Below are 61,750 nucleotides of genomic sequence, written 5' to 3' on the forward strand. Positions count from 1 at the left end.
TCACTTTGGCTGTGTTAATCAGATAATAAAGCTTCAACATACCTGAACGCTCAAAGGTAAAGGTAAGCTCTTTGGATATCTTGAGATTTCAAATCCAAATAAATGACGCTGCACCCAAAGGAATCAACAGACAGCAATGAAATTTGGTGGGTGGTCATACCAGACCTTCATGGAGAATGGCAGTAGATCATCTTCAGTGACAAGTCCTGCTTTGTTCTTGGTGGCGATGACCAATAAATCCATGTTAAAGCACCATTATCAGCGCCAAGATCTACAGTTTGGTGTAAAAATTGTGATTTCTTTGCACTGGCAACGCTGTATGTATTGGTCACTAGCATTGTATGTATTGGTGGTACATAGAGGTCTCCTTTAAATAGCACAATTAAAAATAATAATAATTTAGATATAGTTCAACAATATGGTTTAAAAACACCCTGCCATCTTGGAATAATCCTCATATTTAAGCTGGGACATATGATTTATGTGTAGTCTGAAGTCTACATAAAGTCTACAAAAATTATAAATATGATATATAGTCAATAGTTTATGTTTTGAAGCACAGTATTTTAATTAATGACCCATTTATCCAACTAAACTAGCTTCTTTCCCTCCAGCTTCATTTCCATATCTTTTTGAGACTTAAGATGTGAGGCTTATATAATATAATGTTTTGATGGAAATCTATGGCTGGTGGGTCAGGCAGAACTCCAGGGGTCCTACATAAGCGAGATTTGCATCTGTGACGATGTGTCCTTGCTTGTTTCCTGAGGAAAACAGATAAAAGGGAAATCTTCTTCGAGTTGGGTGTCTGTCTGTACTTCACACCACCTTCAGAGACATCAAACCAAACTTAAACCTGAGCTGCGAGGAAAGTAAAGGCAATCAATAGCAGATTTAATATAAAGTTAGCCCCTGTGGTGAAGCTGATGCTGGTCATCCCGGCGTTCATTAAAAGCTCCATGCTGGAGCTTCTGTGTCACACCGTCTGTGGCCTGGGGGGAACAAACAGCTGAGACAACAGCAGGAGAGGGCAGATAAGAGGGAAGATTAATAACTTCCCCAATCACCGTGGCCACTGGCTTACACACACCAAACGTCTCACCCAGAGCTGGGCTTGACTCATTGCCTCACTGCCTCTCCTGGGGGTACGCTTGGTAAGTTCAGGGGAACAGAAATCTATCAAAAGAAAGATCCTTCACCCACTTCAGAGAGTTCCTAACAAGATATGTATTTCACACATTTTTGACTCTCATTTTTTTTTTACCTTCTTTTCACAGGAGCAGTTACGTACCTCAACCTTCAGGTGGCTTGCCGCTTGTGGAGGACATCAAAAAATGGGCTTTGTTGGACCTTCTGAAATCACCATATTTCAAAATGACTTCAGGGCAGCATAAATAAAACACAACCCAAACAAAGCCATTTTTCAAAGCTTTCATGGCGCTGCTTCAATTGGTTATTTGTGGCCCAGCCTTTTTTATGAAGAGGTGCTGAACCAGATAACGTATGGCTTTTGAATTTACCATAGACCAGGCACTCACAAAGACTAAATTTACGGAACTGTGTGAAAGTCAGAGACCATCCTTTCATCCCTTTCATTTCTTTCATTTTTTTCATTTTCAGTCAAAGCCACCATTAAGAACAAGTTATTCATTGCCAGAATAAAGAAAATTCCAGAAAATATCTCGAAAACAGACAGAAAACAACAGAAACCTTGACAACTAAATACTAGCTAAATATAATTATATTGTGAAAAAAAAATATTTTAGCTTCATTGGGGTGGACTAACGTGGCCAGGTCAAAGTCAAAACCTCTTTGGCTTTCAAATGAAAAGCATTCAAACATGGAAGAGCATGAAATGGCCATCAATGAGCATTGGTTCTCTCTCCCACTGGTGGCTCAATTGGTGGAGCTCTTATCCACCCCACTGTAAACTCGTACGTTGTTGGAACTCAAATGATTTAAGTCGTTTTTAAATAAAATTGGACATTTCTAAACAATACTCACCTATTTTGAGTTAGTTGAACATTTGTGGACACATATGTACATTCAAACTGAGATCTTTGAGCTGAACCAACTTATAATAACTGAGTTTAGTCTGTTGCCATTGGCAGCTACTTTTCCATTGGCTTCTGTCACAATCTCTTTGCATACTGGGTGTGTCCAACAGTTTTTGACACTTACCATCAGTGTGTAGTGATTCTCCCTGGGCTACCTTAGAAATAAATCAAGTTCTTCTTTAGTTGTAATAACCTAAAATAAGTTTTAATTCATGCTAACTCAAGTTTTCATTCCCTGTTGCTTAAAAAAATTGAGCAAACTCAACAAAAAAAAAGTAAACTCAACTTATCCGTTTTTTGCAGTATCACTATCTCAGCATACTTTGCCATCTTCCTCTCATTGGCCTTCTTAAAATGGTTCCAAGAGAACGATCTGCTTGGAGGTCTCTAAGGGGACCTTTTACACAGGCATGGTGCCGGTGCTGGTGCCAAGTTCCCAAATGGTTCAGTGCTTTTCCACCACCAAATCACAGGTTCTTGGCTAGAAAATTTGGTGCCATTGTGGCCCTACAATCTTGCTGGTCTGGAACTAGGAAACCTGTGACAAGAGCAGCCAAAGGGCGGGGCATTCAAGCATCACAAAAAAAGGCGTTCCGGTTTGTGTGACACGGCCACATTCACAAACGTAGTAAGTGACCTCTTAAAGCAGTGGAAACATTGGCCAGTTCTTAAAAGGTTCACAGGTTCACAAGAACCAGCACTGGCTTTGGCACCGGCATCAGCACTTTGTTGGTGGAAAAGAGGTATGAGATAAGTAGCCTGTCGAGCCTTAGTGATGTAGTGGCGGCAGTTTCTAGGAATTTCAGTTGCTTCCCCAAGTCAACCTTCAACTCCCAGTGCTGTTGTTTGAAGGCCAGATGAGGTGTCTCTGGCAGCTGATGATGGCTTCTTCCCAGCCAAGATGAAAGCAATGGTGTTCTTTGTTTGGTGGAGGCTTTTACAGTTGCAAATTCCACAGCTGATGATATTCTCATGACCTTCAAATTAACTCTTGACCTGCTTTCCATGCATACTTCTTCAGGGAGAATTCTTATTCATACCTAGACAAATACAGCCTATACAGTTTCGAAACATACTGGGTTTTGCCTGCAGTTTCCTTTAAAAATGTGTTGTTACAGATGTATAAGTTGCATTCTGAGTGCTGCCACAAAGGGCACTGCAGCAACAGTCATCAACAAAAGCAACAGTTATCATAGTCAAGTGCTTTTTCCAGTCACTTCCAGTCAACATACTCTTCATTGTTGGTTGCCACAGTGGTTTGATGGTTAGTCTGTCCACCATTTAGTGCTGGAGACTACGGTTCAAGTGCCTGCCTGGATGAGGTTTTCCTGATCCTGTAACTTCTTCTAGGCACTCCTCCCACAGTCCAAAACATGGAGATAGGATAAATTGGTTACCATATATTGCCTAAGTGTTTGAATATATATAAATGTGTGTAAATTCTTAATGCACTCCTTCAGTTGGTTCAAGCAGTTAAGCAGTTATTTCCAGTTGAATTTCGCCTCACTCCTTCCCATCTCCTTTACCGTCTCTTCAGTACATTGAGGAGGGATCTGAAGCAAAAGGCCTCCATAACCCTCCCCTCCTATAGTCATACAGTCTCTCTAACACTTCTACTTTATGTTTAAAGCATGGCCCTAATATGTTTCATTAATCAGTGCCTAAATACAGTGCAAAATGGATGGTAATAAACTGCAGGCTCATTCACACAGCTGCTGGTGGAAGGTGCAATATGCAAATATCTAGCTTCTACATATCTGGCGAGTCAGACTGTTCATTGCAAACACTAATTACAGGGCTACACTGGTGGGTAATTAGCAGCCGGGACCATTAATCAAGCTTATTGTATATATGGCTGCAGAAAAATCTCTACCCTTGAATATTGGGATATTGGCCAGTGCATTTTGCCCTCACTTGCAGGCAACAAAACAAGCCCATTAACTGATGGAGAAGAGAGGATAGAACATTAGTTGGTGCCATTTTTTAAATGGTAGTTTTGAGCACATCTGAAAATATGAAACCAAGATTAACCAACAATGTTGCCTGGTCGGAAACAGGAAAATTAGCAGCTCACGAAGCACAAGCGCTAAAATTCTGTCCAATGTAAGTAATGGGTCAAATCAATGTCTCATGAAAGCTACAGAATGTTGCACATACCCAGGGAATACAGTATAAGTGTGGGTCTTCTGCATTAAATGCAAGTTAAATATCTGCCAAAGTTGCCTGTCTGAATGTAACACCTTCTATGATGTATTTCCGGTCCACACGTGATACTGTGGATTGAGTAGCATTGAATGGTTCCTACTATCCTTCTAGTACACTGGCAAGTACTGGTTCAACCTTGCTCACAAGATAACACCTCACAACTTGTGTTTTTGTGTTTTGAGTGTTCCCATGCCATCAGATAGCAAGAATTCACACAGAACCTGAGTTGTGTTGACCCAGCTCTGGTTTAAATCTATGCCCAATTCTGCCCAAAATGCTTTTGTTTATAGCTGGCCCAAGCTGCTTGTGCCAACACCCAAGTTGCCAAGTATAATACGTGAATTTACCCGAACCACATGTACCAACCTTCCTGTTGTTGAGTACATTATGGGAATTGGCCCAAGCTGCATGTGCCAACACCTCGGTTGCTGAATATAATATAATAATTATCCCAAACTGCATATGTTAGCTCCCTAGTTGTTGATTAAAATGCAACAGTTGGGCTGAGTTTTGTGCCAGCACTCTGGTTGGGTACTTATGAAAATTGGCCAAAGCTGCATGTGCCAACGCCCTAGTTGCCAAATATAATATGACAATTGTCCCAAACCGCTTATGGCAGCTCTCTGGTTGTCAAGTAAAGTGCGACAGTTGGGCTAAGCTGAATGCCAACCCCCCTGTTGCTGAGTACATTATGGGAATTGTCCCAAACCACATATGGCAGCTCTTAGGTTGCCAAATAAAACAATTGGGTTGAGCTGAATGCTTACACTCTGGTTGTTGAGTACATTATGGGAATTGCCCCAAGCTGCATGTGCCAACACCCTGGTTGCCGAATATAATATGATAATTGTCCCAAACCACATATGGCAGCTCACTGGTTGGGCTGAGCTGCATGCCAGCACTCCGGTTGTTGAGTATAATATAGGAATTGTCCCAAAGCAGAGTCATAAATGATGCAGAGTCATAGAAGATGCTGCCATACAGCAGCCAAACTCTGGCGGATTCTTTATACTATCTGGGTATAGTAAAAAAAAAAGAAAATAAATGTTTTTTCCTTGGTGTATCTAACTTTTTTTGAAGCTACCAAACCAACAACCACTTACAAACCCTTTATTTTTAAGAGTGTAGGCTTTGTACTTTTGCCTTAGGGCTCACCAGGTCCTATCTTGAAGGAATGCATTTTTAATAATACGCCAATCCCCATTCATAAGAAGAACTTTGGCCAGTGGAGAATGGGAAGAATTGGGAAGGGAGGAGGGGGAGCAGGGTGAGGGTCTGTGAGTTAATGAACCTCACACACGAGGAACAGAGGGGAAGTAATCGGAGCCGAGACACAATGTGTTCCTTAATGAAGTAGGGAGCCTCTGCTCTTTTAGGTCACTGATGAGCGGAACACACAATTAGCAGTTGGGCTAATGAAATTGCACGGCTTTAAAACAAGTCGTATAAACGCGACCTTTCTGATCCTCTGACGCTGTCGGAAGGAGCCCTGCGCTGACTCGTGGGCCGACTGCCATGGCACCGCTCGCAGGGAAGAGCCGGTCAGCACGGAGGTGATGGCGCTAGCTGCAGCAGACACATTAGCCATTATGCCCAGCTCCTTTTAAAAAGGCCATTTATCTTCTAAACTGTACTGTTGCTTTACTTTACATAGCTTAACATTACATGACCAGCTCGTCTGAAGCTCATATAAAACCTCCAGCAGAACTGCTGCAGTGCCTGATCCATTCATACCAGCACAAGAGACACTACATCACTGCAGTGTTGAGAATGACCCACCACCCAAATACTGTAATACCTGCTCTGTGGTGGTCCTGGGTGGCCCATTTTATCCATTTTGGGTCTTGGGGAAGCCAATCTTGTCACTCACACACTCACACAATTTTGAACACATCCAATTGACATGTCTTTGGTGGAGGAAACCCATCTGGACACAGGAAGACCGTGCAAATTTCACAAAGAAAGACATTGGTCACCCCAGTTGGGAATTGAACCCGGTCCTTCTTTCTACAAGGAGCCAATACTACATACCACATCACCATGCCAAAATGGTATGCCTGATCGATGACAAAAACACAGTGTAAATCCCAAACTTTAAGCCATGGCTCTTTTTATATCTATGGATTGTTTAACTCTTTCAGTTTCAGTGACGCTCCTAGAGTCATTTTGTTTCCATCTCACGAGTGCTGTGTTAACCACTGCTTGTTTTTTTTCTGTAACAGGGTCTGTTGTCACTTATGCACACTCTAAACAATCCAAGAATACTCGCATACTCATATATTCGTATTCACATGCACTAAAAAATCTGATTACTGAGCTAAAATTCAGCTCTCTTTTTCAGATACAGGTGTGATTGTGTGTTCCAATGCTATATTCTGAGGTAACAGTTCATGATCAAATTTACAGTACATACTGCTGTCCTGTGCTGTCAGTGCTTTTTCTTTAATACAAGTTGAATTGGCCCAGTTTGAGTATAGGCCCAGTTCTGGCCCATACTGTATGCTCATCTTATATCTAGACCAAAGAGCTTGTGTCAACATCCCTATTGGGGATTTTGCCTAAAAACCTGTGCCAACACCCTGGTTACTGAGTATAATATGGGAATTTGCCTAAAAACTTGTGCCAGCACCCCGGTTGCTGAGTATAATATGGGATAAATCCAAGAATATCCATAAAATTCAAGATTTTTATTTTATTAGATTTTTAGAATGACTTTATCTTGTAAGCTGTATTATTTCTGTCCTAAGCATCACGACCACAATGACTTGGGTCAACACTCCGATTGCTAAATATAATACAGTATTTTGCCCCCAAAAAAATGTGCCAACACCCTAGTTGCTGAGCATAATATGGGTATTTGCCAGAAAAACATGTGCCAACACCCCGGTTGCTGAGTATAATACAGGATTTGGCCTGAAAAAAATGTGCCAACACCCCGGTTGCTGAGTATAATATGGGAGAAATTCAAAAATATCCATAACATTCAAGATCTTTATTTTATTAGATTTTTAGACTGAACTTACTCTGATTTAAGACCATGGCTTTTTTTTCTTTTAAGCTGTATTGTTTCAGTCCTTAGCATCACGACCACAATGACTTGGGTCAACACCCCGATTGCTAAATATAATACAGTATTTTGCCCCCAAAAAAATGTGCCAACACCCTAGTTGCTGAGCATAATATGGGTATTTGCCAGAAAATCATGTGCCAACACCCCGGTTGCTGAGAATAATACGGGTATTTGCCAGAAAATCATGTGCCAACACCCCGATTGCTGAGTATAATATGGGAATTTGCCCGAAAAAAAATTGCCAACACCCCAGTTGCTGAGTATAATATGGGAATTTGCCTGAAAAACATGTGCCAACACCCCGATTGCTAAGTATAATACAGGAATTTGCCTGAAAAACATGTGCCAACAACCCGGTTGCTAAGTATAATACAGGAATTTGCCTGAAAAACGAGTCAACACCCCGGTTGCTGATTATAATATGGGAATTTGCCTGAAAAACGTGCCAACACCCTGGTTACTGAGTATAATTCAGGAATTTGCCTGAAAAAAATGTGCAAAACACCTCGGTATTTATTTTATTAGATTTTTAGACTAAACTTACTCTGATTTAAGTCCACAGCTATTTTTCTTCTAAGCTGTATTGTTTCAGTTCTTAGCATCACGAGCCCAATGACTTTGAAGAAGAGAAGTTGCGTTCAGGCATATTTATGGATTTGCCTTAAATTTCTGTACCACTCCAAAGGCTTTCTCATTCAGCTCATCTCCTGCCTAGAACACGTCCTTATGTTTTAGCTTCTGACAGATTAAAGACCAGAACGAAACATGGCAAAAGAGAGAGAGATGTGACTCACAAAGATGCGTTTGAACATGAGCCGCTTGTTTGTGTTCTGAAGCTTCCTTTTGTGTGGGCACCGGGAGTGGGCAAAAAGGCACAGTCCTGATAAGGCGGTGTCTAATTGACTTTGCCGTTCTGTAGTCAGGCGTCAGGTGTTCTCCGGAACATGCCGGTGCCATCTTCTTATCTGCCCACGAAAAAAAAATGGGTTTTAAGATGCCACACTGCTTGAACCATTAAAATCTGTCCAAAACTGGAGGAGCGTTGAGCTGAGTTGAGTTGTTTACACATTAAGTGCCCAACGATGGTCGCACTTATGATGCTAATGATGCTTGTTTCAACAATTTGCAATAAATCGCCCCTGAATTATTATAGGGCTATCTCCATGCAGCTGTTAGGTAATGAATAGCTGCAAGGCACACTGTTTTTAAATAGATGGCTTGAGAAGTAGCTGACCTATTATCTAATGCATGTATCTGTTTTTTTCTTTCCATTCTTTATTATTTTCCTCCTTTTCTTCTGGTCTTCAATGGTCAGGACCCCACAGGATAGACCACCACAGAGCAGCTAGAATTTGGGTGCATGGTGGATCAGACACAGCAGTGCTGCTGGAGTTTTGAAACACTGGAGAATAAGGACTAGAAGATGAACAACACAAACTGTGCAGCAGCAGATTTAAAACTGTTTTAAAGCTGTTTTAATGGTGCTCATTTTTTTAATGGATAGCTGGATGGATGGATGGATGGATGGATGGATGGATGGATGGATGGAAAGATAGAAAGAAACACAAACAACAATAACTTAAAACTGTTATAAGATACACGTATATACAGTGTTGGGAAGTAACGGATTACATGTAACGGCGTTACGTAATCAGATTACAAATTATGAGTAACTGTAATCGGTTACAGTTACTGCTTCAGTAAATGGTAATCAGATTACAGTTACTCTGCTAAAATAAATGGATTACATTGCGGTACTTTTCTATTTTTGGTCTTCCAGTCCAACACTGACAAAACGCAAACACATTCACATAAATCACGACATCAGAATATTCTATGATTCACAACCTCCTGCTCAGAATGTTTTCACTGCAGAAGCGCCCCCTAGCCCGTCGGCGGGCCCGTTCTGACTATGTAAAGTTGAATGCTTATAAGCGTCAAATATTCTAAACACACCGATCAAATAACCGACTCATATTCTTTAGTACTAATTTAACTACCTGCATGCAAATTTACAACCATCTACATGAAACCAGTCGCCAGAAATCGCCAACTGAAAACAGCCTGTTTTTCACATTGTTTACATGGGGAACACGCCTCCCCAACAAAATAGCCTTATAAAATATTATAAGTATATAAAATAACATCATATTACATTATAGAAAATTCACTTACTATCACAGCATCCACAGTACAGCACTGAACCGCAGATAAAATATCCATAAAGTCCTTTATTCGCCTGCTCACTTCTCCTCACAAACATGCGTTTATTTTCAGCGGTCCACAAACCACTATTTTTCTTGAGTGATCGTCTTTTGAACCAATAACGTGAGCGCTGGATCAATCCAATCCAATCAAATCGGGTCATAGCCTTTCTCCAGCGTCACAAAAGTGATTGACACCTATTTCAACCAATAGTCCACCCTTAGACGAAAACATTGGTACGTAATTTTCCCTGATTGGTCTCCTAATGGCTGGGGGAGGGGCATGCCTAACCGCTGTCACCAAATTCCCTCTGCTAAACATAAGTGCGCCCACAGCGCGCATACGTGTGATTTTGTTTGTCATTTCATCAAAAAGTATTAATATTACTCTGAAATAGACTTACATTCATTTATTTTATCACAAACAAACAAAAAAATTACAAACTCTGGCTGTATAGAGACAGATTTACTGGAGAGGTTTTGAACACTTTGGAGACGCCTGGTGGACACCTAATATAATGCAGTGTAACTCTTCAATGCATTGTGATATAAATGACAAATTTTGTAATTTGTTTGTCAAGACCCTACTGAATCAGGAAATGTAGAGAATGATTGACTATTCATCACCAACATCCATACACACATTGTAAACTCTAAATATAACAGGCGCTTTTTTTTTTTACATTTTCTTCTGCATTTGATGTTCTCAAATGGAACTTAAATAATGGAAATTAAAGTGTTGAAGTGAATTATTGTTTACTGTTTATGATTACACTGCATTTGACATTTAATAATAAAACATTCAAATTATATTTTGTTTGCATTTGTGAGTTCTTAGAAAAGGAACAGATTGTAATCGCATTAAATCCTATTGGACCGAATTGTATCGTATAAAGACATAATTTGAGGTATCGTACATTATCGTATCGCTGACTAAAATAATTGTATTGTATCGTATCGTAATGAATCTTGTGATTTACACCCCTAGATAATCCTGGCAAAAAATCCACCTGCAGAAAGTGGCAAACCTGCAAATAGTTAGCTTACAGTTGTTGTTACATTGTTTGGTTTTTAATGATTTTATCATCAATTTATAGAAGTGTTTTATAAAATTGTTTGATTAAATGGTTTCATAAGTATTTTTATAGGGTGATTGAAAAGGCTGTTTTATTTGTCTATCTATTAACTGGAAGGAAAAATAAAACAATAATATGCAAGATGTGGTTGCTACATTCATTCAGGCTTAAAAAAACGACAATATTGTAAGTAATCCAAAGTAATCAGATTACGTTACTCACTTGAAGTAATGTAACTGATTACGTTACAAATTACATTTTGAGTGATGTAATCAGTAATCTGTAAGGGATTACATTTTAAAAGTAACCTTCCCAACACTGCGTATATATAAAAATTGTACGAAGTATGAAGGTAACCTGACCGTAAATAGGAGATAATACGAAATAAACATGGTAAAAGGGAAAAGCAAGTATCAGCATATACAACTATACTAAAAAAAAAGTGTGCAAGTAATGTATTTGGTAGAGTGTAAAAGTGTCCAGGACTGCAAATGTACAGGATGTTCTTAAGGTGACAGTAGAGTCCAGGAGAGCAAAATTACAGGTTGTACAGTAAAGTGTTCAGTAGTGCAAATGTACAGATTGTACGGTAAAGTTGGGGGAGTTGAAAATCTGATGGCTCTTGGGACAAAGGATCTCCTGAGTCTGTCTGTAGAGCAGCTCTGTGACAGCTCTGGAACCTGCCACTGAAACTGCTCCTATGGTCCCTCGAGATGGTATGTAGTGGGTGACGGCACTCATTTCTGCTACCTGCTATCCGTTTTTCGTGCATGCACCGAGAAATCCGAGAATACTCCAATACTCTAGCATATACATGCACTTAATTAAGCTGAATTTCAGCTCTCTGATTTTTTTTTATCAGATTTGTAGCCAAAACCTTTTTTCTGTATACATTAATGCTTGAATAATCAGTCCAAGAAACTGCAGTAATCCTTAGTAATCATGAACAGTTTGATCATGAAGACTTACACAAGTGCTCCCATTAGGTTTTGCCACTTTTCATGACCCTGGTTGTTCTCGTAAGTAGAGTTTTGAGGTGTTTTTTTTTTTGCTTTTATTCTTTGTTCTTTTGACGAATCTCTTCTTCTTCTTCTTCTTCTTCTTCTTTGCATAATGGAAGCTTTTCATTTATAGATACCCTGCAACCTCTTCTTCATTTCTTTCAGAATCTACCCAGCAGCAAGCGCTTTCTTTGTACTTCTTAGTTGCCCCTGGAGAACATTCAAGAAGCATATTTATGACTACCGGAGTTGATTATGTTGTTGGCAGAAATTAGCTTGTGTGTGATGGAGGGGAATGAAATATATATCCAGAGCTTTGATGGAGCTGGAACGAGTAGTAAGACAGCAGATTTGTTCGCGGCGTAACTGACGCGGCCGTACGTATTCCACGCTCCTTCATTAAATCATTAAATTTGCATGGTTCGCGCCGGTAGCGTCACGTGCCCGGGCTCAGTAAGCTTGAGGTATTACTGTAGCGCTTTGAATGAGCGAGTCAGCCGTCCAAGACATCAATAATTCAGCTCCTTCTCCTGTGCCAGTTTGTCTGAGAAAGGCCCTGCTGAGTTCCAGTGTAAAGATGGATTACATACCCAAATACCAAACTACTGCTCTCCTCGGGCATTTAAAGAGGGCAGCTTCGAGTCCTGTCGCTCTGTCCTGCTGCTTTATTAGTCTGCGAGTCTCTCTCCGTCCGTGTGCACAAGCACAGGCCGCCGTCAGCTTCGCCCCAGGGCATCAACATTGCCAATAAATCTCCCATCAGGCTTAAGCCTGCTCTCTGACTCTGCTCATCATCACCGCTTGGCCTGAGGTTTGCAAGAACATGAGCCTCGGTGTCAGAATCTCAAAAAGCTAATGTGAGACACCTGCAGTACACAGGTGTTTTATACCAAACACCAACACTGGAGCTACACTCAGTGGCAATTTTTTAAAAATACATCTCAAGAATACATTTTGATGGTAGCTGGTTTTGGATGCTATATACCCTAATACTGTCACACCTTTGCCTGTTTCTGTCCAGTGTCTTTCTTTTTTTTGGTTCCTTCCTGTTCCTGTCCTCTGTTCTCTTTTGTTTACCCGTCATGTTTCCCAGCCATGTGCTACTGTTGTGCTTTGGTCTTGGTCTTTGGTCTCAGCCTTAGCCCCGCCTTGTCATCTGTAACCCCTCCTGTCTCATTTGTAACTCCGCCCCCCTCATTACCTCCACAGGTGTCCCTAGTGTGTGCCTGTGTATAAATACCCCATGTGCTCCTTTGTTCTCTGTCGTGCTTTTTGTTTGACCGCGTCCTGTTATGTTTAACCTGCTATGTTTTGGTCTTAAGTGTTCCATGTTTGCTTTATGTAGAGTGTTTCTTTATTTGTTGTATATTTTTGCTTGTTTGTTTCAGTCTTTTAGTTTATCATCATAGTTCATAGTGTTTTGTTTTAGTTACCTTTTCTTTATATTATTTCATAGTGTTTTGTTCTTTGTTTAGTTTTGTTAAATGAAAAATAAAACTGACTTGCGTTTGCATCCTGCCTCCTCCGTGTCACAAATACGTTAAATTAGGGAATAATTTATAAGTTAATAATATTTTCTCACCTTTTTATATACTATTTATTTGATATTTATTCACTGCTACTCTTTGTGCAATAATACTGGTCACACCCTACTATAATTATATCTCTATGCACTAGATGTATATATATATATTTTTTTCTTTACTATATATAATTTTTTTTATTATCTTTATATATTCCCTGTAATTGTTTTTGTATATATAGATTTATTATTTGTTTATAATCTTTCCTGACCTGTTTCTCTGTCCTTTCCTCTGTACTGCTGTAAAATTGTAAATTTCCCCATTGTGGGATTAATAAAAGATTATCTTATCTTATTTTAAGTTTAGTCTATTCAAATGTGTTTTTTACATTGCATACAAAAAAAAAACATTTGGTCCAATTCGTTTTGGTTTCCCACTGCAGTTTGATAATCATCTTAATGTTCTACCGCTCTCTATACTTGACACTGATTGGTTTGTAGGATTTTGGCAACAGTTCTTTCAAGTCATCATTGCAGGTGTTGTGCAGAATTTTGCCTCCTTGCCAGAAATGGACTCCCCTTCACCTGCACATGGGTTACGCTACAGAATAACCATTGCAGAGTCCTTGAATCTACAGTTACAGTAGACACAGGAGTCACAACCTTAAGTGTTTGTGCCAGTACTGCTGTACAATGAGTGTGCACTTGATGGGTCAGAGTCAGATTTCGGCACAACACCAGTCCTTTCTTTTCTTCTATTGTTTACTGGGTTTATCACTTTCGGGACTCTGTCAATTGCAACACCTTTCACGACTTTTGTTTTATTTCAGACCAAAAAGTAAAAGTCAGAAAGTTTGAACTGAACTGAGGTCAAGTTTGAAAGCGTCCGAAGACACTGACATTGACATACACGTTGTTTTTATTGATGTTTTTTTTCGGAGAGGCAACAAACATATTATTGAATTTGAGAGCTGAGATTTCGTGTTAGACATTTCTTAATTGGCAGTTTTGTGTATTGTTAAGACATGAATGTGGATCTTCTCACTTTTGTTCCTTGACTCCTGGGATTTCATCAGTCGGTTCGAGAACTCCAAAACAGGAGTGTGCAGGCTGGTGTTAATCAGCGCTAAAGCTGGGTTTTAGATTTATTATGTGTGTGCGCTTTACTGGGCCAGGATTTCGCGATGTTTTAAAGGCAGTGCTTTCCATCATCCATCATCTCTCTCTCTTTCTCTCTCTCTCTCTCTCTCTCTCTCTCACACCCACTCTCTCTCTCTCTCCCTCTCTCTCTCTCTCGAGCTCAGGTGTTGGAGAGAGTGCTCGCCGGTTGCCTTGGCTTGCCACTCTCGGTCTCGGCCCATAAATCAGCAGTCATTCAGCGCTTCCCCCGGCGTGCTGTGTAAATTCCCTCACTAACAGCACATTCTCCCCTTTGATAGATGAGACGTGGGGCCTGTTGACTGCTGACATCTCTGCAGCTCGGGCTCTACAGTCAAGCTGTGCAGCTAAGAGAATGGATTTATTTTCGCCTTCCTCCAAGGTCTTATTTTCAGCCATATTTAATGGGGTTGCCTTATATTTCCCGCTTATAAGGTTTGTGTGGCTGTAGGTATTCAAACCAGTCACTTTTTCAACCTGTTTCTCCCTCAAAATTGCATTTATAGTCCAAGACATTGCTGCACAAGGAAGGAATCAACAGGCAGGAATGAATTTTGTTGGGGAGTTGTGTCAGACTGTCGTGGAGTGTCTTCAGTGATGAATAACTTTTTTATCTTAGTGAAGATGACCCACAAATCTGTGTGGGGAGGCACTTTGATAAGTACCAAGATCAACGGTCTGTTGTCAGTCATCACCATTGGCGTAGGAACCGGGGGAATGGGGGGGAATATCAGAAATAAGTGGATTTGTCCCCCTCAAAAAAAAAAAGGATACCGCAGAAAAAGCAGAAATGTTTTAAAATAAACTTTTATTTTGAAAGTGCCCCAAAACTACATCCCCAACATGAAAAGCACCCCCTCTCAGAAGCACATTTCTAAGTAAATTTAGCTGAAGCAATTATCTCCACTTTTATAAAGAAGATGTGGGTCCATGCTCCACGGAGGAGGTGCTTTTCCTGGCAGGGGTGCTGAATTCGGCACGACACCAGCTTTAAACACATGAGGTCAGTGATGACGAGAGCAATGAATCGCTACAAAAACAACATATTGCAATAAAAACGGCTTTTGGGTAATGTCTTGTTCTGCTAACAGACTGTTAGGGTTTGGGTTATCTAACGTTTATATTAAATGCTGGCTGCCAAAAATCTCTTGTTGTGTCCTGTCTTGTCTTGTCTTGTCTGATCTTCTCTTGTCTTGTCCTAAGAAAAGGGAAGAAAATAAGAGTATCAAGAGGAAATTCTTTTGGACATGGGAATCATCACCAGAACAGCTCTTTGAAATCATCGCTGTCCAATGAAAAAAATAATCTTCATTTTTGTTTTGTTTTTATAAACAGACAAATTGTCCTCTTACACTGTGCCAAAATTTCTTAATGAACAGACCAATAGAAAAACTTTAAAATGACCTGAAATAAACTCTTTTTAAATTGACTTTCATTGTGAGTTTAGAAGTTTTTTTCTTGCTACTGTGAAGTTGTAGTTTTTTGGAGAGACTTGTGTTTAATTTTTCAGCAACAGAATGTTGCTTCCAATGTTGATTTTTTTATTTTTATAGACTACATGAACTCTGAGGTATATATATGTTTTTAATCACTACATAATCATAATGCATATTACTGTCACTGTGGGGAACCTAATGAACATAGTATTTTTTTTCCCCATCTCTCATTTTGCAATAATGTTAAAATAATAAAGTAAAAAAAAAAAAAAAAAATCACTACATTCTTTGAAAATGAGGACATTTTGAGACCATCACCACTCCAAAATAGAGTATATTCACAAGCACTATTGCTATTTAAACGATGCAGGCAGAAGGCATAAAAAAGAATGTTGTTGGAGTGCAATGTAGGGTCTTAACTGTCAATCATTTGTAATTTATTTTCTGACATTTTGAAAGAGATTCTCTGTGTCTGGCTGAAAGGGTTAAAAACAACCAAAATAATAAAAAAAATAATAATAATTTTCTTCCACAATAGCGACTCTTTAAATAAAGCAGCATCGTAAGCGAGGGTAAGTGGATTTTCAGACAGAGAGCTTCTTCCTGTGTACCAGCTCGCCCAGCTGATGTTACGCCAAATCGTGTGTGATTGACAGGGGTTAATGATTGAAACGAACTGTAGTGACAAGGTGAAAACAATGCTGTGATGATCTTATCTAGCACATCAATCAAACGCTACAGCGCTCCCGGAGCGTACGTAGACGGCTGCGGTATGACAAACGCAGTCAGAATGAATTTTTAATGTCATTGGCTGAAGAATATTAAAGTGTTGACTGGAGCTAAACATAAATTATAACCTTCGCTCTGAACTTTTTTCGGTGCCTAACTGACATCAATCCCCCTCCCGTCCAACGCAAAGAACAGTAGAGTCTTTATGAACTGCATATATTATCAATAGCTTTTCTGACCTCATTCAGTAAAGGCGCGAGAAGCATTATTTTTATGCCCCATCCTTCTTTATCCTGGAGATTTACGGCGGGATATAAAGACTGGAGGCCAGTCATCAGGCCCTCTTTCCCATTACCTTGGCGATTCAACAGTCCACTGTGTCAAAGACCTTGGACTTTCCTGCCATTCAAGTCAGAAAATGTGTCTTCAAAACTTTCCTCTTGTTCTCTTTGCTCCTACTTTTCTATGGCATTTACCTTTTAGATAGAACATCTGTACACTCACTCACAAATACTTCCATCACATTTCATATGTTCTGAATCCTGTTCACTCAAAAGGTTTTATCACTTAAAAAGAAAGAAAGAGACAAAAGAGAGAGAGAGAGAGAGAGAGAGAAAGAGAGGTGAAGTATGCTCTTGTAGACTTATATACTGGTTGTGTATGGCTAAAATATCACCAGAGATCAAACACACAATCCCTCAGTGATAGAACTGCACTTAGACAGTCGCACCACCTGACAAGCTGCAATTACACTACATGACTTTTAGCCAGTATTAGCAAGTCACTGTGTTGGTCGGTGATTGTGCTTTCTGACTAAATAGGAGTTGCTAAGAACCTCTGCCTGTAATAATTGGCACCTGCCACTTAGCCAAAGGTGTATTAAAGTGTTTGTAAAATAATGTTTAAATAAATAAATAAGTTCATTTGACACAAAGTAAAATTTTGCCATCTCTATTACCCTTGAAGTTGACCCGTATGTTTTAAATATTCATTTGACAATTAGAGAGTTCAACAGACCACCCAGAAGCAGAACCTGATCATCATTTAACTGATAACACTCTACAGGATCTTGAAACTTGTCTAATTTGCTTATTTTTGGTGAGTGCTCAAATTTCTCAAAACACACCACAAATACACAAATGCGTCTCTCAGAACATCATCTAACACTACAAAAGTCCACAAAACAAACATGCAGCTGAAACTCCCTGTTTTGATTAACAAATAACTCTCAGTGGCACCGCACAGCATCATGGGAGCAGTCCTATGTCACAGTATTAGCAAGTCACTGTATTGGTCGGTGATTTCTGACTGAATATTAGCCTCAAAATTGCATCTAACATCAAACATATTTAATATATTTGACCCTATTTTGGGTGTAACAGGGTTGTCTCAAGCCATTTAAGGGCCCCAAGCAAATTAATTAATTTTTTCGAAAGGTCTGATTGGTAGAGTATTATATATATATATATATATATATAGGCTGCACACGCACCATGGCTATACACGCACCATGTGGCCTCAGTTGCTCGGTCCTGCCGCTTTGCGCTCTATAACATCCAAAAAATTAGACCGTTCTTGACGCAACAGGCCACCCAACTCCTGGTGCAAGCGGTCGTCATCTCACGCCTCGACTACTGCAATGCCCTGCTAACTGGCCTCCCGGCCTGTGTAGTAAAACCACTCCAGATGATCCAGAACGCAGCAGCACGTCTGGTCTTCAACCAACCAAAACGGGCACATGTCACCCCGCTGCTCATTGAGCTCCATTGGCTACCAGTTGATGCTCGCATCAAATTCAAAGCTCTTACTATCGCCTACAAGGTGATGACAGAACAGGCTCCTTCCTACCTGCACTCACTCCTGAAGGCTTACGCTACCTCCCGGCCGCTGCGCTCCTCCAATGAACGTCGCCTCGCTTTGCCAAACATTCACACAAAGCAATCCAGACTGTTCTCATACAGAGTTCCCCAATGGTGGAACAAACTACCTTTCACTACCAGATCAGGAGAATCTCTCACTATCTTTAAGAGACTCCTGAAGACAGAGCTCTTTAAAGAGCACTTACTCTCTTAACACCTCTAACACACTAACTACTTCTAACCTCATTTCCTTCTTCCCCTCCTTCACACCTCTATCCTATTATTCCCCTTTGACCTCCTTTTATCCCTATCCAAAGATGTTTTACCTTTAAACTTATTTTACATTGTACTTGACTATTGTAAGTCGCTTTGGACAAAAGCGTCTGCCAAATGTAATGTAATGTAATGTAATGTAATACCTATATATATATATATATATATATACGTATATATATATATATATATATATATATATATATATATATATATATATATATACGTATATATATATATATATATATATATATATATATATATATATATATATACGTATATATATATATATATATATATATATATATATATATATATATACAGCTTTGGAAAAAATAAGAGACCGCTTAAAAATAATGATTTTCTTTGATTTTACCAAATTGAAAACCTCTGGAATATAATCAAGAGAAATATGGATGATCACAAGCCATCAAAACCAATCTAAACTGCCAGGAGTGGCCTAATGTTATCCAAAAGCAGTGTGTAAGACTGGTGGAGGAGAACATTGAAAACTGTGATTAAAACCAGGGTTATGCTACCAAATATTGATTTCTGAACTCTTAAAACATCTTGTTTTCTTTGCATTATTTGCGGTCTGAAAGCTCTGCTTTTTTTGTTATTTCAGCCATTTCTCATTTCCTGCAAATAAATGCTCAAAATGACAATATTTGTACTTGGAATGTGGGAGAAATGCTGTCTGTAGTTTATACAATAAAACAATAATAATTATTTTACTCAAACACATATCTATAAATAGCAAAATCAGAAACTGAAATGGTCTTAATTTTTCCAGAGCTGTATATATATTTATATATAAGTGTGTGTGTTTGTGTGTGTGTGTGTGTGTGTGTGTGTGTGTGTGTGTGTGTCCAAACAGACTCCTGTGCTCAAGCATCTTCAAAATTGCTTCTTGTGACAGTAGTGATTGAGAGGCTCCGGGTTTATCGGAACGACCCGTTGGAAACGGGGGGCATACAGTGAAATAGGAGCATGGTGGAGGTTTGCTGCCAATCCACATGAAGCAGCAGGATGGTTATGCAGGGTGCTGTCCCGTTCACCCGGGCTGACCCACCCGCAGTCCATGCTCCTGCTGACAGCCCCAGTAAATCTCAGCCTTTTTACTGGGATAAACTGTTCTTCACACAGCCTGAGCGCCACGCTTCCTCCAGCAGCAGCCAGCAGCCAGATGTCCATGGTGTGGCCAGAATTGCTGGAAAGAAAAGGTGTCACAGAGTCTTCAGTTTGCTGTGCTGAGATGAGTTGAAAAGTCTTATGGCCTGAGGGACAAAAGACTTTCGAAGTCTGTCTGTGGAGCAGGACTGGGACAGCAGTCTGCCGCTGAATGAGCTCCTCTGCCTGGTGATGGTGCTGTGCAGAGGGTGGTGAACATTGTCCATGATGTTCAGCAGCTTGCTGAGGGCTCTCCTCTCTGCCAGTGGTGTTAAGGACTCCAGCTCTAATCCCAACACAGAACCAGCTTTCCTCACCAGCCTGTTCAGTCGTCCAGCGTCCCTCTTGCTGATGCTGCCTCCCCAGCACACTACAGCGTAAAAGAGGACGCTGGCTACCACAGACTGGTAGAACATCAGCAGGAGTTTCTGGCAGATGTTAAAGGACCCAAGCCTTCTGAGGAAGTACAGTCTGCTCTGGGCCTTCCTGTAGAGGGAGTCAGTGTTCACTGACCAATCCAGCCTATCGTCCAGGTACACTATAGACCTGTTCGCAATTTGGTGTTGGGGGAATTTCTCACTTGAACTGAGTTAGTGGGTCCCTAGACATGAAAAATCCCTGAGGTGCTCGTCCGCCATTGTGCCACAAATTCCGCAAAGGTCAAAACAAATATGACCTTTTTTGTTTCTGAATGTATATACACATATAATACCTCCATTTAGACTAATTATGGTATGAGAAATTCATTTTTGAATTTGAATTGACCATATTGGGTATTTTGACATTGAAAGGTTATGGTCAAGTTCGTTTTTCTATTCTGAAGACCTTACCCACAACTTGGCCATTATAAGGATCAAAACCAGATGCAATAAGTCTAATAAATCTGACATTTCATATTCATTGTTATATATATATATAATTATATTGCAATTTTTTACATTAAGGATCATCTTGTCATTAAAATGTTAACATATTCTTTTCTTTATAGTATGTTTTATTGTTTTTCTTTCCACAATGATTTGTTTTAAGTCATGAAGAGAAGAAATATAACAATTTTGAACATCCCCTTTGAACTTATATTTTAACTGAGTGTTAGTACAATGATATAAAAAAAAACAATTGGGTGCAAATAAAACTATGTAGCAATAAAAGTGATACAAATTACATCATACCAAATGAACTAAAAGTGCACCATGTAGTGTATGCGTGCATGCATGTTAGTGGGACGGGTTTTTACAGAATGATTTTTCCATTTTTTCATGGCAGAATACGGTGCATGAAACTCCAGCAGAACGACAGCTACATTGGCTATTGTCACACTTGCCTGCACACTTACATACTGAGAGCAGACTTGGTGGTAAAGGCTTCAGACATTTTGATGGCAGGAGTGTGCCAAAGTGCTCCTTCCATCCATGGTCCGTTGGCTCTAGTCTTGCTTTGGTGTCCTTGACTGCTGTAAGCAAGTTGCATGCTGTATGAACCAGAAAAGCCCCTCGTTGGATGTGACCTCGGATCACACTACTTGTGGAAGGGAAAGCATCAATTCCAGTACTTCCACTTAGCTTTCATCAAATATCTTAGCTGTTGTTGTTGATCTGTCCCCAGCCCAGACACTCACCAAGTGCTTCTCAGCCAAAGCTGCAGCTTGCTCTGTCACGGCATCTGCCTCTCCAAAGTACTGGACTTGGTCAGAAGCTGTAGAAGCATGCTCTTCCTGCTCTACCCCCCATCCCAATCCTGCCCCCAGCACACACTCACTCAGCATCCTGACCCCCCCACTAATAAAGTACTGAAACTCTGCACTACAATGCACAAAGTACTGGTCCCTTCCAAACGGACTTGCACTACACAACACCTGCACTACTGATATACTTGCACTGTCAATACGCACTTTAATTCCACTTAATTAAACTGTGAACTTTAAGGACTTACGCACCCATTCACTTTACCAGCCTTAAGCTATATACCATATACCGTATTTGCACTACTGTTATTTACTATTTTTACTGTCATTCCATCTCAATCACCATCAATATTGCACTATTGTCTTACGTATGTTTATTGTGTCTTGCTGTATTGAACATATAGTGTCTCCCACTCTTTTATATTATAATTATATATCTATTTTTACTTATTTACTTATATTTATATATCTATTCCTCCCCCACACCACTGCACCTTGTTTTTGTCTCATGTATGTCTATTTGTGTCCCTGATGTATTGTACACATAGTGTCTCCCATTCTCCTTTATTATATCTATTATCTGTACTTGCTGTAAAATTGGGAAGGAGAGTAACGTAATTTCAATTCTCTGTATGTCCTGTACATATGCAGTATTGACAATAAAACTACTTGACTTGACTTGACTTTAGTCTCCACCTTGCTCATACAGTCATCTCCAGTCAGGATATGAGCTTTAATCACTGTCTTTGACAGTGATGCTCCAAGACGAAAGACATATGCCACACTCTGAGAAACCAGAGCCCTACCCTACGCTAAACCACCCTGCTTATACAACTATATATATATTATTACATAAAATATATGTACATTAATTTATTACTCTCTTTCACATATTGTAATTTATTTATTATCCTTCACTTTTGTCATACATTGATTATTATTTTTGTATTTGTTGAATTGTTTGCTTTGGCAACAGTTGTTATTTGCAATTCATGCTAATAAAGCCATTTGAATTTTAATTTGAATTTGAGAGAGATAGAGATAGAGAGAAAGAGGAACGTAAGAACATTAAAGACAATGAAGGAGGAGGAAGGTTAAAGAGAGTGAGTTATTTATAAGATTTAACACAGCATCATTTTTTCCACATATATAAGTGTAATCTACCTTCTTAACACATCAGTAGTGCCGCCATGTTTACATCGCTAACGCTAACATACTAGCCTCTATGAATTATGGGAAAAAGTTAATGTCAAACTTAGTTACATAATCAATTAGCATTTTAAAAAACTATGCATTAAAGTTTCCAGATTAGCTAGCATTTACAGAACTAGCCCAAATCTATTTCCATCACCATAATAGTGCGTAATGTGTTGAGGCTGGGCCAATCGGCTGTGTTTTTTTCTTGTGTACACAATCCCCAGTGAAACTGTGTGTGATGCAGAGGCGACTCTATGTATTAGTTTTAGTGTGGATTGCTTGGAACCGCTGTAATTGAAGTCACAAAAAAAAATAAAAAAATAAACAAAACCAAAAAAACTGATCTTAGTCGCATCTCAATCTCGATGGAGGGCTGGAATAAATTGTTAAGCACCGCCACCAGTAACTGCCTCTCTCTCTTTCTCTCTCTCTCTCTTTCTCGCACGCCGCTCATCCCTGTTCGTGAGTGTGTGTCTGAGAACGAGATTGTCTCGTCATATTTGCAAGTCTGAGTAGCAGCAGAAAGGCCATTATCAGCCCGTAAACATGTAGACTCATCGTGGAGAAAAGCGTTTTAGAGCACAAGCAGCAGCGCATCTTATCATCCCATCCCACTAACACCTATCAGTCCCTATCAATGGATCCCAGATACCTGTTTTCTGCTTTGAGCAACACATTAGCCTGTCTGAGAAGCAGCCTGAGTGGACTGCACACATTACCATTCAAATACTCTTATAAAAAACAACGTTCAGAGCACTGCTTCCTCTCACACCAGACCATCAACTCAGTATGATCACCGTGATCATATAGCCCCATCATTCACTTATATGAATAAAAGAAAATGAGAACATGTGAGCAGCTTGAGTACAGAGCCTATTCAGTTTGTGTGTGTGTGTGTCTGAAAAGTGAAACACTGCTTTCTTCTGAATTAACAAACTGAACAACATACTGAAGCTATAAGCTCTAAATTGTAAATCATTGGCCTCTAACTATAAACGAGTGCATCTCAAAAAATTAGAATATCATTGAAAGGTTTGTTTCAGATTTATTTCAGTAATTCAGTTGAAAATGTTATAGCCTACAGCCAATGAAAACACACAAATCTTGGTTCTTTTTTGGCAGTGTGGGCAGAGTGCCAAGTCCTGCTGGAAAATGAAATCTGCATCTCTATAAAAGTTGTCAGCAGAGGGAAGCATGAAGTGCTGCTGTAAGATTTTTTCCGGGAAAACTCTGCACTGACTTTAGACTTTAGACTTGATAAAACACAGTGGATCAACACCAGTAGATGACATGTCTCTCCAAACAAACCATCACTGATCATCAGTAAATTTTGCATTTCATTTGTAAATCAGGGGACCAGAGTCTGGAGGAAGAGTGGAGAGACACACAGTCCAAACTGCTTGAGCTCTAGTGTGAAGTTTCCACCAATCAGTGATGGTTTGGAGAGACATGTCATCTGCTGGTGTTGATCCACTGTGTTCTACCAAGCATCAAGTCCAAAGTCAGTGCAGAGTTTTCCTGAAAAAATCTGTCCTGAAAAATCAATCACTTCATGATTCCCTCTGCTGACAACTTTTATGGAGATGCAGATTTCATTTTCCAGCAGGACTTGGCACACTGCCCACACTGCCAAAAGCACCAATTGTTCTTGTATACTATTTTAATTGTCTAATCATCTATTCTAATAATCTAGTCATCAACAATACAATAAATAAATAAATAAATAAATAAATATTTGAACCTCCTCGATATTTGACGGTAGTTACTGTGTTTATCTCTTTGTACCCCTCATTCCATTTTTGGTAAACAGTAAAATTATGGGCTTTTCCACAAAGCTCTGTACAGCAGACAGTGTTGGGAAGGTTACTTTTAAAATGTAATCCCTTACAGATTACTGATTACATCACTCAAAATGTAATTTGTAACGTAATCAGTTACATTACTTCAAGTGAGTAACGTAATCTGATTACTTTGGATTACTTTAAATATTGTCATTTTTAAGCCTGAATGAATGTAGCAACCACATATTGCATATTATCCTTTTATTTTTCTTTCCAGTTAACAAATAGATAAACAAATAAAACAGCCTTTTCAATCACTCTATAAAAATACTTATGAAACCATTTCATCAAACAATTTTATGAAACACTTCTATAAATTGATGATAAAACAATTTAAAACCAAACAATGTAACAACTGTAAGCTATCTACTTGCAGGTTTGCCACCACTGTTCATTTTGACAACAAATTTTGATTTAGTCTTAGTCATAGTTTTGTGACGAAAATAGCATTTAGTTTTAGTCACAATTTAGTAATTTAGTCGACTTAGTTTTAGTCGACTTAATGTCATAAGAATACAGTCTACTAAAATTACAGTAAATTTAGTCGACTAAAATGTAAAGGGTGTAAATGTAAATGCTTTTTCATCAGTTCCCTTGAATTATTAACTATACACGTATACGAAATGAAACGTTTAATAACCACTTGAGTAATATTGTTAATGTTTGAATGTGAAATATATTTATATATGATTTAATGTATATTATTATTATTATTATAGGTGTGTGACTATATATATTTTACATTTAAAATTTTGCTCTAGAAATCAGGTCATAAAACAACTGAATAGTTAATTATAGTTTGAACAGAGCTGTAGATGCAAAAACAGCTTTTAAATGATCTAGTTTTATCTCCAGCACTAACCCAGCACACCTACTGGAGCTACTGTCTATAAATGAGATCAGAAACTCACATTCACACACTGTCCTGAAGAGATGCTCTCAGGATGTACTGAGAGACTTCATGAGTTAAAGTGAGAAACTTATGAAAAAAGTGCTGTAAGGAACTTTACACAGACTTTTGGGTTCAGAAATTCACTTATTTTATTTTCGTTATATTATTGAGTTTCTTTCTGACCTGTTCCTGTTTTAACACTAGCTATATCTTTCCCACTGTGAGACTAAACAGATGATCTGATCTTAATGAGTGAGTTCTGTATCAGTTCTGTGTTTTAGTGCACTGCCGAGTTAAACACATCAGCTCATGAAATAACATCAGTATTAAAACGCGGGTCTCTGCATGGAGATCTGTGTGACTCTGGTCTGCAGAAGCTGAAAGATTAGTGGTGTTTTTACCGGAGATGGAGTCGCTCCACGCGGTTTACACGTTATCTTGTTTTTCGCGACGTCAAAGGAGAAATATATCGCCTCTCCCCTCTCCCCTCTCTATCTCTCTCTCTATCTCTCTCTCTCTCTCCCTGCTGAACACTGTCGAGTTAACTTCCAGTCGAGCTCCGTATCGACAGGTTAATTCCCGGGTTTGTAACTGAGCGCGCGGCGCTACTGCAGGAGAGGCGGGTACTGATTGGATGACTACCCCGCTTATCCCGCCTCTCCACCTTCACTAAAGTACCAGTGATTGGATCTCTTCCTAACTGGTCCCTACCTTTCACAGAACTAAATCAGTTCTGATTGGATTTGATCCCTGCCAAACATTTTCGTCTTGTTTTTATTCGTTGACCAAAATGTCAGTTAATTTCGTCTCGTTGTATGTGCGGAGCCGCTGTCTGTCCCTCCTCCCTGTGTGTGTGTGTGCAGCGAGACGGGAGGAGGGGCAGACAGTTCCCTGTCATATCAGAGCGATTTCACACCAAAATGTTATTTGCGTTTTGTCAGTGTTGGAAGAGCAAAAATAGGAAAGTACCGCAATGTAATCCTTTTATTTTAGCAGAGTAACTGTAATCTGATTACCACTTACTGAAGCAGTAACTGTAACGGATTACAGTTACTTATAATTTGTAATCTGATGACGTAACGCCGTTACATGTAATCCGTTACTTCCCAACACTGACTGCAGATGTTTCTGTGTCAGCAGTGGGGATTTAATTAAAATGTTAATGGATAGTTAACGCTGACACTGATGCACCCTGAGCCTGCAGGACAGCTTGAATTTCTTTGGAACTTGCTTGGGGTTGCTTATCCACCATCCGGACCATCCTGTGTTGCAACCTTTCATCAATTTTTCTCTTCCGTCTATGTCCATGGAGATTAGCTACAGCGAGATGGGCTGTAAACGTCTTGGTCATGTTACACACCATGAGCAAAAGAATATCAAGATCTCTGGAGATGGACTTGTAACCTTGGTTTGGTTTTTAAGTGATCTTTCTTTTTTCCATGCTTAGTATGGTACACATAGACACAATGCAAAAATGTAGTCAACTTCTCCTTCTCCTTTTTCTCTGGTTTTAGGTAAGTTTTTTTTATATTGCCCACACCTGTTACCTGCAATAGGTGGGTTTTATACAAGTATCCTATGCTTGAAATTAAGTTATTTACCCACAATGTAAAAATGGTTAAGACCAGGTTCACACTACATGATTGTATGCAAACCACAATGATAATTTGATGATTCTGAAAGAGTAGTAGTTGATGCTCCCATAAGGAGCCATCCATTTTAAAGTAAACTTTGTTTTATTGGTAATTGGAGAAACATATAATTAAGCAGTAAACTGACATAGGACTAAGTTTCTAGGTTCTATAATTAGAAGCCATTCTCACCCTGCGATAAACTGCTCTTAGATCAGAGTGATCCAAAGTCAGGCTTTGGAAATGCGCCAGTTTTAAAGGCTGCATTTATGGAAATGCGCCAGTTCACGGCTCCATTCATGGAAATGCGCCAGTTTTAAAGGATGTGTTCATGAAAATGCACTAGTTTTAAAGGCTCCATTCACGGTTATCATGCTGCTACACATGGATCCATTGTCCTATCTGCAAATCACGGGACGGTCTGTCTAATCATTGACTAGGCGTAGCAGGAGGGGTATTAAAGGCCAGCCTCAAGCGATCTTCTAAAGAAGGTCTTTCCAAACAATCAATGCCTGTCTTTTTTCTCATATTTCCTGGTAAGGCAAGTTGGAGTGGAACAATCGGCACAGAAAGCGAGAGTTTCTCAGAAAGTTATGTATGAATGACGTGGGAATGTTGGGTCATGGTTCTGTCTAAAGTAGCACTGGAGAGCGAGAGACAGTGGGGGACAGTAAGGGTGGAAAGATGGGACTGAGCTGGTGTAAAACGTCCAGTCCGTGCTCCAGTCCCGGGCTGCTTGCTGACCGCTGCTGCGACGTCTGCTGCCAGTTGTGTCTGGACGGCTGCTGCAGTATATGTGCCCACGACTGCCGATACACCTTCTGGTTCATGTGCACCAGACTGGCCAGCTACTGCCTAGATCTCAACAGCTCGGAGGAGTCCCCGAGAACCCAACGTACAGAACGTGAGTACAGTCAATATCACTATATAATATGTATGTCCCTTTTGTAATAATTGAGTTTCATCTGTTACCATTGGCAGCTTCTTTTCCATTTACTTTTGGCACTAAGTATCGATTTGCTTACTGACTCTGTCCTCCAGTCAGTAAAAATTTGTCAGTTAGAGCATTTATTTGCAGAAAATGAGAAATGACTGAAAAAACAAAAAAATGCAGAGCTTTCAGACCTCAAATAATGCAAAAAAAAAACAGTTCATATTCATAAAGTTTTAAAAGTTTTAAGAGTTGGTTTTTAATCACAGTTTTCATGCATCTTGGCATGTTCTCCTCCACCAATCTTACACACTGCTTTTGGATAACTTTATGCTACTCACTCCTGGTGCAAAAATTCAAGCAGTTCAGCTTAGTATGATTACTTGTGATCATCTATCTTCCTCTTGATTATATGCCAGAGGTTTTCAATTTAGTAAAAATCTAAGAAACTCATATTTTTTTGGTGATCTCTTATATTTTTCCAGAGCTGTTAAACTCTGTTTTGGCTATGTGCTTTTCTGTTCATTATATAATAGCATTTTTTTTTCCATATAATTTAACATGAGTGTTTGAAATCTATGTTTTCGTTGAAATCAAAGAGAAGACCATAACATTTAAAGTAGTAGTTATTGTTCAAAGCTGCAAACTGAAAAACATCAATTAAATTAACTTAAGGCATAGTCCCTTTTTTTTGTTATAAGTTTTATGTTGAATTAATTTAAAGGCACTTATTCAGCTTATCATATATATATTTTTTTACATCAGTGTCGTCACAATCATCACAGTGCTTTATTTTCAAAGGAACTGAAGACACTTTTTACTGAATGTTCAGCTATTTATAGTATTAATTTCTCTACTCTTAATATTTATCATTCTGTCTTAGTTTTAGTTAAACAAAATGTGTCTTTGAAACAGAACAAGGTCATCACGACCAATTTAAAGTGTTTGCAAAAAAAAAAAAAGCAAAATCTGCAGTTGTTTTTGCATTGCTTTGAGGGCCAGGAGGCAGAGTATTGTGATAATGACCCGTTTAAAAATATTGAACGGAGACTGCTGACTAGCGCTGGAGTTAAAGTTTACTCACTGCTGTCCTGACTTCAACCTTTAAGTACATGGAGCTGTGGGCTATCACTTTGCTACGGCTGCTTCAGGGCTAGTGCAGCTTAAGTTCGCTAAGATTTTCTTCTCACACACACACACATATATATATATATATATATATATATCAAAGGTCTGTGTATGTGTATGTAGTTGTGCATCTCACAATTAGAGCAACATTGAAAAGTTACTTTATTTCAGTAATTCAGTTCAAAATATGAATCTCATATATTATATAGATTTATTACAAACAGAGTGATCTATTTTAAGTGTTTATTTCTGTTATTACAGCCAATGAAAACCCAACAATCAGTGTCTCAGAAAATTAGAATATCATATAAGACCATATATAAGACCAAGTCCTGCTGGAAAATGAAATCCTCATCTCCATAAAAGTCATCAGCATAGGGAAGCATGAAGTGCTGCTGTAGGATTTTCTGGGAAAAGACTGCACTGACTTTAGACTTGATACTTGATAGAACACAGTGGACCAACACCAGCAGAAGACATGGCTTATTTGCTTACTAAATAATTCCATATGTTTTTCTGGTATTGTATATGTGTGTATTTATTAGGGCTGTCAACGGTAAAGATTTAATGCATGTGATTAATTTAATGCAAGTTGATTATGCCACCAAGTTTGACCTCCGCCCCCTGCCTAATGCACAGATTATTATTTATTTTTTTTTTTTTTGGAGCGGTTTGCTTGTGATGATCTGGTCTCAATCCACTGATAAGGCACAGTTTAATCTGATAGATTAGCCAGATAATATACTGCTATGAACAAACACTGTCTCTGCTGCTCCATGCTGTTTACACACTAAGTGTGCTATGAGCAGTGTTTAAAATTTCTTACATTCTCTCTTTCATTTGCATTTAAATATCCAGTAAAAAAAATATTTACTAAGAAGAACAAGTGCAACGGTCACGTAGGGAGGTGGAGATGATGGACGTAAGTGCAGATATAAACTTTAATCATTTTAAACAGTAAACTCCAGTAAATAAAACAGAAAGCAAACACAAGAAAACACAAATCAAAAATACAAGACTGAAATAACAAAAATAACTAAGGTGGAGACAGAACAACAACAAAACAATGGCATGTGCTCAAAAAAAAAAACACATGGCTGGAAACACAGACAGGAAAACAGAGCAGAAGCACATAGAACCAAAAGTGGAAAAAACACTGGACAGCAGAGGCTTATATGTGACAGCAACAAATCGCAGATAATCGCAGAATATTGTTGTAATTAATCGGATTAGATTTTTAATCAATTGACGCCACTAGTACAAAACAAAAATAAAAATACAAACATAACTCACAAGTATAGTAGATGTGTCTTTACTGTATATTTACAGAAGAAAGAGCAGAAACATATAAACTCTTTTCTTTTGTCTTGTGCGTGTGTAGATGCTCTGAATGAAGAACATGTCATTTGGGTTGCTGAGGACGTGAGGAACTGAGGAGCTACAGTATTTCTGGGAGCTGTTGGTCCAGATGGATGCTCATCTCTCAGCTTTCACCTCTCTCTCTCTCTGTTTCTTTCTCTCTGTTTCTCTCTCTCTCTCTCTCTCTCTTTCTCTCTATCTCTTTTTCTATTCTCTATCTCCCTGGATTCAACACAATTAATTTATGAACATCTTCTATGAACATTCCTGAAGAGCTGAAGAGACTCAAATACAGTATTTCCTCTATAAATATAAAAAAAATACACTGTACAGTAAATCTGTGTGACTTTACCTGGCCCTGTAATATATATATGCATACACTGTATATTTACTGTATATTGTATAGTCACACTCTTTGTGGATCTGAGGATAATATCCGACTTACACTGCTCACACCTTTGGAAATGATTCCTCCTGCTTGCGTTCGCGCAGCTCCTTGGGATGACCTACAAATGATGAAAGTGTTTTGTTTTTCTTTTCTGGCTGGTAAAGCAAGAGAACTCGTACGCAAGCTCCTCTGACATGCGAGGACCTCAGAAATGCGGCTGTTCGACAGGGACGGGCTGGAAAAACCTGAATGCACACCCACGGGAGCGCACCGGCGCTCATCTCCAGATGAAATTAGACAGGTGTTTGGTTCCATTCTGTGAGTGAAAGAGGGCCACTGCCCCGAAGACTGGCTCTGTCAACAGCCGAGACAACAGGAAGACAGCTACAGCTCAATCCCACACAGCCAGAAAAAAGGAATATATATCTTTTGCGATCGTATTCGGAGCACATTTTGAAGGGTGGAAGAGGAGACAGCGCAGAAAGCTTGTGAGGTAAATAAAGACTATTTGATGAGGCTCAGCTATTATTGTGTTCCCTCTGTCCTCGGTTCCGGTGACAGCGCCGTGATTGAAGGTTTTAATTCCGGCTAATTCGGTTTCTTAAAAAAGAATAACAACCACCCGGGCCTATAAGAAAGATTGGAGGAAAAAAATAAAGGACATAAAACTGTGAGTAGGAGAAGGTACATTAGATTGAAAGTGCGACGCTGTTTGGTAATTTGATCCCTCGTTCCTTCGGCCTTCACTTTTCTTTTATCGTTTGCTTCTTTGGGTGAGGGCAGAAGGAAAGCATTCTGGTTGGACTGCTATACTGTATACTGCTATTTACATTCAATGTAGCACAGAATCTGTTGTAAAATACATAATGATCATTTGTTAACACATTATCTATCACAGTTTCATTCCCTTTCAAAACAAGCCGTTTAAAGGATCTGTCACTTTTAGACAAAAAAAATATATATATATACAGTATGTATATATATATATATATATACATATATATATATATATATGCTATTAATATAATGCTAATAAACGCCTAAAATAGATCCCTCTGTGTGTAAATTCACTTTTTGAACTAAATTCACAGAAACCCGCCGTGGATCCAATTGATGGCAGTGTCTGCAGCCCCCCACCCCCCCCCCCCCCCCCCCGCAGCGCTATGATAATAAAGTTGTTAGCCGGGAGCGAAAGTTAATGACTCAGATCCAAAGAGTAAGACAGGTGACTGGGCGAGGTGGCTCCGTTCGCAGGGTAGCGCTCTGTTTTTAATGGTTATGTGTGCTGTGACTTGTGAGTCATGAAATGGAAAGGAGAGGAAAGTACTGAAGGAGGTGACGGCACCCAAAAAAAAAAAAAAAAAAATTACAAAACTATGACTCGGCCTGAAATCGCGCCCCTTTCGCTGGATACTGCGCTATTTTCAGACTTGTTATTTTATTGTGTGGCGTCTACAACATCCAGAGCGGTTTCTCAATCCCACGCTGCATTGTCAAAAAAGGTATTTCACACACTGTATACCCATAATGCAGTGTGTCATGTGGTTTGACATGCCACTACGCTCGAATGGAAGAGCTGGAAAAGTTTTTTTTTTTGATAAATCTGTAAATTGTGGAAACATACGTTAGTGTGCAGAGGTTTGACGCACCTGAGAACTTTATTTTTGGCGTTAATAAGCATATTTCACCATAAAAGCTGCAGTACCAAAAATTAGATTTACAGTAGCGAGAAAAAGTATTTGCAACCTATAGATTTCTTCTGTTTTTGCCATACTTTTGTTATACTTTATTTTTTCAGATTTTTATAAACAAACTTTAATATCAATGCAAATATATCCTGAGTAAAAAGTATAAAAAACACTTTTTTATATGATGATTTAATTTATTAAGAGAAAAAGTGTGTGAAAAAGTGTTTGCCCCCATAAATTAACTGTGATTAATCACATTTTTGGAAAGCTGAGTTCATTTTCACTACTAACCAGAACTAGGCCTGATTACTGCCAGACCTGTATAAACAAGAAATCACTTAGTCAAACAATGAATCATCTAGAACCTGTCTGATAACATGAGGTAGATAAAAGACCTCAAAAAGCAACAAAAACATTGAGAATTTTTTTATTTAAGTTATTAATCATCTATCACTCTGGAAAAGATTACAAAGTCATTTCTTAAGCTTTGGGACTCAAGACGACCACAGTAAGAGCCATTATTCAAAAATGGAGAAAACCTGGAACAGTTGTGAACTTTCCGGCTGAAATTTCTCCAAAAGGGCATGGACAACTCATCCAGGAGGTCACAAAAGAACCCAGAACAACATTTAATGAACTGCAGGTCTCACTTGCCTCAGTTAAAATCAGTGTTAATGATTCAATAATAAGATAGAGTCTGGTCAAAAATAGCATTCATAGGTATTTATTAATAAATAACATCTTGATGATCCTGAGGACTTTGGGTTAATATTCTTTGGACTTATGCGACAAAACTAGAACTTTTAAATCTTTAAATCTGGCGTAAGTTTAACACATAACTTCAAGAAAAGAACATCAACAACATACGTTTTCACACCACTGTAAATCTGTGTTTGAATTGATCATGTGATCACCAATCAAAGTGTTACCTTAGAGTACGGCTTGGGAATGCCCACAACTGTATAAGTTATGAGGTGTTATCTTGTGAGTGAGGCTGAACATTTGAGGCTGTCCAGTGTCACATGTGTACCAGGAAAAAAAAACAGAGTATATAGTGCTAATCACAGTGTGTGGGAATGATGGTGACCGGCAGCATCTGGCCTGAACCGTCCATGCAAACATACACATACTCAAGCTACTCTGGCAAAAATCACATCTACATTCAATGCAATAGACCCAACACACACATATATATATATATATATATATATATATATATATATATATATATATATATATATATATATATATATATATTCCACAGGACAGTGCAGTACTACTGTAGCTTCTGTAGCACATGGCAAAAGTCATGGGACCCAACCCTATTTCCAGTCCAGTGTGTTTTGGCATGCGAGTGTTAAAGATGCATTTAAAGATTGTTTGTTAACAATTTCTATGAATGTAATCTCTATAAGGCTCTATAAACATGCTCATAACACATTATAATGCATTCATAAGGCGTTATAAACATGGCTTTACATATTTATAAAAATATATGTATTATTATGCATCAGGAATTGTGATCGTAATGCATCGTTAGCTGCGTTTATAAAAAGTTATATGTCAATACCAATAAACTAAATGACTAAAAAAAGCTGCAAACTTATAAACACACCCTGTATAATGCTATAAATATATATTTTAACCACTCATGATTTATTTATCACTTGTCTTGAATATAATAATAGTTATAGACACTTATAATGTATTATAACAGTTCTTTGTGTGCTCCAAATAAAGAGACAGACTATAGATATATACTATTTTAACATACATATTACTGCTTATAATGTATTATGATCACAAAACATAATGCATAATAAACATGGCTATAATATGGGTTTTGCATTTTTGTAGATATTTATAGCCATGTTTATAATGCCTTATGAAAGCATCATAATATGTTATGAACCTCAATATACTGTAGAGTTTGGGTCCAAAGTTCTCCTGCATTAACAACTGACAAACCAAAGCATTTGTGCAGGATCGTTTAAGTTAAATAAACTATTACTGCCCAAATATTATAGATGATATATTCTAATTGTCTCAGGTGCCTGAAACCTCTACACAGTACTGTAGTATACGAATAAATGATGACATAGAGGTAACTGAAGTTTTCCTAGACATGTTAGGAGTGGTAACAGCTGTAAGGAAGGGTGGAGAGTAATTTCAGCTATTCATAAATGGACCTCCACCCACTCCACCCATTCCACCCAGTTTCTGGTGATTCTCCACCCAGTTTCTTACACACACACACATTCAAATTAAGTTCGAATTCAGAAATCCTCACAACCAATTTTACAGTCCAATTTATCATGCATTCTTTATTCCAGCACCCTGCGTTGATTTTTTATCTCCCCTCAAACATACAAGTATATACTATTATTTTAATTTACACCACTAATATACATATAATTGCATTTTACATTTCTTACATTCATTCTTTTATGAACATTTAAATATCCACTATAATAATTTAAGTCTGAAGAAAAACAAATGCGATTAATCGCAGTTAATCACAGAACTTTGTTGTGATTAATCGGATTAAAATTTTTTAATCGATTGACACCACTAGTTTTAACCCTTTTAGATCCTGCATTCATTATTCATCAATGGACATCATGATCATATATTTTCTTTATTTTTAAATGTTATGTTCCACATAACACTATTTGAGAGCTGTTGTTCATCAGAATAGACCAGGAAACAGTAACTTGGCCCCAGCCACTGCACTGGAAAAACAGTGGTACTTGAGCTATTGAGGCGAAGTAACTGCTAATTTTTACTATTTTAGAGTGATTTTTACTGTTTAGGGATGGTTTACGAAATGAAGAGGTCAATATGAAATACAAAATATTACATACAGGCTTAAAAGGGAATGGAAATAAAAAAAACTATTAAATATTTTAGTGTATTATAGATTGAATAGTAGAATATTAGAGTCTTCTTTTCTGTGCATTACAGACAGAAAACAGCATTCTACCATTTTATTCATCACTGGAGAGAAATCAGGTCTGAAAGGGTTAAATGAAAAGTCAACTTATTAGTGTACAAAATCTGTATTTATACTCTTCCCATTATCAAAATCTCTTCTTTACATCATGAATGTTCTTCATTATAGTAAAGTGTTCTTTGCAGTTTCTTTTTATTGACATCTCTGCAGTTTATTTTCTGTTTTGATTATACATTAATGTAGTTGTCCATATGGCAAGTATTAAATAGTAGTATACGTATGTGTTTCACTCAGCTGCTCTATAAATAATTACTTAAAGCTAATGCATAAACCTTGTTTGTCAGGGTAACACACAATTACGAGCCAATATAACTATAGTATATAAAACTATTTAAGTACTCTGGATCTTGCCATCAGCTGTCGGAGCCCTGAGAGAGCACAATTGGCCTTGCTCTCTCTGGGTGGGTAGATGGCACTCTTTTCCCTCATCACTTCTAAAGGTGATGTTGATCAGCACAAGGCGTCTGTGAGCTGATGTGTCAGAACCGAGTCGCTGCGCATTCCTCCGAGTGGAAATGCTTCATCAGCAGCAGTTCAAAAAGAGGTGGTGGCTGACTTCAAATGTATCGGAGGAGGCATATGCTAGTCTTCACCCTCCTTGCATGGGGCCATTACTAATGATAGGGAGGGCTGGGTGATTGGCCTTGTAAATTGGGGAGAAAATAGGATAAAAATTTGCTATATACATATATGTTTTTTTTTAATGGGCTAGTGATACCCCTTTTCAGAATACATGAAGGTACTGCAAAAATCTGGACCAAAAGAAAAAAGTTCCCTAGAGGCAGTATATGAACAACTGTTATATACAACCCTTCAACGTAGTCACATAAGCTTCTGGATCTTTGCACCCGTGCCAGTAGCTATTTTGTGATCTATATTTTTAAGAGTTTCTAGTGTCCATTCCAGGTTGAAACAGCAGAGCCCAAAGCCCGTCAGGCAGCATGAGGCTAATTGTCCTTGAAGCTCAGAAACGGAAACAGAACTCTTTATGGGTTATGGGTGTTCGCCAGAGGCCGCTGTATGTTAGCGGTGTGAAGATAGCGGCTCGATGATCCATACAGCATCGACCAATTTCCATATCATTTAATGACAATGAAAGGATGCTGTGAGATACCGGCACAGAATTAGCATCGATCGCCTCTCTGTGCCCATGAGTCCGTATGTCACTCGCCGTCTCCTTCTCTCTCTCTCTCTCTTTCCCGCAGGCTGGAGCTGGGACGCCGGCCATGGAGGAGGATTATATGAAGCAGGGCCACCCCGACGTCGTTAGGCAGCAGCACACGAGCAACGTGGCCGCGGGCCAGTCAGCTGATAAGAAGCGCTCGGATTCCGGGCAGAACGGCTGCGTGCGGTGCTGCCTGCAGACCAAGAACTGCCTGATGAGCCCAGAGTGCGGCCGAGCTCTCAGCATCGCCAGTGTCATCTCAACGTGCGGCATGTGCATCCGCATGTGGACGTGTAAGTGCAGAAACTGTGGGCCATTCATGAGGGTGACTGAATTATCCAGGGGTTGGACAATGAAACTAAAAAAACACCTGTCATTTTAGTTTGGGAGGTCTCATGGCTAAATTGGAGCAGCCTGGTGGCCAATCTTAATTAATTGCACATTGCAACATTGAACCAGTAAGAGCAGAGTGTGTTCAATTCAATTAGCAGGGTAAGAGCACAGTTATGCTCAAAATATTGCAATGCACACAATGTTATGGGTGACATACCAGAGTTCAAAAGAGGACAAATTGTTGGTGCACGTCTTGCTGGAGCATCTGTGACCAAGACAGCAAGTCTTTGTGATGCATCAAGAGCCACGGTATCCAGGGTAATGTCAGCATACCACCAAGAAGGACAAACCACATCCAACAGGATTAACTGTGGATGCTGTAAGAGGAAGCTGTCTGAAAGGGATGTTCGGGTGCTAGCCTGGATTGTATCCAAAAAACATAAAACCACGGCTGCCCAAATCACGGCAGAATTCAATGTGCACCTCAACTCTCCTGTTTCCACCAGAACTGTCCGTCACCACAATAAATTATTGTGGTCTAAAACCAGGTGTTTCAGTTTCATTGTCTAACCCCTATTTATATATAAGGTGGACTATTTATGAACGTCTATTTTCTGGTCTATTTCCAAATATAAATTGCACTGGATTATAAGGTGCATTAACCGACACTAATAAGGATGCCTACATCAAAGTGAGCAAGGGTGTCGCCATGTTTCCTTCTAATAGGGTAAATAAAGTAAATAAGACTGTAATTCTTTTAAAAAAACTTTTCTTTTAAAGACAAACGAGTGCTGAAAATTAATCCACACAGATTTCTCACATGACCACTGTTCATTTGGGATATTTTTACTTTGAGTAGACCTCCATTTATTTATAGTAAGCTTAGATTTCCAATATTTTGTATAAGGGTCCATTTTCAGTGAAGTTTCTCCAGCACTAAGGCTGGGTGCAGCAGCATTAGCATTATCCGCTAATCGCAGTCCAGTATACTTGCTTCTGAACGGCAAAAGAGCTAGCACTGTGTTTAGCAGCTAATGCTAATGCTATTGCTGCTGAACACGGCCTCAGTGCTGGAGAAACTTCACTGAAACACTTTTATAACGCTGTACTTCAGCCGAGTGGCTTTACCGGTCCTTACAACCTGACTGGTAAAATTCATATAAAAGACGCACTGGATTATAAGGCGCACTGTCGATTTTTGGGAAAATTAACGCATTTTAAGTGCACATTCAAGTCCGAAAAATAAGGTAGAATGGAAACAATTGTTGGCATTTGTCCAACAAGTAGAAATGTCATGAAGAATAGACCAATAGAAAGGGTTTTGAAGATTTTAATTAGTAAATTGTAAATTGAATAGGAAACAACAAACAATAAGAAGGCACACTTAAATGTCTAATTACAGGGTAAATAAAACATACAATTTATATAATATAAAGTCCAACTTTATAATAAGTGTCTCTAATAACTGTGTAGCTACACATAGTTACACAATTCATGTAATAACAGTGTAACTACTGTTGAGGTGTACAGTGTTACCGATTGATTACAGTTATGCAAGTTATTATTTATGAATATCAGTGTTTCTTATACATGGCAGAATATTTTTGTCAATTTTCCATGATAAAATCTGATTTCTTTTAAGCATTTAAAATCAATCGCAGTCCTAATTACATTACCAGACAAGAATTGTAGATTGATGATATATGTGAAAGTACCAAATAATTGCACACAAGTCAAAATTGACACTGACAGAAGTATGCCGTAACATAACATTCATAATGTATCTATTACAATGCACAGTTCACCAGTAGTTACACTGTTGTTACATAATTGGTAATATGTAACTACACAGTTATAAAATTAAATGAAATTAACAATTAACAATATGGTTGCATATCTCATGATGTTATATTTTATTGGAGATCGCTCTGCTTTTCTGTAAACTGTAAACACGAGTTTCAACATTCTCAGTCACAAAGCTTCAATAATTTGAGTTTAAGTACTGTAATTGTACTTCTAATTGTCTACACAAATGTAATGTTAATTAATGGGGACATGCCAGTCTAACCTTAAATTAATCTAGTAGAATATTAAATTCTTACTATTTCTGCATGGGTTTCTGTGCTTTAATTCGTTTTTTTGAAGCTCCATGACAGAAAAATCAGCATAAATGTAGCTGCAGCCACACTATTTTCTCAATTCTTCTTCAGTTTATGTGTATTAGGCAAAACAACAGCACCACCAGTGAACAGGAGCTGTAGTGTGAGTCATACAATATGAGCAAAAGTAAATACTGTGCAAATGTTCCAAATTTCTTGAGGTAAACTTAGAGCCACAATACAGAAGTTAGAGGCATTTTTAAACTTTTAACATCGCCATGATCCAGCTGGTTTGAAAGTACTTTTGCTGATACCAAATATTAACCAGAGAATGATACCAATGTTAATTAATCAATACATACATATGCTGGCAAAACATGTAAGGATAACTTACTTACAGGTAAGCAAATGCTTTAAATAACTTTGTTCAATACCTTTTATAGATGTAATGCTGTGAACTCATTTTGAAAGTATATACTGTATTTATGGGTGCATACATAACCAATGAGTTTCCTACAGCTAGTATGTAAGCATTTGACGTAGATACGCTCTTTTCAAGCAGCAGGTTCTCTATTCAGTCCTTTTACCTTTTAGCCCTAGTACCCTCTGTTTTTGATTCATTGTTATAATGGTGTAATACTCTGTTATCTGAACTAGAAAAAATGTGTGACTGATGAACTCAACTCATGTTCTCTGTTCTGAAGTCTGTCTTCCTGTCTGTCACTTCTGAACTCTGTCATTTTCTTTCATTTGGGCTTTCAGTAATCTAAAGTCTGCTGTTCTGTCCATCAGTTCTAAAGCCTGTCATTTTCTCTCACTTTTCACAGAGATTTCCACTCATTGATGAATCCAGACAAGTCTTCTGGTGGAGGCCACACTGGAAAAGAACAAAAATCTAAAGGTTGCATGACAATGGAATGTGTGCCATCTATACCAGCTCAGTACCACACCCTCACATTAGGCCCCACCCTGCATTTATCACAGAGCTGCTATTGTTCAAACCTGACGGGACACACCTGAACATTCTAACCCATTATTTAACTCTGTATGTAAGACCAACATGTCTCCCACACTTTTATTACCACATTACTGTCATAATTAACTTTATCTTAACTTTATTTCAGAGGCTTCAGAATAGAACTCTGTTTAAAAATCTTTGTATACTGACTTCCATTGAAAGTTGAGGCCTTTTTTTTTCTTTCTTCTATAAAGTTACAGTTAGGGGATTAGGGGATTGATTGTGTATTTGCTTGACTGTTTTTCAATTTTTAAAGTTTGGCTTGAATACAAATATGAGTAAATATATTTCTGTTAGTCACAAAAATCTTGTATTAAATTTTGTACTAATTAAAATTTTAGGCATAAGCATAAAAGTATGACAATTTCTTTACATTGTGTCAAAATGTCATGATGAAGCAACCAATCGAAATGCTCCAAAATAAATGAAAGTAAAACCCCTGTATACTGACTTCAGTTGAACGTTTTCACCTGTAAAATTGCTGATGCATCATTTTTTTTGTACCAGACCACTAAAACAATTTCATTCCAAAATTATGGTTTGTTAACACATTTAGCACATTTGTTAGCACATTTATTTTAAAGGTTGACATGGCTGATCTATTTTAAAGTAGCCAACTCTCAATAAATTTGACATATATGTGACAAATATAAGTGTCTGTTATACAAAATGTTGTACTTCGATCTTAGTTTTTTACTTTTTGAGCATGAGACAAAATACATTGTATATATATATATATATATATATATATATATATATATATATATATAATCCAACATAACTTATATAAGCAAATATCTACACTGACTTCCATTAAAAAGTTAAAAAAGAAATTGGTTGTGAATTTATTTAAAAGTGATAGTTTTCAATGTTATATATATGTGCCACACACACATTCGGGTATATGCTGATATATGAGTTTTTTAATTTGGTAAAATCATGGCATTATTTCAATTCAATTCAATTCAATTCAATTTTATTTATATAGCGCTTTTTACAACAAAGGTTGTCACAAAGCCGCTTTACAGGAAAAACAGGTCCACGCCTCTTATGAGCAGCACCACAGAGATGCCAATTTTATGGTGACACAGTGGCAAGGAAAAACTCCCTTTAAGAGGAAGAAACCTTGGAAGGAACCAAGACTCAGTCCGAGGAACCCATCCTACTCGGGTCGACCCGCTCAGTACAAACAAACAACAAACAAATAACAGAACAAAAACAGTACAGAGAATTAATGTGAACTATGGCTAATATAACAGGTACTAATTTATGAATATAAGAATGTGATGGGCACAAACTATAGAGCTATGGCTAATACAGAAACAGATACTGAGTGTGTTAATGGTAATCAGTGCAGGGTTGCAGAGCCGGAGAACAACACAGCGGGCAGTGGAGAGCCAGGCTGGGAACATCAGGAACAGCATCTCCATACATGTAAAAGAGATAGATAGAGAAAACAGAAAGGAAAGGAAGAGAAAAAAAAGCAGAAGTTAGAAGGGTTGTGAAATAATTCTGATGAGTAGAAGGACAGGGCTGATTCCTGAAAGCTGGAACCACAGACGGACACATCCAGGAAGACCGGCCGGCCAGGCGTCTCAGCACATGTGAGAAAGACAGAGAGAGAGAACAGAGAGGGGAGGGAGAACTCATTATTTGAGTTCTTGTTCATGTTCTTCATTCATCACTTGCTGGGGTATTCAGATATATTATTTTAGTGTCCTTAGTGTCTAAATGTCATGTTAATGGATTTATCTATAGAAATACTCAAAAACTAAAAATCCTCTAAAAATCCACTAACATTCAATACAACTTAATAAACTTAATAAGCTTTTTTCCTTCTCATTTAAAATGACTCAGTTAAAAATAAGAGGTTTTTGACCAGAAGTGACATTTTATCTGTTGGATATAAGGAAATATATCATTCATCAAGAGTTTTTTACTCAAAATGGACAAAACTTAGGATAAGAGATGTTTGTTATTGGACAACAGCAACATATTCTAATACATGTCATATAGTTCAAATGTAAACAGTGCTATTTATCTGATTTCTGTGTGGGATTTGACTCGGGTGGCTGAGCTCCTCCTCATATCGGCTCAGTTTGTTTCCGGCTGCTCTGTCCAGGCATGCGGATCTGAGAGATGTGAGGGAGAAAATTCTAGACCTGGATTACAACACTCCACCACTTCACACCGCAGCACAGGGCCTGCGCACTGTTCTGAAACAAATCTGGGAGGGTTAGCCTCCAGCTGTGTTTGGGTGCCGATTAGAAAGAACATGCTCAAAAGTGCAATCAATAGCTAAAGTAATGGAATGGAAAATGTATTTTCCAATATTTGTGTCAGACAGTATTTTTGGCATGTGCTTTTAGTCAGTTTAACACCAATCCAAATACTGCCTTAATGCTTAATTCCATTTTGTTTTGTATTTTTCACATGTCTCATAATTTATTGTAAATTTCATGTACACTATCAAATAAAGTTTTCAAACACCTCTGTTTTACAGCATCCAGTATCAGTGCTGTATGACTCAAACAAACTGCTTTTTTATTTCTTAATTTAGCAATTTAGACCGGTCTCGAGACCATAAATGAGTGACCTAATCGGTCTTGTCTTGGTCTCAGGGTGAGGTCAGTCCGAGTCCTCTGTCCGAGGTGAAGTTCATTAGAAACTGAACCTTTTTTCTATCAATACTGAACATCAACAATTAATTCAAACAGACAGTGTCAGTCCATTCACTGTGTGCCTAAAACCTTATCGATGAGCTAGCTATTTTGTTCTTCAAGTCTCACGCTTTGAGCATGTGACACACGCACCTCAGCAAGTTCACAGGCCACACATGGCATTTCTCACCCTTGCCAATCCATCGGCTGTATATTATAATGTACTCTCCAATCAGAATATAGATCGCTCTGTTGTTAGGCAGACCTAGTCAACGAGGGTGGAGTTTCAGCCAGAGTGTCAGGCGCGAAGAACTGTCCGATTCGAACGTTCTGAAACACACGTCGGTGAACAACTGAAGGAGAACAGCGGCAAGCCACCCCCCCACCCCTCCGTTTAACAAATGAAGAAGATCAGCGCGTATCCAACCTCCCCAATCTCACTCCCACCAAACTTCAAAACTTGAGAGCCCTGCTAATGTACTAATGGTACCAGGGAGAGAACCAACTGCGGTGACCAGCTGGCTTACCTTAGCGATGAGCTACCTAACCTTAGTGACTATCTAGCTAAATATAGCGACTAGACAGCTAACACACTAATGTTACCAGGAGGTAAACTAAAGCTAGCGATGAGCTAGCTAACCTTAGTGACAAGCTAGCTAACTATAGCGACTAGCTGGCTCACATACTAATGTTACCAGGGACTAAAGCTAGCGATGAGCTGAGTTTACTGCTGGTTGTGAATGAAAATGTACCTATACTAATTTTAATCTGGTCTCAGTTTTTCCCAGTCTAGGTCTTGACTCAGAGTCGACTACTTAAAAGTGTTGGTCTTGATTCGGACTCAGCTCTAGAGGTCTTGACTACAACACTGCCTGTCAGACCCCTATTCTATTCTTTACTGCTAAAACTGAGACTAAGTCCAATGTTAAGCTGAGCTAAAGGTGCAGTTGGCATGTGGGTCAGCCAGACCTCTTCCTGTATCAGTTTTCTTCAATTTCCATGAGTCTTTTGATGGTGTAAAAAAAAGACAATACTACAAAAAGCAATATTACAGGATTGTAAACAAATGTGAATGAAATCTTGTCCATCTCCAGCAAAGTTACATAGTGCAGTAGCAGCATTCAACATGGGTGAAATGTGTGCTAGATGTGTTTCAGGATATTTCCAGGTGTGCATGAGTTCACCAAACCAGGAAACAGTTACTGTGCATGATATTTGTTTTGAATAATAGGACAATAAACAAGGGTCAAGGCTGTGTGTGCAGTTTTGATGGAAGCTAACTAGTTGGGAAATTGGATCTTTCTGCAAGTCATTGGAGGACTCTAGTATTAGTATCTATATAAAGGGCCCATTAAGGATTATAGAGGGTTCAGGTGTCGAGGTAATAGATCCCGCATTCTCTGGAGGATTTGCAGCACTAACTAACCTATACCTCTGGGATTCAGTGAGTGGCATAGGAGTGATGCAGAGTTAATAATCCAGTATCTGTCCCACACCTCCCTAATGATATTGGGGCTGAATGTGACTGAATTTAGTAAAATCCTCGCAGGATCGTTCGAACGTCTGGTTGTCATCCTTTCCAGGGTATTTAGAAGCTTGTCTCTTGCTCTTTTGATGTGTTTGAGAGCATATACAGTGAATAGCCCGATTTAAGTGATGTTTTATTCATATTATAACTACTAAGAACTACTCAACTAAGTAAAGAAAAAAATGATTTAAAAAATAACGAAGGTCAGTCAATCTGTAACATTTAAAAAAAACAATGAAATTATTCTCAATGAAGTCGCAAAAAAAGAACATCAAGAACATTGTGATGAAACTGGCTCTCACCAGGACCGCCCAGAGAAAGGAACACCAAGGGTTACTTCAGTATTTATTTACAATGTAGGAAAAAAAAAAAATAAAAACATTGAATGATAAGGTGTGTCCAAAACTTTGACTGGTACTGAACATCATAAAAGGAATTACCACCCACAGTGAACAGCACAGTGATTAACAACAATTATAGACAATGTCACCTGGCTAAAATTATCCATACGAACAGAAAAGCGACTCAACCACATTTAATGCAGGAGATCCCACACATGTATCCCACCAGCCAGTGACTATTTTCACACCTCGCACCCTTGATGTTAAAATAGGGTCAGAATTTAGGAATATATCTACACTGATGGGCGTGGTGGTCTGGAAGTGAGGTGTGTTCAGGTAAATTTCTGGCGTGTTGCTATATATTTTGGTGGCGGAAAACACAGGTGCGCCACTGACTGATTAAAACCCTGACAACAGTCAATCGTCAGAGTCCATTCCTATACATGCTTCCAGCGCTTGGACACCCCAACACATTAAACACACCCACAGACGCACTGCAGAGCACAAACCTGACTTTTAACTCAACAATAAACAGAATAAAGACTAAAATAACATTACTGTTCCCTTGAATAAGCTGCTGGCGTACACTGGTCAGTATCTATTCTCTGCTGAGATGCACAAAGCTTTGCACTGTTAAGATACAAACGCGCCAAAGTCAGAGCTCACCTGGCTCTTAAAAGGAATGGCAAGTGACACACTGATTGGTTTATTTCACGTTACGGCCAAAACATATATGATCAATTAAGAGAATTAGTACTTGCTTCTTAGTCTTCTTAGCCTTAGTCTCTTGTCTATTCCTAGCCAGATGCTGCTGGTCACCGGTTACCATACACTGCACTGTCCAATGTGGAAGGTTTAATTAGATTTTTATAATGTATGCGTGACAGTACATGCATATTACTGTGGATCAAGAAAAGTTAAATGCATATAATTAAAAGTGTGCTATTCATTTAGAACCCACTATCAGCCCTCCCTAAAACTCTAACAATTTTTTTTATTCATTTTATGACATGAGCCTGCTGGTCAGTACTGGATTTAACCTCACGCACAACAATATAACACCTCACAACTTATACTTAGGTGTGGGTGATCAACTTATAGTACATACTGCTATCCCAAAATGTTTGGCGTGCTTATTGTGGAATTCTGAACCATAGCAGTGTATTATAATAATATTCCAACTCATGATGTCACAAACATAATTTGACGTATAGTATACAATAGCAAACAATAGTATACAATCAAGCTGTGCCTTTGATTTATTAGGGTTATTATCTCCTAACACCTTTACTGAGAACAATTGATGTATTAATAAGTGTATCATCTTCAGTGTGGAGCTAATGCTGATGATTACAAACGCTCATTACAGATGACACCCGTACATGTGACACATACGGCGACACCAGAGCTCTCGGTGTGTCACCGCAGCGTGTCATCTCCAGAAAGAAAAAGATGGCTTTATGCTTTCATAGCAAAGCATTTAGAGAGTTTAATTTATTGTGAGCATATGGGCCTAAGGAGATTACATAGTTGCTGCAGCGAAAGTTTATCTCCTAATTAGACTATGAATAATTGGTGTGTCATAAATCAAAGGTCATCTGTTGCTCGGGGGCATGCATAATCATTCGCGAGTGTTTTTTTCTTTTCTTCTGCTCGTTGCCTCGCTGTGTAAAAGAGAAGTAAGAAGAGTGTTATGTAAGGTGGACCATGTTTGAGAAGCGAAGAAACGGCGCGGCACTCCGAAACCTACAATTCAGGGAAGACGCTGTGAGGAACTCCCTGACCTCTCGGCCCTGGTGCCTTCAGCGAAATTGCTGATGGGTGAAAGGCTCTCTCTTTTTTCCCTCGTTCTTTGAATTTCCCATCATCTGACTCATGATATCTGCTCATGACAGTGCCTCACCCTCTTCACCCACACGGAGAGGGATGCTCTTGGCTTGGGAAGCGATTTGCTATTCTTCTTAGATTGCCGGGGCAAGCGGAGGATGATTCTTCTGGGTTTCTTGTTTTTTCTTTTTTTTCAAAGGATTGTCAATCATCTCAGTGGGAGGACGAAGAGCTGTCCAAAAGAAAATAAAATTGCAAGCGCAGATTGCTGCCAGGCGCATGCACAAATAGACTCCAGGGGGAACTTGAGCTTGCCTTTTTGCCCTCGAATTGTATTGTAGAACAACCCTCTTAGTCTGTGTTATACGTTCATTTTTATACAGACGCCGCCATTGCCCAAGAGACACAAGGAATCAAATAACTAGAATGAAACTTGGGGGGTAGTCGTGCCAGACTGTCTTGGAGGGATTCAAGGAGAATGGCAGTGGGTCTACTTCAGTGATGAGTCTTAATGGGGATGACCAAAAAATCCATATATGCAATATTGAATAATGCCAGATCAATTTTGGTCTACATACATTACAAGTACAGTGGCTTACAAAAGTATTTATACCTGTTAGTTGTAGTTTTTCACATTTTGGGCCCTATCATACACCTTGCACAAGGCGCATCGCAAAGCTCTTTGCTATCTCACACCCCGTCAACAGTCTATTTTCACGCCAGAGTTTAGGAATATATCTACGCCAAAGGACGTGGTGGTCTGGAAATGAGCCATGTTCAGGTAAATTTTTTGTGTATTGCTATTTTGGCGCTGAAAAACATAGGAGCTCCACTGACTGATTAAAACCCTGAGAACAGCCAATCACAAATCCAGCATTCACATCAACAATAAACAGAATATAAAATAAGATAACATTGTTGTTTCATTAAAATAACTTGCTGGCGCACCTTCACAGCACGAAAGCTCAGGTCAGTTTCTTCTGCTGAGACACGCAAAAGAGCTGTGCTATTAAAATATCAACGGTCCGAAGTCAGAGTGCACCAGGTTCTTAAAGGGAATGTCAAGTGACACACTGAATGCACTCTTTGGTGCACTATTCCACAACAAGACAATGCTCTAATACTCACTCTAATAATTTGTTGAATGCATTCACTGTGGCATTGTTTCAATAAGCTTTTGCAAAGTCACAAGATTTACTTCAATCCAGTGTTGCATTAATTTTTCATCAAGATCTTGCAGCAGCATTGATGATGGTAGAGTCTGACCACTGCACAAAGCCTTCTCCATTTAGCACATCCCAAAGATTCTCAATGGGGTTTAAGGTCTGGAAAATGATGATCTCATGCTCCCTGAATCACTCTTTGAATCCTGGCATTGTCATCTTGGAATATGCTCGTGTCATCAGGGAAGAAAAAAACTTTCAGCACATACTGTTGCTGAATCTAGACCTGACCAACTGCAGCATCAACGCCACATAATTTACTTACTTAAATCCAATGTATGAGGAGCTCAATAAATATGACCAATAGTTGCCCATATAAGTGTAAATGATTAATAATGTACTGATCCTGGTAACCTTTACCTTCTTTAAATACAGCTTTACAATCCACAATACAAACGCTTCCCTCTGGGTGAAACTATTTATGTGAGCGCCCCTTTTAATTAGTGCATCCAGCTATTTCTGTCGCACGTACTGCTAAAAGGCACATAATGTGCATAAAATCAAGCATGCAGTCATGCAAAGCCATCCATAGACAAATATTGGCAGTAGAAAGTGTCATCATACTTATGAGCTCAGTGACTTTCAGCGTGGCTCTGTCTGGCACAGCCTGGCATCTTTCCAAAGAGTTGCAGCTGGTCAGATTTCTGGGGGTGTTTTGCATGGGTCGTGATAAGGCCCAGTGAAAGAGAAAACTGTATGCTGATGCTACCTACATACAGTACTAGTAAATTCAGTGGTCTTTCAATTAAAAAAATAAATAAATAAATTGAACATATCCTAAATATCCTAATACAGCTAAAACTGTATCCAGTGTCCTCTACCAATGAATCTAACATTGTATAAATATGATCTCTACGTTGTTCAGGCGTCCTCCAGGACTCCTTCCTTTCTCTTCCATTTAAACTCTGTTATTTCTTCAAGGTATCAGAACTTATTTAGCAAATCAGGCTGAAGGCGTGCCACTGATTATAATATGGGAAAGACTATGGGCCAAGTTCTTCAGCTGGTTTCGAATTCTTTATTTTGTTATTCTGAAATGGGTCCATAGCGGAGAAAAGCAGCATGGTGTGGGAATGCTGTTTTCTCGATTCTTCTTCTGGTACATGGCAGGCTGTGTTGTGTATAAAGCTTTAAATCAATTTATCTGGTTTATAAGTATATGTTTGAGTAAAATGAACATTGTTGTTTTATTCTATAAACTACGGACAACATTGCTCCCAAATTTCAAATTGAAATGTTGCCATTTAGAGCATTTATTTGCAGAAAATGAGAAATGGCTGAAATAACAGAAAAGATGCAGAGCTTTAAGACCTCAAATAATGCTAAGAAAACAAATTCATATTCGAGTTTATAAATCAATATAATCACAGTTTTCATGCATCTTGGCATGTTCTCCTCCACCAGTCTTACACACTGCTTTTGGAGCGTGTTCAGCTTGGTTTGATGGCTTTGATCATCCATCTTCCTCTTGATTATATTCCAGAGGTTTTCAATTTGGTAAAATCAAAGATACTCATCATTTTTAAGTGAGCTCTTAATTTTATTTTTTATTTTTTGCCAGAGTTGACAAAACACGGCAAGCAGTGAATAAGTGGACAGAAAAATCTTTTCCAAATCCAACAGGAATATTTCTTGTGCTATAAAAGCAGTAATGGGTTTAAAAATTAGCGGACATTGTTGTACACAATTTCCAAATTCATTTTAAATTTGCAAAAGGTTTTAGCACCTAGTAAGTTAGCACAAAGTAAAAGTAAAACGAGCAGAAATGCTAAATTGTCCAGTATTGTGAGAACGACCCACATGCTGCCAATAATTTGCATTCCACTGTTAAATTGAATGCTGTTTTTTGCCCTTGAGGCTTTTTGTATCGGCCTGAACCCTGCATTTTACTGGCTAATACTGCTCAGATCCATAGCTTTTACTGGTATTGATTTAAAGGAAAGGAGCTAGTCAGATGAGGCTGCACTTGGCTCGGCGGTGGTCGGTGAGTGTGACTGGACTGGGTTGGCGCTCATCTCTGAAGCTCGTGGTATTCCTCTCCTGTCGTTGAGGTCACAGAAAAAAGACAACCTCAGAGCTCTTCAAATATGTATTCCTACAAAACTGTATCTTTTCAGAAAGTGTCTTTTCCTCTGGCTGTCAGTGGCTGCTGCAGCATCATCGGCAGTGGCAGCGACAGTGGCAGCAGCAGAATATAGAGTATGTGTGTGTGTGTGTGTGTGTGTGAGCAGTTTGACCTGGTCTGTGGGGTCACGTGACCCTGAAATGCGATTGCACCAGCATCAGAGCGTAGTGCGTGATGAGCGGTGCATGGCTGGCAGCTGCCTGCTGTTGTTTTGTCACAGTAATTTGCTGCCATCAGAGGCCTTGCGCCAGAGAGCAGCTGATTCATTGACAGATAATTCGGGCAGGAGCAGGCGGCTTACTCTTAATCCGGCCCTCAGGTGCATATCAACATGTTTCCACCTAAGGCAACACGCATAAACACACACACACAGAACACACTGTACTACCTGCATTACATCCGCTGGCTTTGCTGCTAGTCTAGACACCAATGTCATTGTGGTCCCTGTGCTGAGTATTAGTATGTCATCAGTGTAATCCATAAAATACTGTGGGCCTTATCGTACACCCTGCACAAGGCGCATCACGATGCTCTTTTCTATCTTACACCCTGCGCCATTAAAATAGCTTCATAGTTTAAAAATAAATCCACACTGATGAACGTGGTGGTCTGGGAGGAAGGTGTGCAATGGAAAATACACAGGTGCGCCACTGATCGTTTTAAACCTGACAACTGACAACAGACATGGACATGTTACAACACGCACATCCAGCTTTTAAATCAACAATAAGCAGAATAAAAATAATAACAAAAACATTGCTGTTCCCTTAAATAAACGGCTGGTGCACCTTCACAGCGTAAAAGCGCAGGTTAATGTCTGAGCTTACCTGGCTCTTAAAGGAAAGGAAAACTGGCACACTGATTGGTATATTTCATTGTACACCTAAAACACACCATTGATTAATAAGGAGAATAAGTTCATACCTATTGCACATTTCGAGCTGTGCAAAGCATATGCAAAGTGTTTTTGTGCCCTCACGATACCAAAGACACACCAACACGCCCTAAATAAAGCTGCTTAATTCGCAATGTAGCATTTTTTATCATTTTTACTGATTCCATCAGCACAAATCAATGGGAAACATGACTGCTAGATACAAATTATATGAACTATATGAAGAAAAGTGTATTAAGTATATTTTTGTGTACAAGTATACTTAACATGAAAAATTAAAATATGTACTTAAATACATACTAAATGTGCTATTTTGGAACAACTTATGGCAACTTAAGCATATTTCAGTTGTAATTAAGCTATATAGATGTCATGTCTTAGCCCTGTCTCATGTCTCTGTGTCTCTTGTCAGTAGATTTCCACCATGTGTTTCTCATTTGTAGCTCCGCCCCTTCCCCAGGTGTTTCTAATTATAGTGTTTCCTGTTTCTTTAAATAGCCCTCGTCTACCACTTTGTCTCCGTGGGTCTTTGCACTAACCCCTGTTGTTTGTCTCTCCGTGTCTCTCTGTGATTTCAGCCTTAGCCCTTTCCCTAGTTCCTTGTTTACATCTTCTTGTTTCTTGTTCCCTTTAGTTCCCTGCTTAGTTTATTTATTCTTGTCTAGTTTAGTTTTTCCCTGTCTAGTTTAGCCTCTTGTTAGTTTCCTTGTATATATCCCTGTCCTGTTTAGTATTGTATTTATTCAGTCCCTCGTTTGTTTCTTTGTTTATTTACTCCCAGTTTATTTTGCTATTTATTATCTCTTGTTGGTTTAGTTGATGTTCTCTGGTTTCTCTCATTTGTTTTGGTTTTTGGTTATTTGTTTATCTAGTTTAATTTATTTAGTTCACTCCCTTGATCCTTGTATATATCTCCCTGTTTCATGTTTAAGTGTTTACTTGTTTCTCGTTTCCTGGTGTATCTATATTTATTTATTAAATTATTATTTATTGATTTCACCCTACCTGCACTTGTGTCCGCCTCCTCGTCTCCCTGCCTGGGTCATCCGTGACAATAGACACACAATATAAAAGCATTAAATTGTACTGTGGAGTTCTGCGAACTTAAGTAGATTTAGGTATGTGTTTTTTAAACATTGTTTTTAAATACACTTGAAATATATGTAAATGTATGTAAATGTACTTTTAGTATTCTTTACCTAATTTGAACATACTTTTAATCCTCTTAAGTATACTTCCAAGTGTAAACAAGCATAAATAAGAAACTATGTATTCTGGTCAGCTCTGATAAATCTGTGACAGACCACCAAACAGAGAAAATGTGTTTTTCTCAATTATTTTTATTTTTCAACAAAACAATGTTAAACCACACATTACAAAGGCATGGCTAATGAAGAAGATGAGAGTATAGATTCTGAATTTGCCTGGCTGCAGTCCTGTAGACCTGTTTGCAAGAAAAATGGACTAAATAACATCTGAAACACTTCATTACGTGATATAATTTAAAAAAAAAACTCGAAAAATGAGCCAAAACATGTTTTAAGTGTTGTGAGAATGGTGACATTACAAAAAGCTTAATGCCAAAAAGGTTAATTGGTTTAAAGGCCTGAAATGCAGAAAGGATTGTATTTTAATAAACTAAATTAATGAAGTTGACCAAATTAAACAAAATAAAAAAAATCTTAGGTTCATATTGTCTGCACTATCTATTGCCTTTACTGTTCACTGAACTTTTAGAGATTTATATTGACATCTTTCAATCTCACTGACAGTTTTATTACATACTATAAAAGTCCTATTCTTTTTATCCATTTAATAAGACCAATTCAAGTGGTTTTATTACTAAAACTATATCTTTAGACCCATGGCACAACACAACTGCAGCACAATGCACAGGACAATAAACACACAGGACAGTAAATACAATAGATCTAATAAATATGATGGCACTAACTAGCAGGACAGGACATTAAATAGACAGATAGGCTTGGAGAAGTGGGGGTAACAAAATAGCGTAATGAGGAAGAAAGTGGTAGGAAATGTATTGCAAGCAACTGCTTAGAAAAGAAATATACACAGTAGTGTAATATTCCCTCATGTACTTTAAAGCATATTGTATTAAAATGCAATAGAAAGTGCAGTGAAGTATGATATAATGTATCTTATGCATGAAGGCTGCAGTGTTGGATACTCATAATCAGACTGAGTCCTAGTATGTTAAAAATACAATATTTGAGCAGTCTAACTGGACAAAGAGGAAGTATTTTTGAGTTTGGCATTGTGTTTCAATTCAAGTATTAGGATTGGCATATTTCTCCCTCTACATTGAATCATTTGATTGAATGATTCAAGGAATCAGGAGGAATTTCAGTACATACAGAGTAGCAGTAGCTGACAAAATACATCAACAATGATGGAGCCACCCTATCATGTGGAAAACTGGGGTTCAATTCCCGCTCTGGGTGACTGAATTCTGCGCTACACCAATAAGAGTCCTTGGGCAAGACTCCTAACACTATGTTGGCCCACCGCTGTAACAGGAATAACCTTGTAAGTCGCTCTGGATAAGAGTTTCAACTAAATGCCATAAATGAAATGTAAATAAAAAGGGATTACTTTGTAAAACGTTTGTCAAACTCTAAATTGTCAAGCTTAAAACGTCATTATGTAAAACAGAAGCCTTATTTTAATCATCTCCAAAACTGGGCTCAGAGGCATCTGGGATGGACTGTTGCCAAAAGTGTCAAAGGTATACACATTCATTCCTCAGGTAGCAGTGTAGATAGTAAGGTTTTAAAATATTTCTCTAGAAGTTGAAGTATTAACTCAGCAAGTTATTGGCCATTTTATCAGAATGTTACATGATTTTCATAAAGTTCGTATCAGTTGAATTTTCTAACAATTTGAGGTTAAATTAAAAAATAGAAAATGTGTCATAAGCCTTGCACTTATTATAGTAAGGAAAAAATTCTACTCTTCGCAAACATCGTTTATGGAATATATATATATATATATATATATATATATATATATATATATATATATATATATATATATATATATATATATTGTTCTATTCCATTTTCTTATGATATAATCAAACTTGAAAGAATATTAATTTTTTCAATGTTTCTGTTTTGAAAAGGGCAGAAAGTAAAAATGAGAAATTGAGAAAAAAAATCATGAAAACCCATTTCTTCTTCAATGTACTTAAACAAATATAGAGGTAAATCTAGAATAAATATATATTTTTAAAATCTGGCCTCAAACTTTCTGAAAATTGAACTGATAAACATTACACTTACCATTGTATTCTGTAATTATAGACTCAACCCATCAGTTATCCCCCGTACCCCATCCATCAATGACAAAGGACCACTGTCGGACCACCTCTGAACAGATACTGTAAGTGAGGTGATAATAGGGAGCTGTCTACACTTTGCTGAAGTAAGAGCTTCTGCTCTTCTGGGAAGAGTTTGCTGTGAGGATTTAATTGCTTTCACCATGAGAGACTAACTGAGGTCAAAACTTTCTAGGTAAGAGCTGAGCGGTCCATACAGAACCCACGTGGGTGGGCATGTTATCTGGAATGACTTTGGATTTTGGATAAACATCAGCAGATGACATGTCTCTCCAAATCATCACTGATTGTGGAAACTTCACACTAGACCTCAAGCAGTTTGGACTGTGTGTCTCTCCACTCTTCCTCCAGATTCTGCTCCCTTGATTTCCAAAAGGTGGAATTTAGACAATAATGGGGCTAATTTGGAAAGCTAAAACCCACCCACAGCGTTTGGTAAAATGGCTATGGTAATGCTAGGTCAAGGGCATCTTACCTATAAGTACATGATAATCCATGTTGGCCCAAAAGTATGGATGCCAGGGATGAGACTAGGAGGGGTAGCTGTAGTGAGCTGTAATGATGGGCCTATGTGGGAAGCCCAACTGGATCCCAGTACACTGTAAAAGACCTAAAAAAAATAAAACTGCCTTTCTTTATGTGTTATATAATATTTAATTGCCTGGTCTCAATGTTAAAGGCTATTTGAGCAAGTTGCTATGTTTGTTTTATAGGTGTAATGCTATTTTTTACGTTTTTTAGTCAGCAGAACTTACAACACACGTTCCATAGTACTTAAACCAGACCAAATAAAGTATATACATTTTAGAGAGTTAAATATATAAATATGTAAAGTTTTTATCCATATGAAAAATTAATTAACTAAATATTTCTATCTGGCACAAATGTTGGTGGTTTTCTTCAAAACTTTAAAAACAATTCATTTGTACTAAGTTGGCTTGAACTTTTGAGTTCTCTCAACTCTTTAATTTTTATAAGGCAATGAAACACATGTAAAAACCTACTCAGAGGCCAGCCATGCCCACCTAGAACCCACCTAGCATGTGGAACATGACCTCCACATGAGCCCAATATAAACATATTGGGTGGGAAATAACTGTAAACCTCTAAAGTGGATCAATCTGATCCAAAATGGCTTATAAGTAAGTGTCCAAAGTATATAAATGCAATAACCATAGTACAATTGAATTCAATAATGGAATTTCCACATTTAGGCCATAAAAGGGAAATCTCGGATACTGTTGTTCAGTTTTGCAGGCAATGGAACATCTCCTGCTCATTCCTCCACAGCCACGGAGTGCTTGTTGGGATGCTGATGGTGGAGCCGCCCGCTCCTGGAGCAGGGTCTAGCAGGTTTGCTGGAAATTGACTTTCATTCTCATCTCTTCCCTGATACTTCTGTCTTATCCAGCAGCCCAGCCCTTCTACTCAATTTCCATCTGACTGTCTGAAAATTGCAATGAAATAAAGATGTGAGCTGTGGATGGAGACAGAGAGGCCAGAGGATAAGAGAGAAAGTAAGAAAGAGAGAGAGAGAGAGCTGAAAGATGAAAGAGCAGACATGAAAGCAATATGAAGATTTAAAATATCGGTCTTTACTTGAGTGTTTCGCTCTGTACTTTAAAGCAGTAAGATCCTGCAGAAGCCATTATAGGCTACTTTAGACTGTACTTTGTAGAGCTATATTCCTATTCATGAGCAACAGGCCCGTGAATAGCACTGACAAAAACACAGCCATTAATATTGAATAGCCTTGAATGACTTAATGAACATGACTCTTGTTATTATGTTAAATGGAATATCACTGGTCTCTGTCATATTGCAGTCCTCTTCTGCTACAAGTATAAGTACAGTAGGTCAGAGGAAGACAGATCAAAAAGAAATAATGTCGCCATTATCGTACATTTCTATGCATTTAAAAAATACGATATATATTTAACCAATTAAATATTTGTCAGGAAGAGAATATACCCAGCCCATACAGTATATTAAGTATTACAAATAGTTTAGTCAATGCTAACACAATTGGTTATGCTTATACCATTTCCTTGTATTCTAAATACAGTATAATCATATAATCTGTCGTGTGGGCCAAACCAAGGACAGACACTTGCATATATATTAAATACACAATTTATTTATTTAAGGAGGCAAGGCTTACAGGGGTAGTTAGGGACAGGCAGGGTCAGTAACAGAAAGGCAGCAACAATAAACAAACAATACAGAGTGTAAAAGGCAAAATTAACAGGAAATTAAAAGCAGAAAAAGGGGCAAGGCAAAAAGAGTACACAAAATGGGCCAGTAACAAAGAAAAACAAAGAAAATAAACAAACTAGATCCAATACTCAGCGAAGAGCTAAAGAGAGTAAAAAATAACATATTTCATGAGTATAATTTACCACGTTGGCAGCGTCCTGTGACTACAAGATAATGACCAACACTTTACTTACCTCAAAAAAAACAACTTTTGTTACAACTTTTGTTGTAAAAAGCACTACATAAATACATTTTAATTGAATTGATCCGCTACGAGGTGGAGTAGCAAGGCAGTTAACACAGTGTTTAAAAACTCCAGCAGCACTGCTGTGTCTGATCCACTTGTCCTCCATCCTGTGGGGTCCTGAACATTGAAAACTGTTGATTAACTGAGTATAATAATAAAGTATGTAAAGAAACAGATACAGGACTACAGTCTATAATTATAGAACTACAACATAAAAAAAATTACAGTGGGTGTAAAAACTAGGAGGAGGTCATAATATTTAGTTTCTTCACTATATTTAAGGCACTAACGAATCATAATATTTGTATATGTGGTTTCTGGTGGTATATCAATGGACAAAGGTAAAAAAAAAAAAGTCCAAACTTTAAGATTGCTGTTTTTATACATGCAACAAATTTTTCAGATAACAATATTTCAGACACAGCCAGAATCCACATCAATAAGACTATTTGAAATGACTTAATAACTCCTCTCAGTTTGAGACCAGCGTGTGATGATTTGGGTGTGCAGTTCCCTGCAGAAAATGATCTCTCATCAAGTGAAAAAATCTTAAATATCTTCAATAATGTATCTAATATTTCTTACTCCGAGAGTTTTTTTAAGAATATGAAAAATATATGTTTTTTTGTGAATAATCAATGTAACAGATCTAAAAAATGATTGATTTGGCCTAAAATTTGTTCTAATTTGTCCCGTGACTTTTGCCGGGTCCCATGAAAGCTAAAGAAAGCAGCACCGATACTGCCAATACTGATGTTCTGCTCACATGGACAATTCCAGCCAGATGATACAGGTCACAATCATCACCACCCACAACCACTGAATGCTGAGTGCAATGAGTTTGGCAATGACATATTTATTTGGTTTAGAACAGTATATGATATGCATTATGTAATTAATTTACGTTTAAGTTCACATAGCCTTTTTTGATACTTATGTGTTTATTTATATTTTTTCACAATATTTATCAATACACATCCAATTACAAACATAACAGTATTATACACTAGTAATTGATCTCACAATAGTGGTAATCTCAGTGATATTTACAATACAAAATCAGGAAAAAGAGGGAAAAAAAGGAAATTGAGGCGAAAAAAATGGGTTTGGTGAGTATGGGTCAACAGTGTTCTTTTATATAAATCTATTCATTCTTATTGAACTCTGTTCTGTCATATATTTTCCATATTTTCCACTGATTAGCAAATGCTTGTCCCCTCAATTGGAGCTTGAAAGTCATTTTTCCCAGTAGCTAGCATGTCATGTTGTAAACTACAGAAGCACACATCACATATCAAACATGTCTTGGCTGAACGATTGCACCTGGGGTCGGAGATAAATCATGTTTATTTGATTTTTCAATTAACTAATCCTTTAAGAAGTCTCTGAAATCCAGCTTATAAGACCTTGGCATTGACACGGCCAAGTAGAGGCCTTCACCTCTGAACAACCCAACCTGGTGCAAGAAGCTCACAAGGGAGCCTGAGCTGCAGACGCTGAATGCATTAGTGTAGCAGAGCAGAATCTCAACCTGTGGACGTCTATAGCATAAATTTTCCATGTGCTCTGCATGTGGAAGATTCTTCAGGTCATGAGCTGACTTTTTCAGCCAACCTCTAGACCTATTGCTTATCCCAAACCCAGAGCCCAGTTTCCACTCTTGTACTGGTGTTGCCTTTCTTTCTCACAACAGTTAAAAGACACTGATTTTTTCACTGAACATATGATTAACAGACAAATTTCATGTCCTTTGCCCCCGCCGTTAAAATAGCGTCAGAGTTTATGAATAAATCTACACTAAAGGAAGTGGTGATCTGGAAGTGTGGTGGGTTCAGATACATTTCTATCATGTTTCTATCTTGGTAGCAGGAGATATAGGTGTGCCACTGACTGATTAAAACCCTGACAGCAGTCAACAGACAGCCGCCCAATTCTGTCTTAGCCATGAAGGCGCTAGCACATCACCACTGGTTAAATACACAAGAGAAAAAGGGGCTGCAAAGCACAAATCCAGCATTTACATCAACAATAAACAGAATAAAGAATAATAAGGACAGCAGCCAAACTAGTCCAGTTCCTACACCCTCTTCTTCTGCTGCCATGCCTTTGTAATATACAGGGGTTTGACAATGAAACTGAAACACCTGTCATTTTAGTGTGGGAGGTTTCATGGCTAAATTGGACCAGCCTGGAGGCCAATCTTCATTAATTGCACATTGCACCAGTAAGAGCAGAGTGTGAAGGTTCAATTAGCAGGCTAAGAGCACAGTTTTGCTCAAAATATTGCAATGCACACAACATTATGCGTGACATACCAGAGTTCAAAAGAGGACAAATTGTTGGTGCACATCTTGCTGGTGCATCTGTGACCAAGACAGCAAGTCTTTGTGATGCATCAAGAGCCATGGTATCCAGGGTAATGTCAGCATACCACCAAGAAGGACGAACCACATCCAACAGGATTAACTGTGGACGCAAGAGGAAGCTGTCTGAAAGGAATGTTCGGGCGCTAACCCGGATTGTATCCCAAAAAAAATCAAAGTACTCGGACACAAGTGTGTTTTAAAGGTTAGGAAAGGTTTCTAAAAATTGTAAGCAGGACTGGTATGTTTTATTACTTCAAAGGAAAAAATATATAGTTTAGGGTTTAGTGGCTCTTTAATGATGTTACAGCTGTCTTTTGTGTATAGTTCTTCTGTAGCACATCATGATTACAATCACCTGATGTTATCAGCTGTTTGGGAAATACATCATTATTTAATTTAACCCTAAATTTTCCCTGTACAAAAGGCGAAACACAGCTTCCTTCATCACAGGCTGACGATTTTAGCTCCATGGGCTGAGGTAAAAACTCCTCCTAACACATCGACATGCCCGTACTGATAACATGCGCCCCCCTAATGACAGTGCACAGGAATCAAAGGGGCGCATCCATTTTCAGCAGGACAGAATCGGCAGGTGAGGATAAAGAACAAAAATCAGTGAGCGGGAAAGCACCTTAATAGCCAGCCGACGAGATTGGTACTCAATGGGGTGCATTAATAATGCAAAGGCAGACAGGCCATTAGACTGTGTTCAAAAGAAATCAGATCCTGGCCCTGCTCCAGGCCCATTAACTCATCTGGTCTGGCAGGAGCTACACTGATAATTGACTAATAGTTACAGGTAAATAGGTGGCAATGGGAAAGTATGACTTGTAATACACCTGGAGAAAGGGAAATTTAATGAAACAATATTTTTAGGGGGGATGGAGGGAGGAGGATGGGTTTGGGGGAGTGCAGCAGGTAATGATTAATTTCCCTTCCCTTTATTTCAGCCATGAAATTCATGCTGCTTGATGCCTATTGTGGTTGATTTATTTATTTCTTTTTGCCGCTGCGGAAATATGGACCGTGTCCGTGTCACGACATCGGCTGGGATGATGAAAATAAATCTATTTGCAACAAACCTGCATGCCTGGCCATGATAGAGGTAAGCGAGCCGTCACAGAGCCGCGCGACCCCGCTAAGCTAATGAGGTCACAATTGAGAACACGCTGTCTGCATATCCTGCACGCGCAACGCCGCCTCACGGTAATCCCGCTGTGCTTCACCGACCTGTTCGCTCTCAGGAAATGGCCATATAGACCGAGCAGGGTGAATTACGCTAAGTTATATACAAGGGCACCATTTATACAGCGGCCGGTCCAGTGTGTTACACAGCGGGGGAAATAATGCTCCTGCAAATAATGTATTGATCATGCGTCATTGGTATTTTGATTGCCAGCTGGCTGTCTAATAAAGCTTTTAACGTCAGTGTAGGCTGTGGTTTGAAGCGCAAAAAATATATATGTCATCTGCCAGATGTCCTTGACGGATTTAGATATAAGCGTAATGAGATTTTGCTCTATTTACAAGTCTCCGGGGCCTTCAGAATTTTAAAGATCCGCTCCCGAACGGTTACATGGAGTTTCATACAGTATTGACTACAGTCAAGCTAGTCCAATACCTGTCAAAGCAGCTATTAAAACAGCCACAGCTACTGTATGTAATGTGTGCAGACTTACAAATATGTAATGTGTGGAGCGTGTGGTTTTGCATTGCCTTGTTGAAAAATGCATGGGCATCCCTCGAAAAGTTGTCCATGACCAACAGCAAACTTGTGTCTTATCTTCTTGAGACCCTGGGGAGACATTACATTTCTGCTTCTCTGCACCATGGTACTTATTTTCTTTTAAATGGACTCTTTGGCTTCATATGGAGACACTACCAGTTCCATCTAGTGGGCACATGATCACAGTACACTCAAATGATTGAAAATAAGATGGCAGGAATCCCAGTCAAAGGTTTCTACAGCCAGTCCAGACAGAAACATGAGCCAGGTAAAAATTCTCATCCAATTGTATGTTTGAAACTAGTTTATTTACTTACAGTTGAAAGTTGAAATGTAGTTTTTGGACGAATTTTTACTTGTTAAGCCTGAATAACCCCAAATAGCTAGTCAAGTCAAGTCATATTTATTCATTTAGCACATTTAAAAGACAAAGTGCGCTGACCAAAGTGCTGTACAATAAGATCATATAACACAAACCTAATTTAAAATAACACAAAAACTAGACTTGGGGAAAAAAAATTAAGAAAATAGAATTAAACAAAATCACACACCAAGCAAAAATAAGGGTCTCAGGAGCTTAGGGGTTTTCACCTTTGGTCCAGAGCCCACAGCATCCATTTATTCCCAATAATATTTGGATTCTGACCACAGTACATGTTTTCACTGTGTGATGGTTGATGGGTGAGACAACAGAACTGTATACTCAATAACAATAATACAATACTCTACAACAAATGTTCTTTTTTGAAAAAAAATTGACAAACAAAACAAATCTTCTGTCCATCTTTAAAGACTAATAAATAATGAATAGTTACATTTTGACATGTCAATGACACGTGGAGAACAATTTGGCCTGTGGTGAAAACGTGGCTGTGGAAAACGAACCTTAGAAAAGGAATTTGACGGATGGGATCATCCTTCATACCTTCATACACCTCATGACGAATGTCAGTCAACACAACTGGACATTGACCTGCTACTTTCTCAATGTTATTGGTCATAACGACAAGAAATATAGTGCACACCACGATAAGCAGAATCCCAGGATGCTTAGGCATTCTGCACTGG

At 38.5% G+C, this 61,750-nt stretch overlaps 1 long non-coding RNA gene across 1 annotated transcript; it reads left to right on the top strand.

The window, feature by feature from the left end:
- Window positions 1–27,605: 27,605 nt before the first annotated feature.
- Window positions 27,606–40,960, top strand: LOC111193324 (uncharacterized). The gene is made up of 4 exons (XR_002650428.2): window positions 27,606–27,909; window positions 30,446–31,304; window positions 36,718–36,970; window positions 39,937–40,960. It is a non-coding gene; the product is annotated as an uncharacterized LOC111193324 (long non-coding RNA).
- The last annotated feature ends 20,790 nt before the right edge of the window (window positions 40,961–61,750 follow it).

This window comes from Astyanax mexicanus, chromosome 19 (assembly GCF_023375975.1).
Source record: "Astyanax mexicanus isolate ESR-SI-001 chromosome 19, AstMex3_surface, whole genome shotgun sequence".
Classification (NCBI taxonomy): Eukaryota; Metazoa; Chordata; class Actinopteri; order Characiformes; family Acestrorhamphidae; genus Astyanax; species Astyanax mexicanus.